General features: G+C 36.6%; 4 protein-coding genes across 4 annotated transcripts; all 4 read right to left on the minus strand.

Annotated features, from left to right (window-relative positions):
• Positions 1-30,757: 30,757 nt before the first annotated feature.
• On the minus strand, positions 30,758-32,931 carry LOC122012495. The gene is made up of 4 exons (XM_042569065.1): positions 32,750-32,931; positions 31,924-32,530; positions 31,110-31,829; positions 30,758-31,041 (listed from the first exon to the last, which is right to left on the minus strand). Exons 2-4 carry the CDS (start codon positions 32,521-32,523, stop codon positions 30,958-30,960), a joined length of 1,404 nt encoding a protein of 467 aa, XP_042424999.1. The 5' UTR covers positions 32,524-32,530; positions 32,750-32,931; the 3' UTR covers positions 30,758-30,957.
• A 1,970-nt stretch (positions 32,932-34,901) lies between these two features.
• Positions 34,902-36,649, minus strand: LOC122011135 (zinc finger MYM-type protein 1-like). Its single transcript, XM_042567562.1, has 4 exons — positions 36,430-36,649; positions 35,261-36,291; positions 35,017-35,176; positions 34,902-34,912 (listed from the first exon to the last, which is right to left on the minus strand). Exons 1-4 carry the CDS (start codon positions 36,647-36,649, stop codon positions 34,902-34,904), a joined length of 1,422 nt encoding a protein of 473 aa, XP_042423496.1.
• Positions 36,650-59,455: 22,806 nt separating this feature from the next.
• Positions 59,456-59,880, minus strand: LOC122011136. Its single transcript, XM_042567563.1, has 2 exons — positions 59,756-59,880; positions 59,456-59,690 (listed from the first exon to the last, which is right to left on the minus strand). Exons 1-2 carry the CDS (start codon positions 59,878-59,880, stop codon positions 59,456-59,458), a joined length of 360 nt encoding a protein of 119 aa, XP_042423497.1.
• A 1,645-nt stretch (positions 59,881-61,525) lies between these two features.
• Positions 61,526-63,179, minus strand: LOC122011137. The gene is made up of 3 exons (XM_042567564.1): positions 62,577-63,179; positions 61,774-62,499; positions 61,526-61,678 (listed from the first exon to the last, which is right to left on the minus strand). Exons 1-3 carry the CDS (start codon positions 63,177-63,179, stop codon positions 61,526-61,528), a joined length of 1,482 nt encoding a protein of 493 aa, XP_042423498.1.
• Positions 63,180-72,089: the final 8,910 nt, after the last annotated feature.

Consider the following 72,089-nt stretch of genomic DNA (forward strand, 5'->3'; position numbering starts at 1 on the left):
CAAGGTCATTAGGAAGGTATCTAGGGAAGTTATCCCTAGTGAGTACCTAGAGCATCCAAGGAGCACCAATAGGTGTTGGGTTTCTAGGAGCATCTTCTCTACCCCATAGATGGGTTAGAGAGTGTCAACTCTGATTAGAAGGGTAGTTAACCCAACTTTAAGGAAATTGACACTCAAGGAGCATTTTCAAGGTTTTTATTAACCTTTGAAAATGAAATGGAATTATTATTTACTCTTCGAAAAGAGTAAAATGTGCCAAATTTGAGAAGTCTTAATCTTATTTTAAAATGGCACTGTTTAGGAAAACCTAGAGAAATACCAAGTTGGGATTTTGGTATTCTCCTAGAAATTTAAGGCAATCCGGGCCTTGATTTATGTGATTACTCTTGAAAAAAAAAATGGAATATGCCAACATTTGAGGATATGCTTAATTTTTAAGTGGCATAAACAAATCAAGAGAAATAGAAATGTAAATTTAGGTTTTGGCATTTCTTTGAAGCATTTAGGGCAATCTAGGTTTAACGTTTTAAGTTAAAACAAGTTGTATATTTTGAGTTAGCTAAGTGGTTAAGGATACTTAGATAGGTAATCTAGGTATATTTTATTTATGCTAAATTTTGCCATGATTGTTTGCCCATCATACGGCATGACATGATATTTATTTTTGCATTCATATCTTATTATGAAAAATACAAAAATACCATGTCATGACATACATACATCATGTAGTTATAGGAATCTTTATTTTGAAAGTTCTTTCATTTTGATGTATGCCATAACATAATCATGCATTAAGTTTAATTCCTTGTAATTAAGGACAAATGGCATTTAACAATACTTATTAACAAGTGACATCCTAGGTGGATGTCTGATATCTCTAAAATGCCTAGATAGATATGCATGATCCCTAGAATAGGGCAAAACCAAAATCTCACATCTCACAAGAACGATAAGGTGACTTGTATGTATTTTAGTGCACATTAAATACAAGTGAGATGTTAGGATGATGAACAAAACTCAAGATGTTGATTTAGTGCATTCGTTTGAGTTTTTAAGTTCATCAAAACACATAGTTATGTGTTTTCCCATCATTGGGAAAGCTAATGTACAAGTCATGTGCATTAAGCCCAAGGAACATGGTGGGATATTGGTTTTGAAAATTATTTTAAAATGCTTTTGGAAAACCTTGGTGAAGGCTATCTTTTGATAGTAATCACCATTGAATAGTTAGACACAAACTTGAAGAAAACGCTAAAGTTTTAGCAAATTTTCAAGTTTGTGTCAATCCTTGAAAATATGATGTATTTTCATATAAAACTATTTTTCCATGATAAAGTATGCCCTAAATAATGTCTACACAAAATTTCATGATTTTTGGATTTTTGTAGAATTTTCTAGGGGTTTCTGAAGTTGGCTAAATTTGAACTTCAACAACTATCAGAGCTCCGATCGATCCATGGATCGATTGGAGTGCCTGAATCGATTAGTGGATCGATTCCGAAGGCAATTCCCGCGAGCAGAAGCTCGCTAGATCGATCAGCCGATTGATCCAGGAAATCTGAATCGATCAGTGGATCGATTCAGAAAGGTTCAATCGATTGGAACCCAACTCCAATCTATCCAAGTTGCTGATTTTGGCTGGGAAAGCCTGAGTTCAGCAGCTTTAAACCTAATTTAGTCTAGATAACCCTTCCAAACCCCTAAAAATACATGTGTATATATAAAAAGGGTGTTTTCATGTGAAAACAAGGATGGATTGGTTAAGGAAGGCTAAGTTGAAGTTTAGGTTGAGGTTTGTTTCAAGTTTTGAATATTTGAACCTCAAAACTTCTAAAATTGGGTTTCCTAAAGTTTTAGGGATTTCAAGTCATTGTTGGTGCAATGACAGAAGGTACCACCATGTCTTTAGGGGGAGGGACTCTTTAAAGATATGAAAATTATTTTTCATGAACCTTAGGAGGTGGTTAACCTTCCGTTAAGAACATGCTCAAGGTTGAGCGTTTGAACCTTCATGGGGAGTGGATATCCTCATTGTTCAAGTGATTTCAAGTAGATAATGCTCAAGGATGGGCATTTGCCTACATTGGGAGAGAATGTAGGGTTAAGGATAATGAAGGGTATGAGACCTCCATTATCGTGTTGATCACAACGAGTGAAGTTGTGAACAACGATGAGCGACTCTTCAGGGGGAGAGTTTTCAACAAGTGAATTTGTTGATGTGTGCCCAAAAATGGGGCATGGTTTGATGTGTGCCAATAGGGGGAGAATGAAAGGGAGTAAGTTAGGCTTTCATTACCTAGAGGGAGTTTGCCCTCTTAAGGGGAGAATGAAGGGCTTAACTTATGTATTCATTACCTAGTGGCATGAAGAAGGTTTAGGCTATGGGATTAGCCTAACTTACATGTGGTATTGTAAGTGATAGTGTTGGTATTGTCAAACATCAAAAAGGGGGAGATTGTTGGTGCAACATCCCTCAGGTCAAGGTTGACCTGGTTGACCAAGCTTGGTCTTGGTTTGGGTTTCGATGTTTGACAATGCAAGGTTGAATGAAAAAGAGTCAAGTAGGTCAAAGACGACCGGATACTTGACTGGGAAGTCCTAACTGGGATGTTAGGCAGAAGGAAAGACCTAGTGAGTGAAGCTAGGCAATTGGGAAATCCTAGTGAGTGAAGCTAGGCAGAATGGAAATCCTGGTGAGTGAAGTCAGGTGAAAGTCCTAGTGAGTGAAGCTAGGCAGATGGAAATCCTGGTGAGTGAAGCCAGGTGAAAGTTCTAGTGAGTGAAGCTAGGCAGTATGAAAATCCTGGTAAGTGAAGCCAGGTGAAAGACCTAGTGAGTGAAGCTAGGTGAAAGTCCAAGTAGGTCAAGAGAGTGACCGGATACTTGGCATGAAAGAAAAGTCCAAGTGGGTCAAAGGGATTGACCGGACACTTGGTGAGGGAGTCCTAGCAGGTCAAGGGAGTGACTAGATGCTAGCCATGACGTACCAACAGGTTAAGTTTGACCGGATGTTGGGTTGGGAGATTTGGGACTTGGTTTTGGGTAAAAACCAGGCTCTGGATCGATCAGTGGATCGATCCAGACCCTTCCCAGCGAACAGAAAGCCTCTGGATCGATCGGTGGATCGATCCAGAGGTCTGATCGATTGGGACGCTGCTGGTTCGCGCGATAAGCGCTAGATCCATCCGTGGATCGATCCAGGCGTCTTCTCCAGAGCACAGAGGCGCTCTGGATCGATCCGTTGATCGATCCAAAGCCTCCCCGATCGATTGGGAGTTTTCGAATCGATCGGGATCCGACCGTTGCGTCGTATTTGAGCTGCAGGTGTGCGATGGCTGCGGCATCTCTTCACCGATTCATTTCAGATCTTCACTAGCTCCTCCACAACTCTACTCAAGCTCGAGATCGCCAGTTCTTGAAGGTTCTTGGAGGCTCTTCCAAGTCAAGAGGCGGATCAAAGCAAGAAGAAGAAACTAGGGTTAGGGTTTGTGCACTCATTGTAAGCTTGTAAGCTTGTTTTTCTTTACTACCCTTTCTTCTTCTTGTATTGAGTCTTGTAGGGCTTCTCCGCCCTTGGTAGTTACCATAAAGGAGAGTTTCATTAGTGGAGGGTGCTTGCGTTGTGTGGATCCTTGGATTAGTCACCTCCCTTGGAGGTGGATACCAAGTAAAATCCAAGTGTTAGCGTGTTTGTATTTGTTTCTTTGTATTTCCGCTGCGCATCCTTGAAGAAACAAGCAACGCCGAGCAACGAGCACACGAAGAGCTATTCACCCCCCCCCCCCCCTCTAGCTACTTTTCGGTCCTAACATTATCATCGTAGGCATCATCATCGTCATTGGGAGGATTCTGTGTAAAATACAGCGCCCAAATAGTAATTAAATAATAAGGTTATTTGATAGATAATCTTATTTGATTTTTCAGGAATTTATAGGAATTTTCTGAGAATTTTTCGGAGCTCGGTTGACGTATTTTAAGGGGATCAATTATAGGATTGGGAAAAGGGCCTGTTTGGAATACCCTTTAGTGGGTGTTGATTAAGGAATGAACTTTGGGTTTAATTGAACTAACCCTAGGTATTTAATTTCTTTCCTTGATTCCCCTCTTCACTCTCCCGATTCTTCCTCGCCGCGGACACCCAATCCCCCGCCGCACCTCCATCTTCCCCGAGCCCTAATCTCCCCTACGCCGAACTTCTTCTTCTCCTTTCCTCTTCCTTGCGTCGCCCCACTTTCACTGTCGTCAGCGACGTTTGAGCCACCGTCGACCAAGCTCCCTCTTCTCCCGATTTTGCCGACTGTTCTCAGCTCTGATGCGCGTCTCCGCACTTGATTGTCTTGGCGATGCTCATCCCGGCAGCAGCCGAGCCTCCTTTCCTCCTATCAACTACCCGGTCGTGCCCTAGCACCGCCCCTCTCTTGATCTAGAGACCATTGTCACGCCGCACTACACCGATTGGCCATCGTCGAGCCATCTCCGTGCCCTAGTTGCCACCCCTCCGTCTGATCCAGCACCTCTTCTTCGTCGAATCCTGGATTTGGGAGGTGACTTCTCGTCTTCCCGAGTCCTGAAGCTGAGCATACCTCTTCACCATTTTTGGGGGTTTCCGATACTGTATTAGGCTAAGGTATGTTAATTGTTTTTCTTTGGTTGATAGCTTTGAAGATCTGAGATTTGAGGTCAGAAGAGGAAAAATTAGGTTAACTGAGGGTTGTTTCTTGGCAGTGGCTCACTGTGAGGAGCTCGGCTACAACTCCCAGCAGTTATTCTTCATCCGGGAAGCATTAGGTAAGACTCTACCACTCCAGATGTTAGATCTGTAGACCTAGGTGTTGAATTCAGTTTGAATTGGGTGACAGTAGCTCTATTTAGCATCGGTTGTCATTTTTCCAGCAGCGACATTCTTCAGTAGCGAATCATCAGTTGGGGCATCTGGATTTGGAGGTAAGGTTGTTGAGTCTAAGTTTTAAATTGGATTACACGATTTCCTTATAGATTCTGATATCAGATTGTATAGGTTTGGAATTTATGGATTAAGTGAGGCAGATGAATTATGTAAGATTGGTTTTGGATGTTTAGTAGAGATGATAAAAATGGATTATATTAGTTGAGATTGTGTTTGGGTTATCATATTAGTGGTTCATTATGCTTGTAGTTGATACAATGCAGTGAATGATGAGCTAATGGATTTTAGAATGGTAAATGGAGTTAGCAAAGTAGGTTATTGTAGTTTGATTTTGATATGAAGTGGATTTGTAATTAAGAAGGTTGGAGATGAATTAAGTGATTCCTGATGCTTAGGTTGATGGTTGATTAGAAGTTGTGGATTCAGTTGTGATGTGTTGATTAAATAGCATTGGATTGATTAATGGATGAATTTGGTGAGTATTTGGATAGACCGTTGTTAATTGGACTTGGATCATCAGGTGAAATTAAATGAGATTACCTAATCGAATTAGGATTGAGTTTTTGGTTTAGCTAGTTGTCATATATGTGATTAGCTAAATTGTATATTGTGTAATTTGCAGGACGTTGACTCGAGACGAACATCTTGACATGGGATTTGTTTTGATACAGATTCAGACTACAGTTAAAGGCGGGTACTTCTTGCTTTATCTCTTTAGCACATTGATCTTAGTGCATGAGCTATATGTTTAGTTGGCTACTATGTTTATCTTGACTCCACTCTTATTTTTCCTGCGCTTGATACTTCCACTCAATCTTTGAGCTACTCATTTATGTACCTATACAGTCTCTCGTTGCTATTCATGATATTTAGCAGATACTATAGTACTAGGTATTGGATACCAGATACCAGACATTAGATAGTAGGTATTGGATATATGGACACCTGATACCATGTTTACCTGCTTTGATTTCTGTCCATATCGAGCATGTTGGCTTCATGTAGCATACTTGATTTATATATATATGTTGCATTATTCGCATCATGTCATTGCATGCATCGTCGATGACCATGTCTCCCTTGTGTGAGGGCTCCGCTCGGCCGCTCATGGGTAGTGGTAGCTGGAGCTTGTCTGTTGTGCCACACTCGGCCACTCATGGGTAGTGGCGGTTGGAGAGGACCCCGTCGCAGACGTAGCTATTCAACTACTATGCACTGTCCCATCGGTCACTCGAGAGTAGTGGCGGCTGGGTGGTACAGTTTGTCATCGATCCGGCCTCTCGACCATACAGTGGTCGTGGTGCGAGAGGTGGGCGGGGTGACCATCCGCATCTGTTGTTATTATATCTGCTGGTTGTTTACTTATGCTGTTGTTGCTTATCTATGCTGCTGTTGCTAGATTATACTGCTATTGTTTATTTATGCTGTTATGCTTACATAGGTTGAGATTTATACCTGTGATATGGGTTTAAACACTGGCCTACTCACTGTTGACATGTATATACCTCACATGATACCATGTAGTTATGAGCAGTACTGTAGCAGGACTTTGCTACACTTTACCTTCTACCACTAGCCTAGGATATGGTTTCAGGTATGGACATTTATTATGATATCACTGTAGTATCTGCTATTTCCATACGAGACTGTATACCTTTGCATCTCTAGTTCTTTACTATACTTATGCACTATCCGTCTATTACCCGCTGAGTTTTTATACTCACCACCCCGCATATTGGTAATTTCACCAGGTAGCAGGTAAAGGAGTTATGGAGTCGCCTGGAGATCCTGTCCGCCAGTTCCACGTCACATTCGAGGACGACCTTACGATTTCGATATTTTTTACGTTATTTATATTTTGGGTTTTGTACTTGTTTATGTATTTTTATTCTCTTGTATTTGGTTTGATATTATTGTGTCAAGCCGAGCCTGCTCGCAGTTAGTTACTTTATGTTTTGTGATCGATGTTGTGATTTCCGCTGTGTTGATTTAGTACAGCCGTGTGGACTGATTCATATATTTATATAATTGTGTGGTTGTGTAGATATTTTCCAGCCGTATGTGGCTGATGTATATTGTATGTATGTATGCCTCAGATTGTCACCCGTACAGGGGAGATGCTACCGAAATTTTTCGGTACGGTCTCCTCTGGGGGCGTGACATTTTGACTTTGAGCGGAGCTCAACTGAAGGTGTTGCATGATTAATTCTTGTTGTCGGCGCATATCTCTAATATCTTTCTCCAAAATAGCCCGTTCTTTGTCTCTTTGCACCCTTTCTTGGTCTCTTTGTGATATTATTTCCTTCAGATGACTAACCTCATCAGTCAAGGTATTTATTTGGGTCGTAAGTGCTGATGTGGAGGAAGAAGTTCCAACTAATCTTTGGGTTCTACTCAAGGAACTCATTCCCAATATCCTTCCCCCTTTTGGTCCTCCACTGGCCTCTAACCATAAACTCAAATTATTACCAACAGACTCCTCAGACCCCTGACTATCGTTACCAGCTTGTGAGCATGTTTGGGCTAGCTCGAGTTGATCATATTTTTCCTGTTTTGTAAAACACATACGATATTAATTAGATATAATAGAAACACATATAATATTAAGACAATAATGGTGGGTAACTAATTAAATTTAAATCATATATTAAGGTAAAATAAATATTAAATCCAACCTTGACTGCTTTTGCTCTCGCCCCACTCCATGTGTTATCCTTTTTTTTAAAAGTGCGAGTGAAAGTATCAATGAAAGAAGGCTCCTTCCCTCTCTCCTGGGTCTAAAAAAAATATTATTTCAAATAATGAAATAATTTGATATATATTAAAAATTTGTGAAAGAGTGAAACAATTACCACTCTCCGTCTATGCTCATCTATGTTAATGGAGCCTCCCGCATATATAGCACTTGATTCACCAGAATTGTGAGATTGATTCATTCTATTCAGGTCACTCCTTTGATTACTTTCCTCCGTTGCCCAAAATAAAGTGATCCTCTCCCAATTTTCTTCAGTGATGAAGTTTGGCTTTTTCCTCCGACTCTTTGCGTGACTTAGTACATGTCTAATGTGATCGCCACATTTCTTTTTAAATATTCTTCGTATCTCCATTTCGTCATTCGGGTCCCAATTATTTAAGCGCTGAAATAGAAATTTATTTTATTATATAAAAACTGTAAAATTGAAGTAAACTCAAGAAAATATACTTTGAACTCGCTCCACCAAAGTTGTTTTGTGGCCGATGGAGTGCTTGAATATGTCAAAGATTCCCCTCCCCAATGGTTGTTCACGATTCTATTTATTTCTCGAACAACTAGTACTGGATTTTCAAAGCTGCATTAAATTACAAAATAACGATGTTAAATAATTAAGATATGTCTAGCAAATAAAATATTTTATAGTACTTACGAATCACCGATGGGGACTAAAGGAGCTCTATCATTCCTAAACTCAGCAAATGAGTTTCTTGCTGAGTCAGGAGGATCTGAGTGGACAGGTAACTGCTCTGGGTAAGGTACTTGTGGTGGTGAATATGAAACCGGTGCAGAAGGTACATGCGATGGGCCCGGCTGATGAAGGGGTGGCATAGGTACACTGGCAGGGGAATATGATGCCGGTGGAGAAGACACATGGGATGGGCCTGCCTGAGTAGGGGGTGGCATAGGTTCACTGGTCTGGTCCTGTGGTCGCTGTCTACGTCCACCACGTCGAAATATATGCTGGAAATTTCAATAATTTAATAAAGGTAATTACAGAACTGATACATAACAAAGGATAATTTAAAACTTACCATTATTATGTAAAGATTATGGAAAAGGGTGGAGGGGAAATTTATGAAATGTGACCTCTGATTACCTGTAGGAACAAATACAATGTGTTAACAGATAAAGTAAATCAAATTATAAAAAAGACAATATATACAATAAAATATGGAAAATTTCTTTAAATAAGCTAACAAAACTTACCCATCATCATAAATCAAAGTCATCATTGTCATTATCATCCTCCTCCTCCTCTTCCTCTTCCTCCTCCTCCTCCTCTTCCTCCTCCTCTCCTTCCTCCTCCTCCTCCTCCTCCTCATCATCAATTTCACTTCTATCCACGTTGATTACTACACCGTTGGAATCTCGTAAAGTTGGAATAATATATTCCTCAGTCTGAAAGGTGTTTGAAACTTCCTCTTGTTGATATGCAATGTTTTCCCAACGTGCCTCAATTTTTTTTCGTGCTTTAGTTTTACAAACAGCCCACCAATCAATCTTATCGCGTTTCAAACTCGGATATGAAGAATAGAATACTTGAATTGCTTGTTGTGCCAACACAAATGGTTTATATCTCTTATAAAATCTCTTATGATTTATTTCAACTAAATTATAATGTGGATGCACTTTCATCCCTCTAACAGGGTCAAACCAGCGACACATAAATAATATAACTTTCATTTGTGGTCCCGGATATTCTACTTCTATAATTTCATCCAACAAACCATAAAAATCATTGTTTGCACCTCCTTCATTGGATGACGATACGCACACCCCACTATTCATGGTATTCTTACACATTCCATAGTCTTGAGTATGAAAATTATATCCATTTATGAAATATGCTGGCCAAGTGCGTACGCATGAATTTGGACCCCATGACAGATGGATTAGCCATTCTTGCTCAAGGTGAGCTTGATTAGCTTGAACCTAAGGTCAAAACACAAATTGTTAAAAGTATGCATATGTATCAACAAATTATAGATTTCTTACTTACATATGATTTGAACCATGCAGTAAATTCTTCTTCACAAAATCGATCGAACTCTTGTGTCGATAATTCAGAATATAAGTTGGTAAATATCCTACTCAAAAAAATATATTGTTACACACACAATTGAAAAAATAAAAAAATAACAATAAAAATATATAGTTACTCGTAATATGATGATACTTATGGACAATTTAGTAAAATATATGTTTGGGCTGCCCGCCATTCTTTACCAGTTAAGTATCTTTGTTTACATGGTCCACTTGGTCAACCAAGGTAGTTAAAAATTGAAAATGAGATAACATTTGGATCAATAGGACCCTCATCATTTCTGCCTACTCTTCGCCTTTTGCATTGAACATGAGGTTCAAAATAATATGATGCAAAAGTGGTGACTTCCTCCACAATGTATGCATTAACAATAGAGGCTTCAACTCGTGCTTTATTTTTCACCTTTTTCTTCAAATGATATAAGAATCTGTTGAAGATATATAAAATTATATTAAATATATATAAGAAGTATTTTTTTTTCATTCAATCAGTCAAATTATACAAATAAGACACTCTACCTTTCAAATGGATACATCCACCGAAAATGGACGGGTCCTCCAACTTTGGCCTCATATGGCAAGTGAACCAAAAGATGCTCCATGGAGTCAAAAAAAGAGGGTGGAAATATCCTTTCCAAATTGCACAAAATGATTGGAATATCTCTCTCTAACTTCTCCATGTGTGAACGTCTCAAAACTGTTGAGCAAATATCATGTAGGAAAATACTTAACTCCGTAATCGCTCCCCATACAAATTGTGGTAAGAGTTCCTTAAAAGTAATAGGAATCAGTCTTTGTATTATGATATGACAATCATGACTTTTCATACCAATTAACTTCCATTCTTTCAAATCGACACATCTTCCAAGATTAGAGACATACCCATCTGGAAATTTCAAAGATTTCAACCATTCACATAGGACACGTCTTTGATCCTTATTTAATGTATAAATTGCCTTTGGCTTTGGTCCCCTACTATTTTCATCGACATCAAGAGTGGGTCTTTTACATATGAGTCGCATATCTTTTCTTGCATTGAGATTGTCTTTTGTTTTTCCGGTGATATCCATCACAGTATTTATCAGATTATCAAAAACATTCTTCTCAATATGCATTACATCGAGATTATGATGTATCAAATGACTAAACCAATACGGTAAATCCCAAAATATACTTCGTTTAGTCCATTTATGTGTACTCCCATATTCATATGTTGTACCATATGGTTGTTCAATAACAGAGGGAAAGTGATGCACTCTGTACCAAATATCTTGACCTGTCAATCTCAATGGGGGAAGTGTTCTTTCGATCCTATTTTTAGTGAATTCATCTTTATTCTTTCTGAACTTATGATTTGTTGGTAAGAATTGCCTATGACAATCAAAATAACTTGGTTTCTTTCCGTGTTTCAATCTGAATGACTTTGATCTCTCCATACATATTGGGCATCCCAAGATCCCAGCAGTACTCCAACCTGATAGCATACCATAAGATGGAAAGTCATTTATGGTCCAAAGAAGAGCAGCCTTCAGTATAAACATCTGGTTAGAATGAACATCATATGTAGGAACACCTTCATCCCATAGTTGTTTAAGTTCTGCTATCAGAGGTTGCATATAAATATCTATTAACTTCTTTGGATTTTGCGGACCTGGTACAACCAATGTTAAAAATATATAAGGTGTTTTCATGCACATCCCAGGTGGAAGATTATACGGCGTTAAGATAACAAGAATAATTTCTTTGAGTCAAATCCATCAGCACAGGACATAATCTAATATTTCTTGTCTCCTTTGCAAAATCTGGATATGTTCTATCAAAATTTTTCCACGCATCTGCATCTGATGGATGACACATTAAACCCTCTTCTGTTTGATGAGTTGCATGCCAAGTCATGTGTTCCGCAGTTGCCTTTGATGCATACAATCTTTGTAACCTAGGAGTTAAAGGTAAATAAAACAACTGGCTGTGTGCTTTACGTCGTTGTTGACTCCTTCTGGTTGTCTTATACCTATCTTGATTACAGAATTTACAAACCTCTACATCTGCATCATCTCCCCAATATAACATACAACCATCTCTGCAAACATCAATTCTTTCAACTGGAAGACCTAAATCTTTCACCAGTTTTTTCATACTGTAAAAATCAAGAGGCAAATTGTGATCACGTGGCAATGTATCGTCAAACGCTTGAACAATATCATTAAAACAATCTTGCGACATATTATGATCTGCCTTTATATTTAATAATCTGGATGTGAGAGATAATTTAGTCTGACTGTCACAACCGGAATATAATGGTTCATTTGTAGCACTCAATACTTGTTGAAATTTGTAATATATTTCATCCAAACCTGGTACATCAGGCTCCTCCAACGGCAATGTATTAGTGGCAAACATTTGTTCACTTGTTGGAGGAAAACTAGAACTTGCACCAAGCGTCTCGGGAATATAATTCTGACAACTTGCATCAATTACCATCCTCTGATATGAATTGAATTGTTCATAATAACTCTGATCCCCACTAGCAGAGGCTTAAAAATTCCGTCCATAATCCTCATCAGATATGAATGGTTCGCCATGACTTGTCCAATTATAATAATTTGGAGTAAAACCAAATCTACAAAGATGTTCTTCAACTTTATCGGTGGGTAAAAATTTTCCATTGTGACATTTTCTACACGCGCACCTTATCTTATTGCTATCCATATACATAACTTGACTAGATGCAAAATTTAAAAATTGCCTCAATCCAGTGATAAACTCAGGAGTTAACCCTTGACGATTAGGCAAATTTTTTTTATACATCCAACTTCGCTCATTCTGCATTTTACCTGAATTCAACTATTCATGTTAAACATTATTAAAAGTTACTATAGATAAATCTTATCATTGAAGACAAAACAAAAATAACAACTAATCAAAAAGAAGGAACGCAATTAATTAACTATAATATAATTATTTAAAGCTAACTTTATATACAAATTAGTAAATGCATAATAATGAACTTAAGAATACCGAAAAGAGGTCAACAAATATAGCTGTCTTCAACTACACTGGGATCACGCCAAAATGAGACCTGCACAAACAACATTATCAATTAAGACAGTAATTTTTGAATATTAACTTAAATTTCAGATCATTAAGGTCCATGGCGGCAGCCATACGCCGTCCAGCCATCGCCTGGCAGCGGCCAGCCACACGCCGGCCATGCAGCGGCCTGCCGGCGGCCAGACATGTAAAGACCACACTTCTTACTACTACCGAAGAATTTCGGCAGAGTCTCCCCTGTACCGGTGACCATTTCCCATAATACAAACATAATATACTCAGCCACAGGCGGCTGGAACATATAATCACTCAACCACGCAGTATAATAACTCAATAAGAAGAATGAAACTACTCTAGCAATAGTAAACAGATAACACTCCAACAATAAAACATAACAAAGTGCGGAATAGACTCAATTACAATCTCAACTTCATCATAGCATTAAGGAGAAAAGAAAAGGAAACTCTAATCAGGTAAGTTTTAACAACTCCATAGCAAACTCTTGATCTCTCCATAGTCCAGTCATCACACACCTTCATCACCACCACCTTGTCGCCTTCCTTTCATACCTTAGCTTTTTCCTTTATCTGCAGTATGAGGAAATGCAGTCTATAAGCATAAAGCTTAGTGAGCGCTATCTACTCACAAAAACTCGATATGCATGTATATAAATAAAAACATGCTAAAACTGAATACTAACATATAAAACTACTCATGCTCATATATAGCAAAGGAATCATGCTAACTGAAATACTAAACATGTGTAGCTCATCATGCTCATAAACCAATAAAAGAAGCATACTAAACATGTAAAGCTACTAAACATGTAAAACTAAACAGGCTCATAAGAATAAAACTATAACAGCATGCTGAAAGCAAATAAAACTAAACATGCTGAATAATCTAATAGCAAGAAACAAATAAAACTACTACTGCATGCTCCAAATAACAAGAAACTAAACTTTCTAATTCTAAATATATTTGAAGCTTGTTTCATTTGTTTCAAAACTTATACTTTAATACTTCAAAATAATAATAAACTTCTTTTGGGCCCGGCATTATACCACTTTGCGCGCATTCTTAATAAGAATCGAGGTAGCTAATCCCGAAACTACTAAGATACTTCTAGGCCTTGTGCCTAGGGGCAATTTGGAGCCCATCCCTTGGACCTTGTGGTCGGTACATGCCCTTTAAAAGTAAAATACTTTTTATCTTAATTACTTCTTCTTTAAATGCCTTGGCATTTTAATAGACACCTTGTGTGCCAAAAATCCCTAAAATCTTGACTTTGGGATCTACTTAAGGCCTTGGCCTTTTTCTTTCTTTTCTTTATCTTTCTTATACTTGTATATACTTCTAACAGAATACTTCTTTAAAGAGAAGCTGAAATGTTTAAGCAAATTCTATCTTTGAAATGCTTAAACCAAAAACTGCCTACTATGCTAATAAAATTCTGCATATTAAGCTTAATAAAAATCTGTCCTAACATTGAAGTTCTGCATGCAATACTTATCAAAATCTGCAAGCAATGCTTATGAAAATCTGCATACTATACTTATAAAAATCTGCTTATTAAAGTCTGCATACTATACTTAACAAATCTGAAATCTTTAGGCATGCTACAGCAGAAATAAATCAAAGAAAGAAATATCTGCATTCTTTAAAAGGAAAACTGCATGCACTTAGAGGGTAGCTGTTCATGCTTGTTAAAGTAGCGAAGAAACTAAAACTGCAATGCTAATAAACAGGGCTTATCATGTTTGTTAAATAACAAAGAAAACTAATACTATGTACTTAGACTAAAGGCTGTTCGTGCCCTCTAAATAGCACAAAAAGGTCTAAACAGAAAATGCTAAACATAGGGCTGTTCGTGCCCATAAATGGCACAAAAAGATCTAAACTGGTATGCTAAATATAAGGGCTGCTCATATTAAATCTGCAAAAGATCTAAAACTGGTATACAATTTGTGGCCGGTTCTTGCTTATGGAGATACAAAAGAAATCTGGACTGCAACTTGAATTAAAGCTGTTCATGCTCAGAATTAATGCTGATCTAAATCTGATCCGGATTTGGCACTAATCTAAAACTGCTTACTAAATAAATAAAAGATCTAAAACTGATCTAACTTGCTATAGGCTTATAAAACCCAAGTCGAAGTTAAACATGAACTTAAAATTCATTTAAGTTAATCACAACCTATTTTGAAGTGTGTCCGCATCTCAATCTGAGAATGAAGCTACAAGATGGCATCTAAACATTTGCAGATTCATTTCCATAAGATACAGAACTATATATATAACTACATATATATATGTAACTATTTCTTGTTATTTAATTCAATCTAGATGCTCAATTAAACTAAACCATTTCTTGATCCTTCTTTGAAACCCATAGCAGCAACACCAAAATCGCAAGAACCAAAAGGAAACCAGCCGAACAACAGGAAGGCACAGAAATACCAAATCAGAGTTCATTCGCAAATCAAGACTCGCGAAACTACTCCTACTGCAGGTGAGAAGCAACTCACCTCGCTGTTCTTGGACTTACAACCAAAGAAGATGGCTGCTAGGGTTCGGAGAACTCAAGCTTTTCGGCCTCTGCTTCGTGCTTATGGCTTCTCCTCAACGAGAGGATCTCGACGGTGTGAAAATCACGTGGAAACACCCCTTGGCCGGCGCCGGAGACGATGCCCTAGCCTCGTCTCTGGTTTCGCTCGAGAAAAGCCGCCGTCGCGAGAGAGGAGAAGGGGAGAAAATGTTTAGTTTTGGAAAAATCAAAACCTAATTCCCTTTAATATATTAGGGTTAAATCCAAAACTATGCTATAACTCTATTCTTCCCTTATATAGTTATTAAGAATCTTGTAGCTCAGCTGGTTTGGGTTGGTTTTGCTTAAAGCCCAGCTCATGGGTTCGAATCCCAGCCGCGCACTTTTATTCCCCTTTTATTCAAAACGCTCTAACTATAGCTTAAATATATTCCACCTCCTATGTAATTAACAAAGCTTTCGTAGACCGGTTGGTTGGCTGCGCTTTGACTAAGTCAGGGCTCGCGGATTCGAGTCTCGGCTGCCACTATTTTCTTTCCTATTTATTCTTATTCCTAACTACTACTTATATACATATTGCTCCATATATAATTAACAAAAACTCGCTGGCTCAGCTGGTTAGGTCGGTTTTGCTTGGGTCAGTCCGACCCGAGGTCGTGGGTTCGAATCTCACCTTCAACGTTTTTTTTTTAAACTTCTTTCTTTTTGTAACCCTACTAAATGACCTCCAAAAATTACGTAAAAATACTCTAAAAATCTCTAGAATATTTTAAAAGTATTTCCAAATATTTTTATGGACTTTTAGAACTTGAAATAAGGAAAATTGGGTCGTTACAAGACAGGGACTGCCGGAGGCGGTAGTCCAGGCAGGGCCTGCCGGAGGCCATGCAGGGCCTGGCGCCGGCGGCCAGGCAGTGGATGCCGCCGCCGGCCATGCACGCGGCTGGCGGCGGCGCCTAGCACGCGCCTGCCGCAGGCGGCCATGCACGCGCCTGGCGCGCGGCGGCCAGGCAGCGCCCGGCGGTGGCCAGGTAGCTCCCGACGCCGGCGAGAGGGAGAGATCCGAGGGCAGAGTGCTTACCCGGAGATCAAGCGATCGTCGCAGATCACGCCGTCATCGGTCGGAGATGTGGCCGAAACCTGGAAATCGCAGCTTGGGAAGGGGTGAACGGGGGAGAGAGAGGGGAAAGAAATGAGGGAAGGGAAAAGTATCGGGTGAGTTCTAGATCTAGGGTTTATTAGGAACAAATATATTTTGTTCCCAATTTCGTCCCTAAGTTTGGGACGAATCCATGGATTCGTCCCAAATTTTGGGACAAATTCTGGATTCGTCCCAAAATCTGGGACGAATTCAGAAATTTGTCCCAGAATTTAAATTTTTTTAAATAAAAAAGGAATAAAATCAAAAGGAATAAATACGGACCTAGAGACATCGGAATTTGATGAAACAAGTTTCTATGTGCTCGTCTCGTTGTCCTGATCGTAAATCTATCAATAAAAATATTTTTTACCAAATATATATATATTTGGAATTTTTTAATCCCAATTTGAGCTAATTTGGTGTTAAAAATTTAAATCACTGAAAATAATAATTAAAAATTATGGATGATGACGTATTTACAATCAACTCAATGATACGAATGCATAGAAACTTGTTTCATCAAATTCTGAGGTCTCTAGGTCCATATTTAAGCCTTACGTGTTTCATTTTATTTATTTAAAAATATTTATAGGTTCGGGACGAATTCAGGATTCGTCCCAAATTTTGGGACGAATCTTGGAATTCGTCCCAAAAATTTAATTAATTTTTTTTAAAAAAAAACTTGGACGGCTTAAATATGGACCTAGAGACATCGGAATTTGATGAAACAAGTTTCTATGTGCTCGACTCATTGTCCTGATCGTAAATCTATCAATAAAAATATTTTTTACCAAATATATATATATTTGGATTTTTTTTCCCAATTTGACCTAATTTGGTGTTAAAAATTTAATTCATTGAAAATAATAATTAAAAATTATGGATGATGACGTATTAATGATCAGCTTGCATAGAAACTTGTTTCATCAAATTCCGAGGTCTCTAGGTCCATATTTAAGCCTTACGTGTTTCATTTTATTTATTTAAAAATATTTATAGGTTTGGGACGAATTCTGGATTCGTCCCAAAATTTGGGACGAATCCAGAGATTCGTCCCAAAAATTTAATTATTTTTAAAAAGAAAAACAAACTTGGACGGCTTAAATACGGATCTAGAGACATCGGAATTTGATGAAATAAGTTTCTATATGCTCGTCTCGTTGTCCTGATCTTAAATCTATCAATAAAAATATTTTTTACCAAATATATATATATATAATTGGAATTTTTTAATCCCAATTTGACCTAATTTGGTGTAAAAAATTCAAATCACTGAAAATAATAATTAAAAATTATGGATGATGATGTATTTACGATCAACTCAATAATACGGATGTATAGAAACTTATTTCATCAAGTTTCGAGATCTCTAGGTCCATATTTAAGCTTTCGGACACTAATTTACAACCGTTCAGTACACAACACATTTTTAGTTAGTATCAATCTATAGATGTTTTAAAAAATATCTACATAGAGATATCATAATTTGATGAAACAAGTTTCTATGCGCTCGTATCGTTGTCCTAATCATAAATCTATCAATATAAATATTTTTTACCAAATATATATATTTTTGGAATATTTTAATCCCAATTTGACCTAATTTGGTGTTAAAAATTTAAATCACTGAAAATAATAATTAAAAATTATGGATGATGACGTATTTACGATCAGCTCAACGATACGGATGCATAGAAACTTGTTTCATCAAATTCAGAGGTCTCTAGGTCCATATTTAAGCCTTACGTGTTTCATTTTATTTATTTAAAAATATTTATAGGTTTGGGACGAATTCTGGATTCGTCCCAAACTTTGGGAAGAATTCTGGATTCGTCCCAAATTTTGGGACGAATCCTGGAATTCATCCCAAAGTTTGGGACGAATCCAGAGATTCGACCCAAAAATTTAATTAATTTTTTAAAAAATAACAAACTTGGACGGCTTAAATACGAAACTAGAGACATCGGAATTTGATGAAACAAGTTTCTATGTGCTCGTCTCATTATCTTGATCGTAAATCTATCAATAAAAATATTTTTTTACCAAATATATATATATTTGAAATTTTTTAATCCCAATTTGACCTAATTTGGTGTTAAAAATTCAAATCACTGAAAATAATAATTAAAAACTATGGATGATGACGTATTTACGATCAGCTCAACGATACGAATGCATAGAAACTTGTTTCATCAAATTCCGAGGTCTCTAGGTCCATATTTAAGCCTTACGTGTTTCATTTTATTTATTTAAAAATATTTATAGGTTTGGGACGAATTCTGGATTCGTCCCAAATTTTGGGACGAATCTAGGAATTCGTCCCAAAGTTTGGGACGAATCTCTGGATTCGTCCCAAAAATTTAATTATTTTTTTTAAAAAAAACAAACTTGGACGGGTTAAATACGGACCTAGAGTCATCGGAATGATGAACACCAAGAGAACTCGTCTAGCTGTTGATCCTAAATCTATCAATATTTTTTCTACAATATATATATATTTGGAATTTTTTAATCCCAATTTGACCTAATTTGGTGTTAAAAATTCAAATCATTGAAAATAATAATTAAAAATTATGGATGATGACGTATTTACGATCAGCTCAACGATACGGATGTATAGAAACTTGTTTCATCAAATTCCGAGATCTCTAGGTCCATATTTAAGCTTTCGGACACTAATTTACAACCGTTCAGTACACAACACATTTTTAGTTAGTATCAATCTATAGATGTTTTAAAAAATATCTACATAGAGATATCATAATTTGATGAAATAAGTTTCTATGCGCTCGTATCGTTGTCCTGATCATAAATCTATCAATATAAATATTTTTTACCAAATGTATATATTTTTGGAATATTTTAATCCCAATTTGACCTAATTTGGTGTTAAAAATTTAAATCACTGAAAATATTAATTAAAATTATGGATGATGACGTATTTACGATCAGCTCAACGATACGGATGCATAGAAACTTGTTTCATCAAATTCCGAGGTCTCTAGGTCCATATTTAAGCCTTAAGTGTTTCATTTTATTTATTTAAAAATATTTATAGGTTTGGGACGAATTCTGGATTCGTCCCAAATTTTGGGACGAAACCTGGAATTCGTCCCAAAAATTTAATTAATTTAAAAAAAAAACAAACTTGGACGGCTTAAATACGGACCTAGAGACATCGAAATTTGATGAAACAAGTTTCTATGTGCTCATCTCATTGTCCTGATCATAAATCTATCAATAAAAATATTTTTTACCAAATATATATATATTTGGAATTTTTTAATCCCAATTTGACCTAATTTGGTGTTAAAAATTCAAATCACTGAAAATAATAATTAAAAATTATGGATGATGACGTATTTATGATCAGCTCAATGATACGAATGCATAGAAACTTGTTTCATCAAATTCCGAGATCTCTAGGTCCATATTTAAGCCTTACGTGTTTCATTTTATTTATTTAAAAATATTTATAGGTTTGGGACGAATCCAGAGATTCGTCCCAAAAATTTAATTATTTTTTAAAAAAAAACAAACTTGGACGGCTTAAATACGGACCTAGAGACATCGGAATTTGATGAAACAAGTTTCTATGTGCTCATCTCATTGTCCTGATCGTAAATCTATCAATAAAAATATTTTTTACCAAATATATATATATATTTGGAATTTTTTAATCCCAATTTGACCTAATTTGGTGTTAAAAATTCAAATCACTGAAAATAATAATTAAAAATTATGGATGATGACGTATTTATGATCAGCTCAACGATATGGATGCATAGAAACTTGTTTCATCAAATTCTGAGGTCTCTAGTGTTGGGATCTTAGATGGCTAGAGGGGGGTGAATAGCCCTTTAAAAACTTAAACAAAACTTCTACACAGATAATTGTTAGCACAGCGGAATTAGACAACTAAAGGAAAGAAAAACACAAGCACACTAACACTAGGATTTACGAGGTTCGGGGATAACTTGCCCCTACTCCTCGGCGTGTCCGTAAGGTGGACGACTCCTTGATCTTCGGTAGATCGCACCCCGGATAATTTCCGGCTACAAATCCTCCTTCTCGGTGGAGTAACCTCCCCACAACGTCTCAAGAAATATCTAAGTTAAAGCACAAGACTTACAGAAGCTCGGTGGCAAAGGAGAATGAAAAATGCTTACAACCACGCGAGGATCAGTAGCAGAACAGAGATCGCAGTTCACCCGAGAGCTCAAGAACTTCGCACAACAGCACAGACTTTTCTTTCAAGCTTTCTTGTTGTTGTTCTATTCTCTCCTCTCGCTGTTTTTACTGCTTCTCAAACCTGATCTCTGCTGTCACCGATCTGGTCAAAACTTGCGCAAATCAGCGCTGCAGCCAATCCCTCTTCCTCCTTACCTGGTTCTCTGAACTCACACCAATGATATCACAGTCATCACTGGCGTCTTCTGAGCTCGAACCAATCCCCAGGAGTCAAGCAGATCGCAGCCAGATCACAGCAGTATCCGTTGATGCCTGAAATGCACCATGCGCCGCTGAAACCAGCAGAAAGACCATTTGTCGCATTCCTCTTATGAACTTAATTTGAAATTAGGCTTGGAATGATACCTGTTAACCTGCAAACTCAAAAGCTAACAGCACAGAGGATTATATCACATAAATGAATGAGGTATATCAAAAGCAGTGAAGGAATCGCTGATACAGCGAACAAATCAGAGTGTGTGGATCGGTCACATCTCGATCTGCTGACCGATCGGCAACTGATCGAGATCATTCGATCGGTCAGGGACCGATCAGATTGAGTGTGGATCGGTCCACAGACCGATCCACCCCTTTCTTCTCGCAGCTCTTCTCCGATCGGTCTCACCGATCAGTTACCTCGATGTGCTCGAGTGTTTTCGATCGATGCGCCATCGATTCACTCGATGTGCTCGAGTGTCATCCGTCGGTCATCGACCAATCCATGGAACTCGTTTCTTTGGATCGGTCGCCGACCGATCCATCGATTCATAAACATCGGATCGGTCTACCGACCGATCCAATGTGCCATGGAATGTCCACTTAGGTCCCTCTCTGACCTAATCCAGAGAACGAGCTACCGTGCCCTCTCCGACTCCATCAGGTCCAGAGAACGAGCTACCGAGCCCTCTCTGACTTCGCATGCCAAGTTTCCTTCTTGGACTTTTCAACACCAGATGTCCGATCACCCTTGATCCATCTGGATTTTCCCTTGCCTGGCTTCACTCACCAGGACTTGCACCTAGCTTCACTCACTAGGATTTTCACCTGGCTTCACTCACCAGGATTTCCAATCTGCCTGGCTTCACTCACCAAGACTTTCCAACTGCCTAACATCCCAGTTAGGACTTTTTTAATCAGGTCAACCAAGTCAACCTAGATTAGTAATCAATCCGAGTTAAATATCTGATACAAACTTAAATCAGTGTTAACAGCAAAACAACATCCAGGTCAGACTGTATCAACATCTAGGTCCATATTTAAGCTTTCGGACACTAATTTACAACTGTTCAGTATACAACACATTTTTAGTTAGTATCAATCTATAGATGTTTTAAAAAATATCTACATAGAGATATCATAATTTGATGAAACAAGTTTCTATGCGCTCGTATCGTTGTCCTGATCATAAATCTATCAACATAAATATTTTTTACCAAATATATATATTTTTGGAATATTTTAATCCCAATTTGACCTAATTTAGTGTTAAAAATTTAAATCACTGAAAATATTAATTAAAAATTATGGATGATGACGTATTTATGATCAGCTCAATGATACGGATGCATAGAAACTTGTTTCATCAAATTCCGAGGTCTCTAGGTCCATATTTAAGCCTTACGTGTTTCATTTTATTTATTTAAAAATATTTATAGGTTTGGGACGGATTCTGGATTCGTCCCAAATTTTGGGACGAATCCTGGAATTCATCCCAAAAATTTAATTAATTTAAAAAAAAAAACAAATTTGGACGGCTTAAATACGGACCTAGAGACATCAGAATTTGATGAAACAAGTTTCTATGTGCTCGTCTCATTGTCCTGATCATAAATCTCTCAATAAAAATATTTTTTACCAAATATATATATATTTGGAATTTTTTAATCCCAATTTGACCTAATTTGGTGTTAAAAATTCAAATCACTGAAAATAATAATTAAAAATTATGGATGATGATGTATTTATGATCAGCTCAATGATACGAATGCATAGAAACTTGTTTCATCAAATTCCGAGGTCTCTAGGTCCATATTTAAGCCTTACGTGTTTCATTTTATTTATTTAAAAATATTTATAGGTTTGGCACGAATTTTGGATTCGTCCAAAATTTTGGGACGAATCCTGGAATTCGTCCCAAAGTTTGGGACGAATCTTTGGATTCGTCCCAAAATTTGGGACGAATCCAGAGATTCGTCCCAAAAATTTAATTATTTAAAAAAAAAAACAAACTTGGACGGCTTAAATACGGACCTAGAGACATCGGAATTTGATGAAACAAGTTTCTATGTGCTCGTCTCATTGTCCTAATCGTAAATCTATCAATAAAAATATTTTTTACCAAATATATATATATTTGGAATTTTTTAATCCCAATTTGTCCTAATTTGGTGTTAAAAATTCAAATCACTGAAAATAATAATTAAAAATTAAGGATGATGACGTATTTACAATCAACTCAACGATACGGATGCATAGAAACTTGTTTCATCAAATTCCGAGGTCTCTAGGTCCATATTTAAGCTTTCGGACACTAATTTACAACTGTTCAGTACACAACACATTTTTAGTTAGTATCAATCTATAGATGGTTTAAAAAATATCTACATAGAGATATTATAATTTGATGAAACAAGTTTCTATGCGCTCGTATCGTTGTCCTGATCATAAATCTATCAATATAAATATTTTTTACCAAATATATATATATTTGGAATATTTTAATCCCAATTTGACCTAATTTGGTGTTAAAAATTTAAATCACTAAAAATATTAATTAAAAATTATGGATGATGATGTATTTACGATCATCTCAATGATACGGATGCATAGAAACTTGTTTCATCAAATTCCGAGGTCTCTAGGTCCATATTTAAGCCTTACGTGTTTCATTTTATTTATTTAAAAATATTTATTGGTTTGGGATGAATTCTGGATTCGTCCCAAATTTTGGGACGAATCCTGGAATTCGTCCCAAAGTTTGGGACGAATCTCTGGATTCGTCCCAAAATTTGGGATGAATCCAGAGATTCGTCCCAAAAATTTAATTAATTTAAAAAAAAAAACAAACTTGGACGGCTTAAATACGGACCTAGAGACATCGGAATTTGATGAAACAAGTTTCTATGTGCTCGTCTCATTGTCCTAATCGTAAATCTATCAATAAAAATATTTTTTACCAAATATATATATATTTGGAATTTTTTAATCCCAATTTGACCTAATTTGGTGTTAAAAATTAAAATCACTGAAAATAATAATTAAAAATTATGGATGATGATGTATTTATGATCAGCTCAATGATACGAATGTATAGAAACTTGTTTTATCAAATTCCGAGGTCTCTAGGTCCATATTTAAGCCTTACGTGTTTCATTTTATTTATTTAAAAATATTTATAGGTTTGGGACGAATTCTGGATTCGTCCCAAAATTTGGGACGAATCCAGAGATTTGTCCCAAAAATTTAATTATTTTTTTAAAAAAAACAAACTAGGACGGCTTAAATATGGACCTAGAGACATCGGAATTTGATGAAACAAGTTTCTATGTGCTCGTCTCATTGTCTTGATCGTAAATCTATCAATAAAAATATTTTTTACCAAATATATATATATTTGGAATTTTTTAATCCCAATTTGACCTAATTTGGTGTTTAAAATTCAAATCACTGAAAATAATAATTAAAAATTATGGATGAGGACGTATTTACGATCAGCTCAACGATACGAATGCATAGAAACATGTTTCATCAAATTCCGAGGTCTCTAGGTCCATATTTAAGCTTTCGGACACTAATTTACAACTGTTCAGTACACAACACATTTTTAGTTAGAATCAATCTATAGATGTTTTAAAAAATATCTACATAGAGATATCATAATTTGATGAAACAAGTTTCTATGCGCTCGTATCGTTGTCCTGATCATAAATCTATCAATATAAATATTTTTTTACCAAATATATATATTTTTGGAATATTTTAATCCCAATTTGACCTAATTTGGTGTTAAAAATTTAAATCACTGAAAATATTTTTTAAAAATTATGGATGATGACGTATTTACGATCAGCTCAACGATACGGATGCATAGAAACTTGTTTCATCAAATTCTGAAGTCTCTAGGTCCATATTTAAGCCTTACGTGTTTCATTTTATTTATTTAAAAATATTTATAGGTTTGGGACGAATTCTGGATTCGTCCCAAATTTTGGGATGAATCCTGGAATTCGTCCCAAAGTTTGGGACGAATCTCTGGATTCGTCCCAAAAATTTAATTAATTTAAAAAAAAAAACAAACTTGGACGGCTTAAATACGGACCTAGAGACATCGGAATTTGATGAAATAAGTTTCTATGTGCTCGTCTCATTGTCCTGATCTTAAATCTATCAATAAAAATATTTTTTACCAAATATATATATATATGGAATTTTTTAATCCCAATTTGACCTAATTTGGTGTTAAAAATTCAAATCACTGAAAATAATAATTAAAAATTATGGATGATGATGTATTTATGATCAGCTCTATGATACGAATGCATAGAAACTTGTTTCATCAAATTTCGAGGTCTCTAGGTCCATATTTAAGCCTTATATGTTTCATTTTATTTATTTAAAAATATTTATAGGTTTGGGACGTATTCTAGATTCGTCCCAAATTTTGGGACGAATCCTGGAATTCGTCCCAAAGTTTGGGACAAATCTCTGGATTCATCCCAAATTTTGTGATGAATCCAGAGATTCGTCCCAAAATTTTAATTATTTTTTAAAAAAAAACAAACTTGGACGGCTTAAATACGGACCTAGAGACATCGGAATTTGATGAAACAAGTTTCTATGTGCTCGTCTCATTGTCTTGATCGTAAATCTATCAATAAAAATTTTTTTACCAAATATATATATATTTGGAATTTTTTAATCCTAATTTGACCTAATTTGGTGTTAAAAATTCAAATCACTGAAAATAATAATTAAAAATTATGGATGATGACGTATTTACGATCAGCTCAACGATACGGATGCATAGAAACTTGTTTCATCAAATTCCGAGGTCTCTAGGTCCATATTTAAGCTTTTGGACACTAGTTTACAACTGTTCAGTACACAACACATTTTTAGTTAGAATCAATCTATAGATGTTTTAAAAAATATCTACATAGAAATATCATAATTTGATGAAACAAGTTTCTATGCGCTCGTATCGTTGTCCTGATCATAAATCTATCAATATAAATATTTTTTACCAAATATATATATATATTTTTGGAATATTTTACTCCCAATTTGACCTAATTTGGTGTTAAAAATTTAAATCACTGAAAATATTAATTAAAAATTATGGATGATGACGTATTTACGATCAGCTCAATGATACGGATGCATAGAAACTTGTTTCATCAAATTCCGAGGTCTCTAGTTCCATATTTAAGCCTTACGTGTTTCATTTTATTTATTTAAAAATATTTATAGGTTTGGGACGAATTCTGGATTCGTCCCAAAATTTGGGACGAATCCAAAGATTCGTCCCAAAAATTTAATAAATTTAAAAAAAAAAACAAACTTGGATGGCCTAAATACGGATCTATAGACATCAAAATTTGATGAAACAAGTTTCTATGTACTCGTCTCATTGTCCTGATCGTAAATCTATCAATAAAAATATTTTTTACCAAATATATATATATTTGGAATTTTTTAATCCCAATTTGACCTAATTTGGTGTTAAAAATTCAAATCACTGAAAATAATAATTAAAAATTATGGATGATGACGTATTTATGATCAGCTCAATGATACGAATGCATAGAAGCTTGTTTCATCATATTCCGAGGTCTCTAGGTCCATATTTAAGCCTTACGTGTTTCATTTTATTTATTTAAAAATATTTATAGGTTTGGGACGTATTATGGATTCGTCCCAAATTTTGGGACGAATCTTGGAATTCGTCCCAAAGTTTGGGACAAATCTCTGGATTCATCCCAAATTTTGTGATGAATCCAGAGATTCGTCCCAAAAATTTAATTATTTTAAAAAAAAAAACAAACTTGGACGGCTTAAATACGGACCTAGAGACATCGGAATTTGATGAAACAAGTTTCTATGTGATCGTCTCATTGTCCTGATCGTAAATCTATCAATAAAAATATTTTTTACCAAATATATATATATTTGGAATTTTTAATCCCAATTTAACCTAATTTGGTGTTAAAAATTCAAATCACTGAAAATAATAATTAAAAATTATGGATGAGGATGTATTTACGATCAGCTCAACGATACGAATGCATAGAAACTTGTTTCATCAAATTCCGAGGTCTCTAGGTCCATATTTCAGCTTTCGGACACTATTTTACAACTGTTTAGTACACAACACATTTTTAGTTAGAATCAATCTATAGATGTTTTAAAAAATATCTACATAGAAATATCATAATTTGATGAAACAAGTTTCTATGCGCTCGTATCGTTGTCTTGATCATAAATTTATCAATATAAATATTTTTTACCAAATATATATATTTTTGGAATATTTTAATCCCAATTTGACCTAATTTGGTGTTAAAATTTTAAATCACTGAAAATATTAATTAAAAATTATGGATGATGACGAATTTACGATCAGCTCAATGATACGGATGCATAGAAACTTGTTTCATCAAATTCCGAGGTCTCTAGTTCCATATTTAAGCCTTACGTGTTTCATTTTATTTATTTAAAAATATTTATAGGTTTGGGACGAATTCTGGATTCGTCCCAAAATTTGGGACGAATCCAAAGATTCGTCCCAAAAATTTAATTAACTTTTAAAAAAAAACAAACTTGGATGGCCTAAATACGGATCTATAGACCTCGAAATTTGATGAAACAAGTTTCTATGTGCTCGTCTCATTGTCCTGATCGTAAATCTATCAATTAAAATATTTTTTACCAAATATATATATATTTGGAATTTTTTAATCCCAATTTGACCTAATTTGGTGTTAAAAATTCAAATCACTGAAAATAATAATTAAAAATTATGGATGATGACGTATTTATGATCAGCTCAATGATACGAATGCATAGAAACTTGTTTCATCATATTCCGAGGTCTCTAGGTCCATATTTAAGCCTTACGTGTTTCATTTTATTTATTTAAAAATATTTATAGGTTTGGGACGAATTCTGGATTCGTCCCAAAATTTGGGACGAATCCAAAGATTCGTCCCAAAAATTTAATTAATTTTAAAAAAAAAAACAAACTTGGATGGCCTAAATACGGACCTATAGACATCGAAATTTGATTAAACAAGTTTCTATGTGCTCGTCTCATTGTCCTGATCGTAAATCTATCAATAAAAATATTTTTTACCAAATATATATATATTTGGAATTTTTTAATCCCAATTTGACCTAATTTGGTGTTAAAAATTCAAATCACTGAAAATAATAATTAAAAATTATGGATGATGACGTATTTATGATCAGCTCAATGATACGAATGCATAGAAACTTGTTTCATCATATTCCGAGGTCTCTAGGTCCATATTTAAGCCTTACGTGTTTCATTTTATTTATTTTAAAATATTTATAGGTTTGGGACTAATTCTGGATTCGTCCCAAATTTTGGGACGAATCCTGGAATTCGTCCCAAAGTTTGGGACGAATCTCTGGATTCGTCCCAAATTTTGGGACGAATACAGAGATTCGTCCCAAAAATTTAATTATTTAAAAAAAAAAAAACTAACTTGGACGGCTTAAATACGGACCTAGAGACATCAGAATTTGATGAAACAAGTTTCTATGTGCTCGTCTCATTGTCCTGATCATAAATCTATCAATAAAAATATTTTTTACCAAATATATATATATTTGGAATTTTTTAATCCCAATTTGACCTAATTTGGTGTTAAAAATTCAAATCACTGAAAATAATAATTAAAAATTATGGATGATAACGTATTTACGATCAGCTCAACGATACGAATGCATAGAAACTTATTTCATCAAATTCCGAGGTCTCTAGGTCCATATTTAAGCCTTACGTGTTTCATTTTATTTATTTAAAAATATTTTTATTTTTGGGACGAATCCTGGATTCGTTCCAAAGTTTGGGACGAATCCTAGATTCGTCCCAGAATTTGGGACGAATCTTCGATTCGTTCCCAAATTTGGGACGAATCCTGTATTTGTCACTAAATTTGGGACCTATTCTTATTTCGTTCCAGATTTGGGGACGAATTTAGCAACGAATTTTTTTTATGTTGCAAACTTGAAACGAAATTTTTTTGTTGCAAGATTTGTTGGTTATTTGGGTCGAAATTTATTTTCGACCCTAAATTTTTCCCAATTTTGGGACAAAATTTTTTCGTTCCAAACTTTTGTCCCCAAAGTTGTATTTTTTTGTAGTGCATTGTCATTCTTATTAAACATACCTATTCCTATTCCAACCTACCTAGCATGCGTCAGCAAATTCAATAGGCTTGTAGGGTCTAACAGCATCATCTAGACTAAACAAACCACTAAGATCAAGTGACTCGTATACCTATCTAGTTATCCAAATTAAGATAACAAACTCATTCAACCTTACTCTAACTAAACTACATAGCCATTAAACACATTAGCCAATCCAAGGCAGGCCAAGCTCAACAATTAATTTATTCGACATGCAACCCAACCGAATAGTTTTGTATATAATATCAGATTAAGTGAATGTTACCAAAAGAAAACTAGACTAATGCTCTGTTTACTGAGAGACGTGAATCATAAGAGATAGAAATCTGCGGTAGAAATTTTTGCCTACGGAAAGGGAATGGAAATACGAAGCAAATAAAGTAAACGGAGGCAGAGAAAGGAAAGGAGTGACATCGCAATCTCGTAATCAAATTCGTGGTGAGGTCGTGACCTCTCGGCGACGTAGCGCGTCACTTGCTATCTCTCGGTGACGTCGCGGGCCACTAAGATGAGGTTGCCATGGGTAAGGTTATAAATACGGTGAGTCGAATCGAGCAATTTTTTGAATGATTATTTAAATTTAGTTTGATTTATTTTTTTATGAACTTGAGTATATTTGAAATTTGGCTTGTTTAGATGTAATCGAGCTCTCAATTTAAATTTAGCTTAAATTTGACTTAAATTTGGTTCGTGTAAATATTATCGAGCTCTCAATTCAAACTTATTTGATTGGTTATTGAACTTGATAATTTTATTTTATCATTTTATTTTATTTTATTACTTTTTTAACATATTGAAAAAGGTTTTATTAATGAATATAGTTAGTGGGTATTATTCATGAATGTTGTTCACGAACATTATCTATGAATGTTATTCATAAATATTATTCATAAACGTTATTAATGTTGTTCACGAATATTAACACACATATGTCTTTAAGCTTATTTATTTAGCTTGTTCAAATTTATTTGTTTAATTAATTTTATATATATTGAATAAACATAAATAAACTTTTAACAAATCAAACATTAAACTTGTTCAAGAACGCTTGATTCATTTACAGTCCTAGCCGTGCGGTGACATTGCCTACCACCTCTGGGCAACGTCACTTGCCACCTTGCAACGACGATGCCCGTGACCTTGCGGCCAAGCTGCCTTGCCGCGCACAACCCCAGACCTCGCGGTCAGGCTGCCTCACCGTGCACAACCAGCGAACTCGCAGTCAGGCCACCTCATCGCGTGCGCGTAGCCAGTGAGGTCATGCACAGCTGACGAGGTTGCACATAGAAGGCGAGATCACGCATAGCCGACGCGGTCGTGCACAGCCGGTGAGGTCGTACACAGCCGGTGAACTCACCATGGATGAGACCACAGTCGGTTTGTAATCCCGTCGTCGAGATTTTGCAGTGGCGAAGTCAAGTGAAGACGTGACAACAGATGGAAAGTTGGTTCCATCCAATTTTGGCGGATAAGAAAAGAAGTTGAATTTAATGATGAATTTAAAATGCTTCTACCCGTACTTTTTCCAATAGTTAACAAAAGAAAGTGCATTGATTCACATGTAATCCGTCCACTATATGATCCGCGATCCGAAGTAAATAAGGCATAAGTGGAATGTAAGTTTCCTTCAAAAGAAATTAAAAGCAGCTATTATCTGAACTGGTACGATTAAACCAAATAGCATAAGTTAAATTAAGAACAGTTCACCTCACTGATAGATGCGAACATTTGACATGCTACTAAATGATAGTAACGCTGTTCCACAACAAAAAAACATAAGTTATCGGTTTCTTTTATCTTCTTTCTTCGCTGCCCTCTCTTTCTCCTCCTGATGGATTCATTCACCCTCCTCATCCACCGAAGTTAGCTCTTGCGAAAAAGGCATCCGTTAGTGCTGTCTTGGACGACAAAGCAACGCTAAGCAAATCAAGAGCCTGAAACATGAACAACGAAAGCAGCATCAGTGTCAAAATTAACAAGTAATTGGGGCAACAAGACTGACCTCTGCTTCACCAATGCCCAACTCTGCCATCTTGACCGGTTCACAGAATTCCTTGCGAAGCAAAACGGCCCCTGTTAAGGATAGTGGAGTGACGACAAGTTCGTCGCTGATCATGTACATCAATTCCTTGCAATAGCTTCCATACGAAGACTCTGACTGTCCGGGATGCCCTTTACAATCTATAAGCTCTTGCTGTTGTGCTTCACCTCCCTTTAAATGTTCAATGCAGACATAGCTCGTTGCGCTTAGTTTGCAGCAGGAGGAACACGCATAGTAGACATCTTGCTGCTCCTCCTCCACTCCAATGACTTGATCCTTGCAGTTGAAATACGGTGCGAGCTTGGGATTAAGCAGTCTCTCTTCACAGCCTGCAACCACGTAGCCTGAGGAAGCCAAACGCTCAGCACTACCATACAAGTTATTCAGACATCCAATCGGAAATCGACTGCCCAAGTGCTTCTTCAAAGTACCCAACGGGAATGTGAGGAAACTGAAAATTACATCAACAAGGTCTTGGCTCGATACAGCATACAACACTTTGTTCCGCGTGAGAGCCAGCTTGATTCTGTAAATCTTTTTCTCCTTATCAAACACCTTAATTGCACCTGTTTTTCCTATTGGAGGAACTGAAAGCTTGGGCGCGGTGTCTTCTCCATTTTGCAACAAAACATCAGTTAGCGGAGTGTCGGAAATAAGGGATCGTTTAAGAATATCCAAAACCTATAAGCATTGAATTTATCAGAATAGTAATTACGCCTTAATTATCACCACAACGATACTTGAAGGAACCGATATATATAAAATGAAAACTTACCTGCGCACGATCAATCTTCACTAATCTCTCCTCCATGTTACTCCAGTCTCCGTAGCCCCAGTCGTCGGAAGACATGGCGTCCTCAATCGAAGCTATGGAAAGAGCATCTGTAACAGCAAATTTATCCCCCTTGACGAATACCCCCTGAAGTTCTTCATAATTAACATAATATTGTTTCAGATCATGACTAATTGCCTTGTGCATTCCGCCGCCACACACGCATTTGGCACTTGAATAATAGCTGAACTTACGATTAGCGCAGGACTCGTATATGCAAGCATATAACTCTCCCATTTCATCGATGTTAATCCTAAGTTTCTGGCACTTCAGTCCAGATGAATTCACTGGATTCGTCAGCATCGATTTACAGGTTGCCGTCACCAGGTATTTCATATCAAGCTGGTCGACGCCTTGATAAAGCTTATCGAAGCAACCCAACGACGACTGCTTGTTGAGAAGATGGACGACGGTGCCAACAGGCAGCGTGAGGAAGCTGAGGAGAGCATCTACGAAATCCAAGTCCGATTCGACAAAAGCTACGCAGTTCTTGGTCTTGTTCACAAAGACTGTGAGGGTGATTTGCTGCTCATCAGTGGCCATGTCAAACCTAAGAACCATAAAAACAGGATAATCTAGAAAGTCCTCAAATTTAGGGTGACTTGTTCTTTTCACTATTGGCCGAAGAAGAGATACAAAGTAAATCAAAAGATCATTAAAAATAAAAAAAGCAAAAAATACTATTGATTTGCTTGAACCGGTCAGGAGAAAAGAAAAATAAATAATAAAACAAAGCAAAGAGAAAAGGAAAAGAGAAAGAAAGTTTTACCCTCTTTTCCGGCCGTCTCAGTTAACTCCGGCTACAAGAAAAGGGAAAAATAAGGGTTGTTCTTGTTGGAGAGGAAGGACAGCAACTGGCTGTTGGTAGGCTGGAACACGAAGAAAAAACAACAGCAAGGTTACTGCTGTTGGAGAAGAAGGAGAAGAAAGTAGCAGGCTGCGGTTAGGAAAAGAAGGTGAGAAATATAAAGAGGAGAGAAAAATGAGGTGTGCATTATGGCAGTGGGCTGCTGCTCACGTGGAATATAACCGGTTTTGCTCATTTAAAATAATGTTGGAATATAATTATATTAATTTGACATGAATTTGAGACAAATAGAACCGTCAAATACTTTTCGGCGAAAAAATAATTGTGTATTGTTTGATAAATTCTAGAGTATGATGGGTATTATAAATATTTAAAGAGGTTTGAAGTGTTAAATGATTAGAATTTGATTTCATAAATTATCATAAATTTTTTTAATAATATCATATTTATATATTAATTATATACATATATTATAATTCATTTCTAACTGATATGTCAACAAGATTTACTCATCATTCTTCATAGGCGTGTAAACTAGGTCTAATCGAACTTTATTTTATTCAAGTTTATTCTCTTTTGTTTTTAAAACTGAGGTTGTTTAAGATTATGTATCAAAAATATTATTAACATAAGTCCAACTGAAGAATTTTTGGGGACTTTACAAAATATTTGGAGCCGCCGTGCGTGGTCTGATTGCAATTACCTAGCCTACAGAATTCGAAGAGTCAATAGTTGCTACGCGTGCTCTGGATGAATTTAGATAGCACAGATAATTGAAAGAGCCAATAGAAAATCAAGAACCTGAAACAAGAGCAACAAACGCAGCATGAAGTCTCGTACTTTTAATTTGAAGTATTTGCACCAGCACAAATCAAATGCGAACCAACCAGAGTCACCTCCTCTTGCAACTACGCTCAACTCTGCCATCTTTATAGGATCAGATATTTCATTGCGAAATGAAACGACTTCTGCGAGGGATAGTGGGGTGCAGGGGCGGAACCAGAAAAAAAATTTCAGGGGGGCTGAATTATATAGATATTTTTTTTACGACTAAATAAAAATATTTAATAATTAAAGTTTACATCAACTCTTAGTCTCTTACATAATATACGATACTGCAGAAACTATACATATGAAATCTGAAATCTAACGGACAAAGGAGTTAAGCTCTAGACTCGTCTATTCATTTCCACTGTGCTGATCCCTCCAAGGCTCCAACTCTTGCATAATATACGTTACTGCAGAAACTGCAGCCAAATAAACATGAACGTCACTCACATAAATTGTAATATGCACAGAATTTTTATGAGAGAGAGCGTAGAACAGAGCAAAAAAAAGAGGTTCAGAATTTTGAGGAATCAACGATGAACAAAGAACAGTTTAATAGCAAATGTTTCTGTCAATATAGAAGCAATAAGAAATAGGTCTACATCTCATTTTGCAACCCACTTGATGACTAACAACATAAAACACTCTCCATGCAAAAGCTATTAGCCATTTAGCCTATTAAGTTAACCACAACCAATTGATCTTATTGAACACTTAAGATTCTCATTTAAACCATATAACAGGCTGCAATACTAATACTTATAATATGTGATTGAAATGATATTGTTAGAGTTTACCAAGAGTCCAAGATACTAGAACTCGAGAGTCTTTCCATTGTCCCACTTAATACTCGACTGATTCTCCATAACCTGATAAAGTAACATTGAGAACATTTAATCTAACTTGCAAGAAAAAAAAACTAAAAGTTTAGGAAAGATTAGTCTACCTTTCTTCCATAGGTGAGCTTCATTTTCTGGTTGGCACAGAAGTCTGCGACTGCGACGGTCGACGAGTCGATACAAGAGGAGGCAATTGGATTCTACGAGATTGCATTTGTTGAAAATGTTGTAATATTTGCTCATTTTCAATTGTAGAAAAAATGTCCTTTTCAATGTATACAACTAGACTGTCATTCATCCATTCATCTCCCATTCTATTGCGTAAATCAGTCTTCACAGTCTTCATTGCAGAAAAAACTCGTTCAACCGAAGCAGTTGCAACTGGTAAAACTAATGCCAACTCTATCATACGATAAACCAATGGGAACACCAAATGTTTTTCAGTCTCAACCAATTTCTGAGCAAGAATTCCCAAGTCATCAATTGAAGAAAAGTAAGGATCATCCCGCAGATTATAAAAGTAACTCATAAGTTGTTGTTCCAAAAATAAATAATCAGTACCACAGAAGTCCTCGGGATAAAAATCAGCAAGATGGATGAGTTTGTGAACATCAAATTGAGAGAAAGAATTTCTTGGATGAAGACATGATATGCAACCAAGCAAATCCGTACTAACTTCTGAAAATCGATTATTCATCTCTTGTATAATTAAATCAACAACCTAGCATTCAAATTTGCAACAATGATAACATTAATACTCAATGAAATCTCTTTAACAAAAAAACAAGATTTTTAGAAATAATACCTGACAAAAAATCTCCACACGATAATGATGAAAATTGGTGATGAGTTGCCCTCTACGCCTACCATGACCACGAGTTAGCATGTTGTCCTCCATATCAAGTATTGGAATCATATTCAATTCACAAAATGTGTTAACTTGTTCTAAAATTATCTGCCATCCATCTTCCCTGAAGTCTTGTAGTCGACATTTCACACTTCTAACCAAGGACATGGCTTGAACAATATTTTGATCCCCTTGTTGTAGGGAAAGTGATAACTCATTTGTAATTCCCAATATATACTTCATCAAATGTAACACAAAAACAAATTGATAACTCTCCATCTTTTCAATTAAACCTGCGGCAACACCTTTATTCGCAGAATAAGAAGCATCATCATGTATATTTCCTAACACTTCTATCACTGAAGACCACATAGAGCATAAACGAAGTAATGTTAAGTAGTGTGATCCCCAACGAGTATCTCCAGGTCTTGCTAAACTAGTTTCTTGATTTTTTCCTTTTCCACTAGTAATTTCTCCACTTTCCAATTCAGCAATTATCTTATCATGTTGAATCTTTCTAAGTTGATCTCTCCTCTTACAAGATGCTCCAGATATATTCACAATCATGGTTATATACCCAAAAAATTCACTCACAGTAAAATTGTCATGGGCAACAGCAACAAGAACTAATTGGAGCTGATGAGAGAAACAATGAACATACATTGCAAATGGATTTTCTTGTAGTATTAGGGATTTCAATCCATTAAACTCGCCACGCATATTTGAAGCTCCATCATATCCTTGGCCTCTCAATCTAGATAATGATAAACCATGTTGCACAAATAAAGTATCAATAGCCATTTTCAAAGAATGAGAACTAGTGTCAGGCACATGCACAACCGCAAGAAATCGTTCAATCACACATCCTTCTTTATTCACATACCTCAAAACAACTCCCATATGCTCCTTCACTGAACTGTCCCGAGCCTCATCAACCATCAAAGAAAAGAATTTATCTCCAATATCATTGATTATAGCAAGTGTGATCTCTGAAGCACAAGCACGTGTTAAATCCTTTTGAATTTTTGGGGAAGTCAATTGATTGTTTGCAGGAGCATTTTGTTTTATAACTTTAGAAACCTCTTCATTTCGTTGACTATACCATTCAAGCAACTCAAGAAAATTACCTCTATTTGAAGAACTAGTTGACTCATCGTGTCCTCGAAAAGGTAACCCCTGCTTCAATAAAAAGCGTGTCACATCCAACATTGCTGTTAAACGAGTGCGATAATCAATTTCCATATCGCGACTATGTACTCGTAAAATATTCTCCACACTATGCCTTTGATCTTGAAAAGCCTCAAATTGTATTCTAGCTTCATTGTGACAGCTATTCACAGTCCCCATATGACGATTGAATCTTTCTAATGCCCTTTTCCAATTGTTGTATCCATCTTTTATAAAGGCATTATCTACATTTTCTTTATTTAACGGTTTGAAAAGATAACACCAAAAGCAAAATGCAGCATCTTTTGATATGCTATACTCTAGCCATGTATATTTTTTATACCAAGTTCCTTGAAAACTTCTTTCTTGATTACCAAAAGTTGTTTTCGGATACACATGACCATTTGGTTGACAAGGCCCTCGGAGCACATACTCTCTTCGAGCTTGATCTCGAATAGCAATATCAAAGTCTTCAATTGGTTTTCGTAATCCCGGATCACTAATAATATCATCCAAATTTAATTCTACATGGGATTGATTTTCCACTTGTTCAATAACATTCGGCTCATTAGAGGAGCTAGAGCCGGAAGGCCCGGAACTACGAGTTCGTTTAAAAAATCTCTCCATATCCTATACAAATAAATAACTAAAAATAAATTATGTAATGAAAAAATATATGTTGAACTAAAACTTTAATAAACTACCACTACAAATGCAATAGAAAACTAAACTGTATATTAAAAACTAAACTGCAATAAACTACCACTAAAAAATGTACAAATACAATTCTGTATATTAAAACTAAAACTTTAATAAACTAAAACTTTAATAAACGTTAATAAATTATACAATGGAAAAAATTGTACAAATACAATTCTGTTCATTAAAACTAAAACTTTCATAAACTAAAACTTTAATAAACGTTAATAAATTACATAATGGAAAAATGTACCAATGCAATTCTATACATTTTACACAAAAAAATCAAATAATAATGGAAACTACCAAGTACCCAAAAATGGTATTCTGTACATTTTCAAAAAAAATCAAACTATAAAAAAAAAATAAAACACAACAAATCTAAATTCAAAGTTCAAACCTTATGGAGAAATGACGTTGGAGCTTGGAGCCTTAGAGATCCAGTTGCCGGTTGGAGAATGGAGACTACTGCCACCGCAACGCCGCCGCCGCTTGCCTTAGACTCTAGAGTCTTGGAGTTGGAGGAGAGTTGGAGTGGGAGAGGAAGAGATTAGGAATTTTGGCTTTTAGGGTTTCCGCCGCCGTTCTGTGAAGTAGCAGCGAAGAGGTAAATGAAAATAAAAGAAGATGTCGTGCTTAATCTTTTCACTTTTTTATAATCATTTTATTTATTTAACGTGGGCCCACTTACCATTAAGTTATATATTATTTAATTAAAAAAACTAAGGAAGTAAGAATATGAAAAAAAACACCTTGTTATCTCCGTCACCCACCGCACCTGCACCTCAGCACCTGGCCACCTGCACGACGCCGACGCGGACGCACCACACAAACGCCGAACGCGACAAACGCACAGTGGCGAATGGCGATGGCGATTGGCAAGCAGCGCTGCAGGCCCGCAGCGGCACTACCGCGGCAGCGGCAGCAGCCGCACAAGCGGCACTGGCAGGCGGCAGCAAGCGCTGTGGACAGCGTCCTGTGTCCAGGTGGGGGAGGCTGAAGCCTCCTCTCATCCTCTTGCGTCGCTCGGAAATTTTCTTGTCGTCCGGCGATATCAGTGGACGGCAGCCACGCTGGGGGGGGCTGAAGCCCCCCTCAGCCCCCCCAGTCGGTCCGCCCCTGGTGGGGTGACTTCGAGTTCGTCGGTGACCATGTACCTTAATTCCTGACAACAGCTTCTGATGCAGCGATGAAGGTCAATCTAACCCGAATTAATTATCAGGGTGGAGATTAAAATTAAGATGATCAACACTTGAGTATTAAAGGATCGAACGGAGGATTATTATAATGGCCGATCGGGCGGTCAGACCTTGACCGACATGAGATAGGTCTGAACTGACCCCTATTCCGGATCAAGATGATACACAAGATAGCCGATGTTTAATACGGAGAAACAGGACGCCGAGAGAGATCGCATAGTTGGTTTGAATGAGAGAAGATATGTTACTACACGGTCACCGCATAGAAGAACCATGTAGGCCGACAGAGCGGAGGAGTCCCGGTCGAGTGATTACCCCGTTCGGCAAAGCAACGAAACAACTATAGTATTTCTCAACATCCTTTTGGGAGATAGTGACGTTAACACGAGATATAATCAACAGACGGATCGTAAAACAAAAGTTTTTATTGTCACGTCAGAGATATGCATACCCTGTTAAGGTATGCTGTCAGAAATACTTTCCTGACAAGACCCTTTCATGGGACACATGGGAGAGCATGTCCATGACTCGAGAAGCACGCACGCTGCCCATTAAGGCTCTATATAAAGGGAATATATCAATCACAGGCGGAGGTACGCGTTATTCTTGAGTTCTACTGTTGCTATTATTGTTTTGTTTTTCTCCACATTCCGGTGATTGACTTGAGTGTTGGAGGGTCAATGCAGGAATCTCTTCCCTAGCCCGGCACTAACACTATTTGTTTTGCAGAGCAGAGCGAAGTCCACGTCCAGTCAGCGAAACCGCCACCTCCTAGCTTTCCAACTTCATGTTTTCGGACAGGATCATTTTGGCGTCGTCTGTGGGAACACTACTTGCATCCGAACGGGAAGATGGAAGACGTTGGACGATTAACAATGGTGATGCTGATGCAAGAGGAGCTTGACATTCTGATACAAGTCCGAGCGGCGAAGATAGTGGAGCAACAGCAACAACAGGCGTTGGCTGAGCGCCAAAAGGCAATGGTCGAACGCCAAGAGCAGGAGCCTGCGGCCTTAGTTGTAGGTCACCCGGCTGAGCAGTGTGACAGAACGGACTGAGTATCCGCTTGGGGTAATAGCAAGAAGTCGGTCGGCATTAGTTCTGGGTGGCATTCCTTCACCACTTCGCCAGCAGCCGCCGCTATCAGAAGATGAGCGTAAACTTGTTCTCACTCAAGCAAGGGCCCAGAGAGGCATTGAGGGCCTACATCTAGCGCTTCAATCAGGTGGCGATGGACATCCCGACGGTCTCCTCAGACGTGTTGGTGGACGCCTTCATCCAAGGGCTCACCGAAGGAGAGTTCTTCCGATCGCTCATTTGGAAACCGCCAAGGGATTTCAGCGACCTACAAAAGAAGTTCAACGAATACATCAACGTGGAAGAAGCTCAGATGGCTAAGAAGAAAGAGACGCCCGCCGAACCCGCAGGAGTTTTTGAACGATGGCAGCCAAGCAGTCATCAACTCCCTAAGGGGCCTCAGTCGGAAGGATCCCTGCCACACCACGGGCTACAGCAAAGAGAGGTCCAAAGGAACCGAGATCAGCTTCGACCCAAGAGATTTAGAGGGAGTGGAGATCCCTCATGATGATGTATTGATCATCCGAGCGGTAATTGTCAATTATATTATTCATCAAACTTTTGTTGATACAGGGAGTTCGGTGAACATTATATTCAAGAAGGCGTTCGATCAGTTGCAAATCGATCGAAGTGAGTTGTTGCCCAATGACAACTCCACTCTACGGATTTATAGGCAATAAAGTGTTGTCGATTGGCCAAGTTCGCCTGGCCGTCTTGCTCGGGGAGGAGCCACTAAAGAGGACAAGGACCACCAACTTCATTGTGGTCGATGCATTGTCGGCCTACAATGTTATATTGGGTCAACTGGCTCTCAACAAGTTCTGGGCGGTGGTATCCACCTATTGCCAGAAGATCAAATTCTCGGTGGATGACAAGGTGAGCAAGGTCAAAGGCGACCAATTGGCCGCTCGGCGATGCTACGTTGAGATGGTTAAATCATAAGCAAGGGCCGCTCAGAAAAATCCGCGCTATGAGGTGAATGTTATCATGGAGAAGCCTCCTACGTTGGTTTACGAAGAAAAGGAGGAGGTTCAGATTCACCCCAGCCGATCGAAGGCAACCACTTTTATAGCCGTCAATCGGGAAAGCATGAAGAAGATAGAGCTAGTCGCCTGCCTTAGATAAAATTACAATGCGTTCGATTGTTCGACACACGAGCTTCCCGGTATCTCGCCAAGCGTGGCTCAGTAGGAGCTCCACGTCTGACTGGACGCTCGGCCGGTGAAGTAAAAGAAAAGGGACTTTAGCGCGGAGCAAAACTTGATCATCTGCGTGGAGATAGAGAAACTGCTGGAGGCCGATCATATACAGGAAGTCCAATTCCCGAGATGGCTCGCTAACGTCATGCTGGTCTACAAGCCGGGCAATAAATGTTGGGTTTACATCGACTTTCGCGACTTGAATAAGGTGTGCCTGAAGGATTTCTATCCGCTGCCCCGGATAGACCAATAGTGGACTCTACGACGAGCTACGAGCTGATCTGCATGCTCAACGCATATCAGGGCTACCACCAAGTGTCGCTCGCCTGAGAGGATCAAGAAAAAGTCATCTTCATCACGGCTGACGGGATGTTCTGATACAACATCATGTCATTCAGATTAAAGAACGCTAGCACCACCTACCATAGACTCATGAACAAGGTGTTTCGACGACAGATCGGCCGCAACATGGAGGTATCTGTCGATGACATACTAATAAAGTCACTCCGCGCTGCTGATCTATGTGCAAATATCAAAGAAACATGCCGAACCTTAAGGGCATACGAGATAAAGCTGAACCCGAGTAAATGTTTGTTTGGCACGAAGAGTGGACGCTTCCTCGAATACATCATCACCGAAAAGGGCATCAAGATGAATCCGAGCAAGGTGAAGGCGCTACAAGACATGCCTCCACCTCGCAGCTTGAAGGAGGCCCAACGGCTAATCGGACGGATTACCGCGCTATCCAGATTCATCTCCAAGTCATTCGATCGAAGTCATCCATTCTTCAAGGTGTTGAGCCGAGCTACAAAGTACCAATGGGACACGGAGTGCGACTGGGTGTTAGAAGAGCTCAAGGAGTACCTTAACTCCTTGCCTATGTTAGCCAAGCCGACCGCTAGTGAGTCACTCTGGATCTATCTATCGTCCACCGAGTATACAGTTGTCTCGACATTAGTTAGATAGAACGGCCACGAACAACAACCCGTGTATTTTTTGAGCCATATATTGAAAGATGCAAAATCCCGCTACACCTGTCTTGAAAAGTTAGCTTATATGTCGGAGTTAGCCGCTCGGAGACTCCGCCCATACTTCCTGGCTCACCCGATCGTCATGATGACCAACAGCGCTCTGGGAAGAGTTCTCCTAAATCCAAAGGCGTCCGAGCGATTGATCAAGTGGACGACTGAGCTCAGTGAATTCGACATCCAGTACCAGCCTTGAACGACAATTAAAGCCGAAGCCTTGGCTGATTTCGTCATAGAGGTTCAAAACACCGATCCAGATGCAACTTGGAAAATATACATTGACGGCTCATCCAATCGATAAGGTAGCTGTTGGTTAGTCCAAGGAAAACGTACCGGTTCCACTGTACAAAAATTTTTTGTACAAGTGTCGAACCTTTCCTTAAATAACCTATTGTGTTCTTTAGAAGTTAAATTAGGAATCACAGACGGAACTTAACATCATTGATTCCAAATTTAACTTATCTGTTCTTAATGGTTTATATTTGAATCGCAAGCGGAACTTAACACTATTGATTCAAATCCACCTATGTTATTAATTCCATTAAATATTAATTTCCAAAATTGACTTCTAGGACTGCATGGCGAGGCACATGACCTTCTTGGATATGAGGGCAACCACCACCGCTTAGACAAAGCTTTTTAAGGAAAGCTAATATTTAATTTCCTTAAATAACTCTAGGTTAACCAAAAAGAAAAATCGAATCACAAATTCGAAAAAGAAGAAAACACAAACTCGAAAAATAAATTTGAAAAACTAGATCTAATGCCTCTTGTGTTTGGAATTCTTACAAAGAAAAATAACTAGCATGATGCGGAAAATAATTACTAATTATATCTTCTCTTTGTATGTTAATAACCTCGAGATCTTCTGTCGTATTCCTCGCCTCTCCTTGGACTTCGTGTGGGCGACGATCCTCCAAGATGAACACCACCCCAAAGCTTTCTTCCTCTTCTTCTAAAATCCGGCCACCACTACCACCAAGGAGAAGAGAGCAAGGGAAAGGAGAAGAAGAAGGGGCCGACCACACCAAGATCTCCAAGCAAGAGAATAAGAATTGTTGTGTCTCATGAAGTCTCCTCACCCCTTATTTTATAATACTTGCTCAAGGCAAATAAGGGAAGAATTTTTACAAAAATTAAAATCTTCCTCTAGTTTTTCCTTTTCCCTTTTAAGTTTTCTTTTCTTTCCTCTTGATTGAATCAATCACCAAAAATAAATTTGATTATTTTATTTTTTTTAATATGGCTGGCCACCTTGCTTGGGCACCAACAAGGGTGGCCGACCCCCATAAGAGGAAAGGAATATTAATAATTTTTTTAAATAAAATTTTACAAGAAGAAAAACTCTTATAAAATTTTACAAGCTCTCTTTCCTAAAGTAGGAGTTAAAAAAGGAAAGTTCTAAAAATTAAAACCATGTTTTAAAATTTAAAATTTAAAATTTCTCTTATAAAATTTTCTTTTTTAACATGGTGATAGAAAATTTAAATTTTAAAACTTATCTTCCTTTTTTCTTAAACCATGAGCATGGTTAAAAAAGGAAAGTTTCAAAACTTTTAAAACTATCTATTAAAATATGTGGCCTAATTCAAATAAGGAAAGTTTTAAAAATTAAAATCTCTCTTTTAAAACTTATAGTTTTCTACAAAGAGAAGATTTAAAAAATTCAAAACAACCCTCCTTGTTTGAATTATTGTGGCCGACCCCTACTAGCTTGATCACCAAGCAATAGGGTCGGCCCCATGGAAGAGGATGTGGCCGGCCCTTGCTTGGTCACCAAGCATTGGACCGACCCCCTTCTTAGACACCAAGAAGAGCCTTACATTTAGATGGACTTGAGGTTATAATGAGGCTACGACAGGGACCTAGAGGAGAAATTGGTTTTGGCCTTCCAATGAGCTTGAGTATCCCGTGTTCACCCCGAACACACAACTCAAGTTCATCGATAATAACTCATTCCACTAGAGAGTCATTGTCGCACTACCGCACCAATCCCAAATTATATTATGGACTCCTTATCATGAGTGTGTTAGTCTCCCTGTGTTTAAGATAATGAATGTCCACTAATTAAGTAAGTTACTGACAACTCACTTAATTAATATCTAGCTCCAAGAGTAGTACCACTCAACTTCATTGTCATGTCGGACTAAGTCCACCTGCAGGGTTTAACATGACAATCCTTATGAGATTCTCTTGGGGACATTCTCAACCTAGATAACTAGGACACAGATTTCTTCTATAATCAACAACACACACTATAAGTAATATCATTTCCCAACTTATCGGGCTTATTGACTTATCGAGTTAAATCTCACTCATTGATAAGTCAAAGAAATAAATACTAAATATATGTATTTGTTATTATATTAGGATTAAGAGCACACACTTCCATAACAACTAAGGTATAGTTCTTTTATAAAGTCAATACAAAAAGAACTTACCTAAAATGGTCCTACTCAATACACTTGGAGTGTATCAGTGTAAATTATTAGTTAAGATAAATTAATACTTAATTACACTACGACTACTTCAACAGTTTGTTCCTTTCCATCTTAGTCGCGAGCAACTGTTTATAATTTATAAAGAACCGACAACATGATCTTCTGTGTGTGACACCACACACCATGTTGTCTACTATATAAATTAATTGAACAAATTACATTTAACAAATAAATGTAGATATTGACCACTGTGATTCTTTATTTCTAAATAAATGTTTATACAAAAGCTAGGCTTTTAGTATACACTCTAACAATCTCCCACTTATACTAAAAGACTATGCTGCCATAAATGCTGTCATATATCTGATTCCTAACCCTTCAACATGCCTATCAAAAGCTCTTGCCTTAAGGACCTTAGTGAAAGGATCTATAGGTCATCACCTGATGCAATCTAGGTGGCAACAACTTCTCCTCGTTTATACGATTTCTCATATTTGGTGGTACTTGCGCTCTATTGTGTTTACTTGCCTTATGGACTTATGGTTTCTTCGAGTTTGCTACTGCACCACTATTATTACAATAAATTGTAATAATTTTTGGGCAAACCAGAAAACATGTCTAAGTCCATCATGAAGTATCTGAGCCATACAGCTTCTATGACTGCCTCAGAGGCTACCACTTACTCATCTGCTTTTGGTGGAGTCCGAAAAAACACCTTTGCTTATCACTCTTCCATAGTTATGACTTCACCTCCTAAAGTAAAAAACACAAAACCCCAAGGTCGACTTACTATTGTCCCTATCTGATTGGAAGTCAAAATCCATGCAACCCACAGGGACCAAATTATCTGCCTTGTAAGCTAGCATATAATCTTAAGTGTCTCTAAGGTACTTCAATATATGCTTTACCGCAATCTAATGTCCTTGTCCAGGGTTACTTTAATATATGCTAACTATACCCTTGGCAAAAATAGATTTCTGATCTCGTGCATAGCATACATTAGGCTTCCAACAGCCGAAGCATAAGGAACTACCTTCATTTCCTCTATCTCCTTTGATATCTTCGGAGATATCTCTTTAGATAAAGCTACTCTATGCTGAAAAGGTAAGAAACCTTTCTTAAAACGAGCAAGGATTGTTTCGATATATGAAGTTTGGGATAAGTAAAATATATTCTTTTCTTGCGATCCCTTTGATCCCAAGAATATAAGCATTCTCCCAAGTCCTTCATATCAAATTGTTTGGACAACCATACCCTTACTTCTGACAATACTTTGATATTATTTTCAACTACCAAAAATGTTATCTACGTATAGTACAAGAAATACCACCACGTTTCCATCACACTTCTTGTATACACAAGACTCATTCGGTTATAAAATAAATCCATAGGTCTGGATTACTTTATTAAACCGGATGTATCAAGACTTTGAAGCTTTACTTCAGTCCATAAACTGATTGAGCTTACACAAGATGCTCTTTGCTCTTTGCAATGAACCCTTCTGGTTGAATGTTTTCTTCAAGACTTCCATTAAGGAAAGCTGTCTTGACATCCACTTGCTAAATCTCATAGATAAAAGAATCTGGATAGACTTAAGCATGACTACCGGTAAAAAAGTTTCCTTTTTCAACAAGTCTTGTTTTGAAAGTTTCTACCTTCCTGTCTATCCCTCTTTTCCTATTGTAGACTTATTTTCACCCAATGACTTTTACATCATTTGGTGATTTTATAAGCTCCCAGACTCTATTAGAATACATATATTCTAATTTTGTATTTATTGCTCTTTGCAAAGATGCTGCATCTTTATCTTGGAGTGCTTCGTCATATGTTCGGGGATCAGGTTCATGTCCACCAGGAATCAATGCCAAAGACTCTCCCAAAACATGAATCTTTTAGGTTGCCTAACAACCCTCCCACTATGACGAGGCACTTTCTGTAATTGTGTATCATTTGTGATACGTGTTGCAGTTTCTTGTGATATTTCATCTTGTACAATTGGTACTAGATTAAAATGTGTCTTCTCTTATTTTCTTAAGAACAAATTTACTTATGGGCTTATGGTTTATTATAGTCATCTTCTAAAAATCGTGCATTGGTGCTAACAATGACCTTCTGATTTTTAAGGACTATAAACCTCTTTTCGTTTTTCTAGGATAACTCACAAACAAGTGCACTCATGTCCAACTTATCAGTGTCTCTCATGTGCTAGACCACCCAAATCCGAATATGTTTTAGACTAGGATTACACCCATTCTGCAATTCTATGGGAGTAGAGAGTTCTGACTTAGAAGGTACTATGTTCACTACCGTTTCCAGTGTATATCCTTAAACGAATTTGGTAATTTTCTGAATAACTCATCATCAATCTAATTATTCCATAAGAGTCGTATACCTTCTTTCTACTACACCATTCTGTTGGGGTGTACCAAGTGCAGTTAGTTGGGATTAAATCCCGACTTCTTATAAGTGACTCCTAAACTCTCCTAAGAGGTACTCATTACTACAATTTCACCGTAGTGTCTTGATACTTTTACTTTGACGTTACTCTACATCAGCCTAGTATTCTTTGAACTAATCAAAACACTTAGACTTGTGGCGCATCAAGTAAATGTATCTTTATCTCGAATAGTCGTCTATAAAAGAGATGAAATATTCGAAACAACCTCTTGCCTGTATAGTCAAAGGTCTACACAAATCAGAATGAATCAATTCCAACATATCTTTGGCTCCATACCCCTTAGACTTAAAAGCTTCTTGGTTATTTTTCCTTCTAAGTAAGACTTGCAGGTTGGAAAGATTTCCACAACCAATGAACCCAAGAGTTCATTGGTTATTATCCTTTGAATCCTACTCAAGTTAATATAACCTAGCCTTAGATGCCAAAAATATGATTGGTTCATTTCCGAAGGTTACTTTCTCTTATTAAAGTTATAAAATATGTTATTAATTTCCATTTATTGCATCGTGGGAGTTATTGAATTATAAATTGCCAACCAATGTACCAGAATAGATAACTTTCCTATTTTTCTTGATAACAAGTTTGTTATCAAAATAGACAGAATATCTATTCTTTAATAGTTTAGAAACCGAAATCAGGTTCTTTCTAAACTTAGTACGTAAAGACAATTTCTGAAAATCCATATTTTATTCCTATCAGAGGATAAACATCTCCCACTGCAACAGTTGCTACTTTTGCAATAGTTCCCATGTAGACGGTGTTTTCCTTTTTATATAGCTGTCGGGTTTCCTAGAACCCTGCAATGAATTGCAGATATGATTAGTAGTTCCCGTATCTACACGTCAGGTACCGATAGATAACTCCACTAAACATGTAACAACTAATGAATAAAATATACCTGAATTGTTCTTAGTTCTAAGAAGACAATCCACCTTAATGTCCAAGTTCTATTTCTAATCATTATAATTGAGACTACTAAGTCTTTTCTATAGTATAACAACTAGGGGATTGACTAACATTTGAAAACCTAATAATCACAAAAATATTTGGTCAAGACCAACTTCTTAAAAATCCCTGTGAATTTTGTATGCCACGATAGTGTGGACGTATACAAAATCAAAGAGGAGATTTTATCCATTAATTTTATTATCTTGTCAACCTTACTTTATGATGAATAAAATTAATAGTTGGTCTGTCTTTGATTAAATATTTGATCAAAACTTTAAATTTAAAATAACATTGATTCCTCAAACAATATTATTTAAATTCACCAACACCTCAAACACCGGGAATTATGCATGCCACGTTAGTGTGGACGTATACAAATTCAACATTCGTAAGAGGAGGGTCTTACCCATTAATTATCTTGTCAACCTTAAATTACCTTAAACACCATGAATTTTGTATGCCACGTTAGTGTGGAGATATACAAATTCAATTGTTTGTAAGAGGAGGTATTACCCATTTTATATTGTCAACCTAACTTTATGACAAATAAAATTACCTCAAACACCGTGAATTTTGTATGTCACGTTAGTGTGCACGTATACAAATTCAAACATTTGTAAGAGGGGGGTTTTACCTAACTTTATGACAAACTAATATTTGGTATTGCTTTAGTCCCGCAAAACAATAGCAGTGACTCCGTTGGGGAGGATACTATTGAATGCGTCTAAGTGTATATCATTATTTGATACTTAGTCTATTAAATAGGATTATGCCCCTTCAATTGGAGAAGATCACACGCTCCTAAATAATTTCCTATAACCATCCATAAAGGAAGTTTGATCTAGTGATCCGCAACAAACCCATCCATTGTAGAGGGAGGCACTCAGAGCCAACACGCAAGCTTGTTGCATCACTTACAAACCAGTAATGGAGACCGTGAAATTTATTAAAATCCCTTTCCCACTTAATTATTTAAAAATGAGGATTTTAACCTATGCTAGCATACATCACATGCACATAAACATCACAGTAAATAAAAGTAATAAATTTGAAAATTAATTTTTCAACTATTATGACTTTTTCCATCACTGTCTTCAGTATGCTCCAACCCTAGCTGCTGCCATCTTTAGTCACCGCCATGGGGTCGAGATGTCGCATCCATCTTGCTTCTTATTCTGCTACGCCTCTGGTGCTTCAAAAGTACCACGCCTCGCAAAGATACGATCCGCGACAAATATAGAATTTTACAAATATGGATCCTATATTCCATAAAGGAATGTACATGTATTCTAGATCGAACAAAAATAAAATTCTAAAATAATACAGCTCCTGCTGTATTTGTTACATACAATCATGCACACAAAATAATGCCCTTGACATGTCCAAGGGTCCAATCACACACAATATCTAAATGTCATAATAGTTGGAGCCTGCAACCACAGAGTTAGCACATCCTACTATTATCTTGCCTAAATTATGTATGACATGTGCATAATTAATTTGAAAACCAAAACACACAGATGCAAACCCTAGCTCTGATACCAATTGTTGGTTAGTCCTACGAAAACGTACCGGTTCCACTGTATAAAATTTTTTTGTACAAGTGTCGAACCTTTCCTTAAATAACCTATTGTGTTCTTTAGAAGTTAAATTAGGAATCGCAGACGGAACTTAATATCATTGATTCCAAATTTAACTTATCTGTTCTTAATGGTTTAGATTTGAATCGCAAGCGAAACTTAACACTATTAATTCAAATCCACCTATGTTATTAATTCCATTAAATATTAATTTCCAAAATTGACTTCTAGGATTGCATGGCGAGGCACATGGCCTTCTTGGATATGGGAGCAACCACCACCGCCTAGACAAAGCCTTTTAAGGAAAGCTAATATTTAATTTCCTTAAATAAATCCAGGTCAACCAAAAAGAACAATCGAATCACAAATTCGAAAAAGAAGAAAACACAAACTCTAAAAATAAATTTGAAAAACTAAATCTAATGCCTCTTGTGTTTGGAATTCTTACAAAGAAAAATAACTATCATGATGCGGAAAATAATTGCTAATTATACCTTCTCTTTGTATGCTAATAAATTCGAGATCTTCTGTCGTATTCTTCGCCTCTCCTTGGACGTCGTGTGGGCGACGATCCTCCAAGATGAACACCACCCAAAAGCTTTCTTCCTCTTCTTCTAAAATCCGGCCACACCACCACCAAGGAGAAGAGAGCAAGGGAAAGGAGAAGAAGAAGGGGCCGGCCACACCAAGATCTCCAAGCAAGAGAATATGAATTGTTGTGTCTCATGAAACCTCCTCACCCCTTCTTTTATAATACTTGCTCAAGGCAAATAAGGGAAGATTTTTTACAAAAATTAAAATCTTCCTCTAACTTTTCCTTTTCCCTTTTAATTTTCCTTTTCTTTCCTCTTGATTGAATCAATCACCAAAAATAAATTTGATGATTTTATTTTTTTTTAATATGGTCGGCCACCTTGCTTGGGCACCAAGCAAGGGTGGCCGGCCCCCATAAGAGGAAAGGAATATTAATAATTTTTTTAATAAAATTTTACAAGAAGAAAAACTCTTAAAAATTTTACAAGCTCGCTTTCCTAAAGTAGGAGTTAAAAAAGGAAAGTTCTAAAAATTAAAATCATGTTTTAAAATTTAAAACTTCTCTTATAAAATTTCCTTTTTTAACATGGTGATAGAAAATTTAAATTTTAAAACTTATCTTCCTTTTTTTCTTAAACCACGAGCATGGTTAAAAAAGGAAAGTTTCAAAATTTTTAAAACTCTCTTTTAAAACATGTGGCCTAATTCAAATAAGGAAAGTTTCAAAAATTAAAATATATCTTCTAAAACTTATAGTTTTCTACAAAGAGAAGATTTTAAAAATTCAAAATAACCCTCCTTATTTGAATTATTGTGGCCGACCCCTACTAGCTTGATCACCAAGCAATAGGGCCGACCCCTTGGAAGAGGATGAGGCCGACCATTGCTTGGTCACCAAGCATTTGATCGGCCCCCTTCTTGGACACCAAGAAGAGTCTTACATTTGGATGGACTTGAGGTTATAATGAGGCTACGACAGGGACCTAGAGGAGAAATTGATTTTGGCCTTCCGATGAGCTTGAGTATTTCGTGTTCGCCCCGAACACACAACTCAAGTTTATCGATAATAACTCATTCTACTAGAGAGTCATTATCGCACTATCGCACCAATCCCAAATTACATTATGAGCTTCTTCTTATCATGAGTGTGTTAGTCTCCCTGTGTGTAAGATAACGAATGTCTACTAATTAAGTAAGTTACTGACAACTCACTTAATTAATATCTAGCTCTAAGAGTAGTACCACTCAACTTCATTGTCATGTCGGACTAAGTCCACCTGCAAGGTTTAACATGACAATCCTTATGAGCTCATCTTGAGGACATTCTCAACCTAGATAACTAGGACACAGATTCCTTCTATAATCAACAACACACACTATAAGTAATATCATTGCCCAACTTATTGGGCTTATTGACTTATCGAGTTAAATCTCGCCCTTTGATAAGTCAAAGAAATAAATACTAAATATATGTGTTTGTTATTATATTAGGATTAAGAGCACACACTTCCATAACAACTAAGGTATAGTTCTTTTATAAAGTCAATACAAAAAGAACTTACCTAAAATGGTCCTACTCAATACACTTGGAGTGTATCAGTGTAAATTATTAGTTAAGATAAATTAATACTTAATTACACTACGACTACTTCAACAGTTTGTTCCTTTCCATCTTAGTCGCGAGCAACTGTTTATAATTTATAAAGAACCGACAACATGATCTTCTGTGTGTGACACCACACACCATGTTGTCTACTATATAAATTAATTGAACAAATTACATTTAACAAATAAATGTAGATATTGACCACTGTGATTCTTTATTTCTAAATAAATGTTTATACAAAAGCTAGACTTTTAGTATACACTCTAATAGTAACAAGATCGGCATATTATTAATTTCACCGTAGGAGGATCATATGCAAATTTCTATTCGGCTAGATTATCGGGCGACCAATAACAAAGCTGAATATGAAACATTGATAATTGGCTTACAGGTAGCACAACATGTCGAAGCTACAAAAGTTCTCATTCACTCGGACTCTCAGTTGGCCGCTCAGCAGCTATCAGGGACGTTCGAGATAAGCAGCGCCCAACTCAAGCTGTATGCAGAAGCCTTCGAGAAGCTGAGAGCAAATTTCCAAAAAGTCATTATACAGAAAATCCCCCGATCAAACAACCAAGTAGCAAACAAACTGGCTAAATTAGCTAGTTCATTATCCCCGGTCATGATAAGCTAGTCGATCGAATAGGTCTCACTGGTGGCGCATATCGATCGGATGGAGGGAATTTATTTCCCAAACGACTAGAGAACGTCGTTGGTCGAATTCCTCTACTCCAGAAGCACATCGTCCGATGAGGAAGCAACTCTCCTATTGAAGAAGAGAGACGGACGATTTACATTGATTGGGTATCAGCTTTACAAGTGGGCTTTCTCGAGGTCATTGCTTAAGTGCGTTGGGTCGGAAGACGTAGAGTACATCCTCCAAGAAGTGCACCAAGGTTCCTGTGAAAGTCATCTAGGCGACCGTTCATTGGCTCAGAAGATTCTCCTGGCCGGATATTTTTGGCCCACTCTCCAAGAGGATGATGCTCGGACGGTAGCCACCTGCCTGTCCTACCAGAAGTATCACAATATCTCACACCGACCGACCGAGAAGATGAAAGCGTCCATTGTGTCTTCCCCGTTCGACCCATGGGGCATGGACATCGTTGGGCCATTCCCCATAGCGACCACTCAACGAAGATTCCTGCTCATCGTAATGAATTACTTCTCCAAGTGGGTGGGCATTCGATCACTGATTCATCCAGTCTTCCGCCTGGTGCCCGCGACCACCAAGATTTTCACCTAGTGTCCTCAACTCTAGGATTTCGCTTAACATCCTCAGCCCGCTAAGACTTTGCCCAGTCCCTCGGATCAAGATTTCGTTGCCTAATCGCATCTAGAATTTTCCACCTGCCTAGCCTCAACTAGGACTTTTCTTTACTTAAGATCATTTAGGACTTTTCTGCACACTCTGTTCAACTTGTTAGATCACACGATAGCTTAACATTGAACCCCTTTGTCATTATTAAAACACAGGTTCAATCGTTTGATACTCCCTACACCAATAATCTATCCCTTTTTTATTATAACAATATGGTTCAAAAGTTAAGTAAAACAATATAGCAGTTCAAGGGATAAAAAAAATAGTAACTTAATACTAAAGCAATTTAAATACAAAAAACTTTTTAAGAATAAGTTCGGGTGTTAAAATAACTTTTAAAGGAAAGATTAAGAAAACAATTAAAGGAAAGATTAAGAAAATAATTTTTTCAATTTAGCTCCTCTTAATTTATCACTCTCCTTAACTTTTGACCATTCTTTCCTTCTTTGTCATTCATCAAAAATAATTTAAGGATAAAAAATTATGTAATTTCAAAATTAAATATTTAAGTTTTTCAAATACTTAGTTTTTGTGACAAAGTTTAAAATTGGAAAAAAAACATATTCTTTGAAAAATATTTTGAAACAAACTTTGATTTTGAGATAGTAGAATTTTGCTTTGAAAAATTTTGAGAAGGAGAGAAAAATTTTTTTCAAATAGGAAGTTTAACCAAAGAACTTAGTTTTTGAAAAAAAAATTACTTAAAGAAATTAATTGGGTTTCAAATAAACTATCTTTTGAAAATATTTAGTATTTTTTGTAAAAGCCTTGAAAAAGAACTTGACTTTTGAAAATACTTTATTTTTGAAAGATATCTTTTTAAAGTAGACTTTAGATTTTAAAAAGACTTAGTCTCTTTGAAAAGATACTTAAAGGTTTTGAAAAAGAACTTAAATTTTAAATACTTAAACAATTTGAAGTAGAACTTAGTTAAAAACTTAGTTTCCAAAAAAAAAAAATACTTGACTTTTTCTTCTTAGTTAAAAAAAAAACTCAATTTTTTTTTAAAAAAAATAGGCAAGACTAATAGAATGAGCAACAAAAGTAATTAAAGTTAAAAAAAAATATCTATTTCTCTAATTTTCCATTGCACCCTTTCTAAGTTATCAAACATGTTAAACTTATGAGTTTGTGTGAGATAGAGTTAAGTTTAATTTTAAAGTTGGTTTTAATTTTTGAGAATATTATCTCTGAATTTTGGAGAATATTTAAGTTTTGAATTTTAAAAAACAGTTAAGATTGAAATTTGCAAGATATTTAAGTCTGGATTTTTTAAAATAGTTAAGATTGAAATTTGAAAGATATTTAAGTCTAAATCATATTAATTAAAATTTAAAAATTAATTAACATTTTAAAATAATTATTTTTTTAAAATTGAAATTATCATTTGAAAGTTAATTTCTAAAGATTAAATTAAGTTTAATTTGATTCAATTTAAGTTTGGTTTAATTTGATTAATTTGAATTATATTTGCTTTGATTTAAAGATTAAGTTAGTTTTAAGCTTTAATTAACTAATTTTATATCTAAATCCATCTCATCCTTTTTCTAAATCATCAATCAGAGAGTCTTATTTATTTTGTGAGTTAGTTAATTTTATCTTCAATTTTTATTAAAATCTAAGGATTGATTTACATTGGAGTTAGACTAAGGTTTAACAATTAGTCAATTAAACATTCATTTCAATAATTGGCTTCCAAGCTATAGTGAGACACTAGGTCTTCTTAGGTATTAGAGCAACAACCACTTCTAGACAAAATCTTTTAAAGAAATTGAATATTTAATTTTTTTTTTTGAAAATTCTAGGTCTAAAGTCAAGTGTCAATCAAGCCTAAGTCTTTATCTACCCTAATCTAAGTATATATAAGGAAAGCGGTAAAGTAAACATCAAGTAAGTCTATTTAATAAAAATGGTCTTTGTATTGGTTCCCTTTGGATCATTGCCTCGATGAGGTCTATCAAAGTAGTAAGTTTGATCCTTGGAAATCCAATATTGATTACATCCAACTTGATTAATCAAGTTAAACTTAGGGACCCATGCTTGGACTAGTTTTCTATTTGGTCGATTCACTAAGGATAAGTATGATTTGAATCAATGTTTGGCCTTATATCTGATTTCGGATCGATTGTATACATTCTTTGTTTTCCATGGATCAAATCAAAATTCTTGGAACCCAAAGTGAATCGTTCCAACGAGTCCCTAAGTTCCTTGACTTGACTTTTCAAGTCGGAATTTTCTTCCTCAAGTTATTAGACTTGAGTTGAAGTTCCAACTTGAACAGATCTGGTCAAGGAGCTTGGGTTAGTTACTTCCTTGAGGGCTATGACACCCTCTTGAAGTGACTTGACCTGGAGGTTGGATTTAGCCAACTTTTAAACAAGTAAGAAATTAATCTAGTAATTGACGAATTACAGTTGAATCATCTTCTGAGCCAAATTTGGATTCTAATTCAGCTCCAGTTTCATACTCGGACTTGGTTTTGGCAACATAAGCTTGTACTGGTAGAGCAAGGAAGCTTGCTTGCTCGTGTTCTTCGTTGGAGTCTTCCGAGGATTCGAACCATATTTTTTCATAGCCTTCCTTATTATTTACTTCTGGTTTAGACATTCCGGCTTGTAATGTCCCTTCTTGTTGCAGTCATAGTAGGTAACTTCGGACTTGGTCATCATGTTCGATTGAGTCACCTTCTTGATCTATTGTTTGGTGAAGCTCATCTTTTTGTATATTTTTCGTACCAGTTTCATGAGCTTGACGATGATTTCATTATCATCTTTTGAGTTTGATTTGTCTTTGGACTTGGATTCAATCTAGCGCTTGGTTTTTGGTTCGCTCGTTCTACTTGTACTCGTAACCAAAGTAATACCTTTCTCGACTGGTAGTGCATTAGTATATTCGTGAAGTTTAAAATTGGAAAATAACTTGTCTAATTTAATTAAGGAAAGGTCCTTAAATACCTTGTAGGTATCTACCATTTATGCCCATAATGTATTCTTCAAAAAAGTGTTTACCGCATACCTAATGACGTCGTGATTCTTCACTTTTTGTCCGATCGCCTGGAGGCCGTTTAGAAAATCTTGGATACAAGCATGTAGCTAGCTCACCAACTCATCTCCCTGTATTTTAATATTATACAATTTATTAAGAATTAAATCTCTTTTACTTACCTTTGTGTCGGAAGTCCTCTCGTGCAGTTCGATGAATTTTTCCCATAATTCTTTTGCGCTTGAGAAAGGGCTAACTCGGTTTAGTTCTTCTTTGGTTAGGTCGCATTGGAGAGTACATGTCGCTTTTGCATCCGCTTCGATCTTCCTCTTTGTTGGTGCGTCCCACTCTTGTCACAAGGGATGAGTACTCCGTCTTCTATGGGAAATGTGAATATGGTTTGGATTATAATCCACATTTCCAATTGGGCCTTGAGATGGTACTTCATTCGGCTTTTCCAATATCTAAAGTCCTTGCTAGAGAAAAGAGACGGGTAAGTTGTATTGTAGCCTTCTTGGTGGGCCATTGATAGAAAATCTCTCACACAAAAAAGAATAACGAATGTTCCAAGACCAGATCTTGGATTAATAGTGCGAGAAGAAAGAAAACTTAAGAACTCAAGTGGTGTTGTACCAACTTCTAGAAACAATAAACTCGATCGAGAAAAATTATCAGAAGGTTGATAGCACCTATTTTGATTGACTCTAAAAATCTCAAGATGCAAAAACCAAGAAAAAGGCTTAAAAATATATTCACTAGAGAAAAAACACAAAAACAATTGCTCAAACGGTGGTTTCACCAATTCAAAGCGACCTTACTCTAATACCAATTGTAGGATCATTTCTCTAGAGAGGGGTGAATAGTGCTCATGACTTTCACGTTCGTTTAAAACACAATCGAGTAAAACACAACAAAATATAAGTTAAGTAAAACTAAGCAATCACTAACACTTTGATTTACTTGGTTCGGAGTCTATGAAGACTCCTACTCGAAGGCCCGTATATGAGAGTACTTTTGATGGACAATCCACTTGTAGTTCAAAGAAAGGTTACAAGTATTATGTATAAGAACTATAATGATAAAACTGTAAACAAAACTATATCGATAACTTGTAAAGATCTGAAGTTACAAGCCTTCGATTGTTAGAGAAGCATTTGGGCATCATGGAAGCGTTTTCTGAGCAGCGCACAAGAGAGAGACTTCTTTGAATTGTTGTGTAGAAATTGCTGATGAAAGCCTCCTTTTATAGCCATATATGGACTCCGAGATCCCCTCCTAGGCACCTGGGCTGTGCTGGCATGGCGGGCTCTTGTCGAAACTTCATCCCTGAAGTTTATCCACATTTGGGCGCTTGGACCACTAACCTGGGTCGGCTACTCGTCACGTTCCAGCTTAATGAGAAGATGAAGTTTTGGTCATCCGGGCGCTTGGAGCAACTCTGGGTGCCTGGACCGCCAGGGTGCCTAGCCAAGCACCCTCCCGAGGGTGGCTCTTCGCCAAAGCCTTCCCAGGTGCCCGGAGCAACTCCGGGTGCCCAGACTCCGAATGTCCAGACCAGCTTTTTGTTGAAACCTTCTTTCTACAAAATAAAGTTAGTCTAGGCAAAAAAACATTATAAAGAAAGAATGATTTTGACAGTCTTCAGACTGTATGTTTTGCTGAAACTCTAGGTCGGATCAACATCTATTATTCCCCCTTTGGAGAACGTGTTTTCACCTACTCCTTTAAGGAGAGATTACTTTTCGCCAAACCGGTCCTCCAAATAGTTTAGATTTTTGCTCAGCGTCTGAGCCATCAAGACTTCATGCTGGATGTCCGATTCCAGACCCGTCCAATCTTCCACCTGGTATCTGGGACCCTCGGGATTTCTCCTAGCATCCCCGACTTTAGGATTTTATCCAACATCCTCGGCCCGCCAAGACTTTATCCAGTCTTTCGGACCAGGACTTTGTTACCTAACCGAAAGTAGGACTTTCCACCTACCTAGTCTTAACTAGGATTTCCCGTTACCTAATTAAGATCACTTATAATTTTTCTGTACACTTAATTCAACTTGTTAAATCACATGACAATTTAATTTTAAACCTCTTTATCATTATTAAAATACAAATTCGATTGTCTACAGCTCCCGCTCCCGACACCAACATGTTATACATAGCAAAGATCAAATCATTTTTTTTTTTATAATCCAACTGATTAATTTTATAGGTAGACAGCTCTTTTCGAATTTATCTACCGGATAAATTCGGAGCACAAGATTATACATACTCAAGAGCTAACCTTCAGGCTATTCATTCCTTTAGCATAACTTAAAACACGTTATAAATATATGGTATAACATACTCAAAGCACAATAGTTTCACAAAATCAAATCGTCAAATGAAATCAAAACTTCTGGGTATGTTATTCTACCTACTCAGAATGACATTTCTAAATTTGATTATTCTATCTAATAAATAGTGCAATTAGCAAATGATTAACACTCTCTGGGTATGTTATTTGTACATTATAGCTAAGCTAATTTGACTTATCCAAACTACATAGCTTGATAAAACTTGTTTGACTCGCACAACGTACCAAGAGCATTCCAATCTACCTAGTATGCATCAACAAATTCAATAGGCTTATCGGGTCTAATAGTATCGTCTAGACAAAACATCTCAAACTCCCCTTTTGGTTTGTGTTGCGAACCACCCTAATCACTAGCTCACAAAACTATCGAACTTGCCAAGCTCATGGGCTCCATCAACTATATTAGCCCACTCACTCAAAAAACCACTATGATCAAATGACTCATGTAACCTACCTAGTTATCCAAACTAAGCTAACAAACTCAGCCGACCTCACTCTAACTAAACTACAAAGCCATTAGACACATTGGCCAATCCAAGGCGGGCCTTACTGAAATTCACATGCTTAATCTTCTTAATTTATTCAACTTGACCAACCCAACCGAATAGTTTTTTTCTAAACCAAGAGATTAATTGAATATTACCCAAAATAAAACTAGACTAAATGAAAGGGCAAGTTTCCATGATAAAAAAATTAAATACAACTATTATTTGAACCGGTACGATTAAACCAAATAGCACGAGAAGTGTAGTTAAAAATTAGTTCACCTCAGAGCAATCATTTGACATAATATTAAATGATAATAACTCTGTTCCTATAAAAAATAGCATACGAAGTTATTGGTTTATTTGGTTCGTTTAATATTCTTCCTCCTGATGGATCTGTAGAAATTGAGAAGAAGAACGTAACCGTCTTGATAAATCCAAAAGAGAAATAAAGAATATAAAATCTTATATAACTAGATTAAGAAATTTGAAATCATAAATTGAAAAGGTATCAGATTAAATTACGCTAAATGATATAAATAAATAATTATAATAAATATAGATAATCTATCATCCCCTCAAACTCACAATGCTACATTGAGAGTTTGTTAGAAATGAAAGTGCGAAGCGGAATGAGGCTTAGTAAATATATCAGTTATCTGTAGCGAGGAAGAAATAAAAGACAGCATGATAATGTCGAGCTATAGATGATAACGAGTGAGATGACAATCAATCTCAATATGTTTCGTTCTCATGAAAAGTTGTATTGCACGCAATCTGAATGACACTCTAATTATTACAATGAAGAGAAGTAGGTTGTCGAAAAAAAATTTTCATATTTGTAAGCAACCAATATAGCTAAATAATCTCACATGTGGTGATAGTCATGACATGATACTCAGCTTTTGTGGAAGATCTGGAAATAACATATTGTTTCTTACTCTTCCAAGAGATAAGAGAATCTCCAAGAAAAATACAAAAGTCGGTGGTCGGCTTACGATCCATAGAGTCGTCTGCCCAATTAACATCAAAGTATGCACATAGCTCTAACGAGGAAGTAGAAAAAAATAAGAGACTCTAAAATTGAGTTCCCTGAAGATATTGGAGAATGTGAAGAACAACCACCCAATAAACTGTTGTTGGTACAGTGACAAACTGACTAGCCACATGTATAACATACACAATATCAGAATGAGTCATAATGAGATAAACCAAGTTTCTCACAACTGTACAATAGATGTTAGGATCTGACAAAGAAGAACCATCTGATGGAAAGTACCGAGCATTAGTCTCAAAAGGAGTATCAACTACCCTGTTGTTAGTGAGACATGCACGCTTAAATAGATCAATTATGTACTTTGACTGACAAAATATAACCTTTTGGCGAAGAGGCGATCACGATCCCCAGAAAATAGCATAGTAAAGTCTTTTATAGTGAACCAATAAGCTAATTCAAATTTCAAATACTCAATTCCATCAAAATCATCATCAGTAAGTGTCATGTCATCCACATATAAAGATAAAAGTATACGACTTGCACGTGTACACTGGTTTCAATTCATTCCAAGAGATTTACTCAGCTCAACCTCTTAGTCCACTGATTTGTTGGCATTTCTTAGTACAGGTCCAGTACTTAAGAGGGCAGCTGACTTCATGGATAGCTTATAGGAGATCCATAAAATGATACATGATTATTTGCCTATCTCTAATTCCAAGTACAAAGACAAAGCAGACCAAAAGAGATGGCACTTGGAGTTTGATATTAGTGACTTCGTCGTGGGTGGTTTTAATGAATGATCATTTTACTGCTAGGCATTACAATAAATTATTAGCCAAGAAAATTGGTTCAATCAAGATTATTAAGAAGATAAATCCCAATGCATATCATTTGAAGCTGCATAGTCATATCCGCACTGCTGATGTTTTTTGTGTGGAACATTTGATTCCCTTCCATGGTGATTCTTTTAATGATGTAGTGGCTAGCAATTCGAGGGTGATTTTTCTCCACCCTGGAGACTGATGCGAGTTCAATAGAGCAATCTTTCGGAAGTCATAACTTTTGACACGGAACTCGGAATCAGGTTATGTCAAAGGCTACACATGCAAAATTTAGAGATCTACATTTATCATTAGGGAACTGATAACCACCTAGTTTCAGGCCTAAAAAGTAATGCTTGGGCCCTCGTCAAAACCTCCGAAGATTTTATTACTATTTTTAGTAATTTTTATTTTTATGATATTTGGAGTATTTTGAGTATTTCTAGTATTTATGGATTAGAGTTTGAGTGTTTACACCCTATTTTCACAGCTTAGCCCAATCACAATTTCACAGTCGGGCTTGATCATGTTTTTGTAGCTAGGCTTAGGGCATCCCCAATGCAAGGTTTTTAAAGAGATTTGTAAAATAAAAAAGCTGAACAAAAAAGTTATAACCATTGTGGGTGCAAGGTTTGAACTTTATATTTCAAGAGCAATAGTGAAATTTCAAAAGTATTTTTTTATCTTGAAATTAATGTAATATGTATGTAGTCATGTAATTACATGTTATTAATTAGATCATACAAAAATTATTTAGAACTTTAACTATTGGAGATATTTTAATAGATTTTTAGAACATAAATATGAAATGATGTGATATTTTGAGATTATATAAAAAAAAATTTGTAGAATTTTAATCATTGAAGATGCCCGTGATTCCAAGACGGGTCTCGCTTTTCTAGTGGGCACCAATTGAACGAAGGGCTGGATATCAGGAGGGGAATAGTATGTTAGAAAAAACAAAATGTAAAGTAACTATTTAGATTTTAGATGGACGGAGATGACCATCCCAACTGAAGAATTAATTGTTTCAAAATTTACTAACAATTAAGATGAACGAAACATTAACTTCCTCAGCCAGACCCAATTAATATTCTCAAATTGAACAGTTCAGTTCATTTGACAATAGCCTCTCTGCTCGACCGAACCAGACTGTTCAATCTTGTCTGTCAAACTTGACCAAGAAAACCCACAATTGGATAGCCAATTTGATACCAAAAAAAAAAAAAACTACGAGATTAAACTAAAATAATCATATTTTGATAAGAATTTAAACGAGAGCACGACCGACAAAATGTAACGAGTAATTTATTAATCAGTTTCTTTCATTTACTTCCAACCCTCTTCTCCTTCTGATGCAACATTCACCATTCTCGTACGTCCTCCGAACTCCGAAGCGAACACACCAACACTAGTCCTCGCTAAGAAAGCGTCTGTTAGCGCTGTGTTGGACGTCAAAGCAACAGCAAGAAAATCAAGAACCTGAAACAAGAGCAACAAAATTAAAGCAGCATGAATTCTCATACTTGCGAAGTAGTTGCACCCACACAAATTAAAGGCGAAGCGACCAGACTGACCTCCTCTTCAGCTAAGCTCAACTCTGCCATCTTGATTGGATCAAAGATATCCTTGCGAATTGAAATGACTTCCGTGAGGGATAGTGGGGTGACTACGAGTTCGTCGGTGACCATGTACCTTAATTCCTGACAATAGCTTCCATGCGAAGAAATTGTTCCTCTGGGTTGACTTTTGGGGTCTATAAGTGTTGCCTGATGCGCATGCATGGCATCATAGCCATGTGATTTGCAGATGAAACTCGTGTGGCTTAGTTTGCAGCAGTAGTAACATGTATAATAGATAACTGCCTTCTCCTCCTCCACTCCAATGGCTTGATTCTTGCAGTTGAAATATGGCGCAAGCTTAGGATTAAGCAGTCTCTCTTCGCAGCCTTCAACCATGCAACCTGATGACCGCAAACGCTCTGCACTACCATATAAGTTATTAAGAGATCCAATCCGGAATCGACTGCCCAAGTGCTTCTTCAGAGAACCCAATGGAAATGTGAGAAAACTGAAAATTAAATCAACGAAGTCCTGACTCGCCTCAGCATACAACACCTTGTTACTAGTCAGAGCCATGTTCAATTTGTAGATCTTCTTCTCCTCATCAAACGCCTTTTTTTCAACCGTTTTTTCAATCGAAGGGACTGAAACCTTGGGCGTCGTCATGTTTCCTCCATTGTGCAATAAAACATCAGTTAACGGAGTGTCGGAAATAAGGGACCTTTTAAGAATAAGTAAAACCTGGATGCATTGAAGTTATCAATTGAATTGTCATCATCTATTGAAGTAGAACGACAAGAAATTAGAAGAAAACTTGCCTGTTCTCGTTCAATTTTTACCGATCTCTCTTCCAGATGGTTACAATCACCATTGCCACCCTCATTTAAATTCAAAATGAGCTCCTCAACGGAAGCTATACAAAGAGCTTCCGTAACAACAAATTTATCCCCTTTGACGAATACGCGTTGAAAATTTTCATAATTATCATCATCTCGTTTCAGATCATATGTAATTGCCTTCTTCACGTCATAACCACACTGACATTCGAGGCCTGAGTAATAGCTCAACGAACGATTAAAGCAGCAATAAGATAAGCATATATATAGCTCTCCCATTTCATCAATATTAATCTTAAGTTTCTGGCATTTTATTCCAGATGAGTTCACCGGCTTTGTCAACATCGATCTGCAAGCTTCCGTCGCAAGGCATTTCTCATCAAGCTGCTCGACGCCTTGGTAAAGCTTATCGAAGCAGCCCAGGGACGACTGCTTGTTGAGCAGACGGACGACCGTGCCAACAGGCAGCGTGAGGAAGCTTAGCAGAACATCTACGAAATCTGCGTCCGATTCAACGAAAGCTACGCAGTTCTTGGTCTTGTTTACAAAGACTTTGAGGGTGATTTGCTGCTGATCAATGGCCATATATGTCTAATTAGCTCAGACAACGTCCGTGGGGGAGATTGAGCAGAGCCCTTTGTAGATTTTGTGCGAATATTGTGGTATATTTATGTTCCTTGACGCGGGGACTGCTTAAGGAGTTAACCAAAGAATCTCATGGGACTTTAAAAAATTTTTGGAGTCGCTGTACGTGCTTTGACTGCAATAATTAGCATGCAGAATTCTAAGAGTCACTGGTTCACTTTAAACTTTTTTTTTTGTCTGGCCTAATTTTAGAGATAGATCGTTTGTTTTTTTTTCTTAAATAAGCATAAATCCCTTGATTATTCGGCCTACCCATTGCTCTGGGACTAGATAGTCTCCCTTCCCCGATTGATATATAGGATAAATTTAAAGTACAGTTTATGCAATTTGGAGATTGATTTTTGCTGCGGTTCAATTAGTCCCATATTAGAAAAATTTAATAAAGATCTTGAGATTAAAAAGAAGTTGGATATTTTTATTGACATGAGATATTTTAGGAAGAGCTCAAAAGTAAAATTATCATAATGGTTAAAATTTTAGTAGATTCTCATCTTAATAATGATCCTACTAATAAATTTACAATGATTCCTATAAATAATGTCCAAACCCCCAGTTTTTGCTGTTTCACCTTGACAAATTCAAAAAACATGAGTATCTGACCAAAAACTCCAAGTAATGCTCTAGTATCTAGAAATATGGATCAAATTCAAGTAATGTTTGAACTTCTCTACGGTCACAGGCTTTGTCTGCAACATTGGTGAACTTTCTCAAGTTGAATTTTTCTAAAAGAAATCAGTTATCTGATCTTGTGAAACCTCACATCAATGTAAGTGGTTCTCGCATGATACACCTGATTATTTGCCAAATAGATAACACACTAACTATCGCATAATAATTTGATTCCACCCTATTCAACACCCAGTTCTTTGACCAACCCTATAAGTCATAATACTTCTTTGCTGCTTCAACTGCTGCCATTTACTCTAACTCCGTAGTGGACAATACAATAAAAGATTGTATTATAAACTTCTAACAGATAGGTCCACTCGCCACAACGAACACATATCTTGTAGTAGACCTCATATCGTCTGAATCTCCTACATAGTTTGCATCCACATATCCAATAACTGAATGATCTTCCGGTTGTCTACTGAACATTATATCATAATCATTGTATTTCTCAAGTTTATGAAAATCCACTTCATTTCATACCAATATGGTCGACTAGGATTTGAGTGAACTTTCTCATCGTACTAACTACTTACGTTAAATCTGGTCTCGTATAAACCATGATATACATCAGACAACCAACTCCATAAAATGACTGAAACTTAATTAAAATTCTCTCTACACAAAATAATTCTCATCTTAATAATGATCCTACTAATAAATTTACAATGGTCTCTATAAATATTGTCCAAACCCCAACATACCAAAACTGAACCTGAAAACTATAATAGAATTCTTTACGAAAAATTGTAACATAACTTAATTTTGTTATGAAAAATTACAACAAAATTTTTTTTGTTGTTTCATTCTTTTCATCTGTGACATCCCTTGCATTGATCTTCACTCGGATATGAGTCATTCATCAATAATCTCCAACTTGGCGAATATTCACCCCTTCGAAGAACATGAGTATCTGAGCAAAAACTCTACTGAGATCTTTGGGTCTAGGCTTCCTTCCTCTAGTATCTAAAGATATGGATCAAATTCAAGTAATGCTTAAACTTCTCTAGGATCACAGGCTTTGTCAATATGCCTACAACATTGTATATAGTGTGAACTTTCTCAAGTTGAATTTTTCTAAAGAAATCAACTTTCTGATCTTGTGAAACCTCACATCAATGTGCTTGGTATTGGACCCCGTGGTTATTTTGATGTGATCAACCAAATTAGGTTGGGTCTTGTTTGATTTTGATTCCTGTGTCTATGTGTGCAGGAGATTAGGAGCACAGGAAATCAAGCGGAAGACGTAACTAGCGAGAAGGATGACACGGGAAGGGAGCTGACGGGCTCAGTGCATTCGAGGGACGAAAGGGAAGCGGAAGAGTACACCGGTGGACGAGAAGAATGTACGTGATGTTCGAGGGACGAGAAGCTAGAGCGGAAGCCTGTTCAAGGAGAAGGCCGGAAATTGGGTTCGGGTGAGTCCTATTCCAATGACCGAAATCACTTAGGAGATCGTAGCAGCAAAGGAGCGAAATGGAGCTGCAAGTGCTGCTGGAGGCGCCTTCAAAGGATGTTGAAGGCACCTCTGCGCCTTCTGTTGAAGGTGCCTTCCATGGCTAGAAGGCGCCTTCGATGAACAGTGCGAAGGCACCTTCCAAGGCTATGGAAGGCGTCTTCGACCAGGCTGAAAAGAGCCATTGGTCGTGGATACAGTTTTATCCACGAGCACCTTGCTGGAGGCGCCTTTCAGCCCTATGAAAGGCGCCTTCAGCCTTCAGATAAGATTTTTTAGGGGTTATAAAATGACCGCTAGACCTAAGAAATATGTATCAACTCTAGCTTTCATTTCCTAGCACATTCCTGAGCTTTTTAAAAGTGTAATAGGCTTCTCTGCCTACACGAAGGAGATATTTCAGTGCTTTCTTTTGTCTTGGATTAACAACCATGTAAGTTGTAACCAAGTAATTCCTTTGTGTCTTTTTGATTTATTAGTTATTTAATTTTATTTATATAAGTGTGCTACTAATATGAGTTGAAGAACGAGGAAGAGTTTTATTTTTCTATTTCAGGCAATTCACCCCTCTCCTCTTGCTAGCCCCGCTGCACCAACAAGTGGTATCAGAACTCAACCGCCTTAGAAGGAGTAACTGCCGACTAAAGCATCAAGATCAAGATGATGGTCAGACCAACGATCTACCTGCCAAAATTCGAAGGGGATTTCACCTCATGGAAAAAATGCATGGAGGTATTTTTCAAAACCGACTTTGAAATTCTGCTAATAATTAAATATGGTTTTATAGCTCCCAAAAACTCCCAAGGAGAAGAAAAAGAAGAATATCATTGTGTTGGTCGCTACTTGGAATTCTATTCTGCTTCCCCTATACAAAAATTTGTACAAGCACAAAACTTTCCTAATAACCTATGTGTTCCTCATGAGTTAAACTTGAATTGGAAACGAAACTTAACATTTTTACTTCAAGTTCAACTCATGTGTTCTTCAGTAGTTAAAACTTGGATTGCAAATGATACTTAACATTATTAATCCAAGTTCATCCCATGTTACAGAAGTTGATTAAATATCTATTTCAAGGATTGGCTTCAAGGTTAAACATGGCGAGGCACTTGGCCTTCTTGGATATGAGATCATCTACCACTTCTTAGACAAAGCCTTTCAAAGAAATTGGATATTTAAATTTCTTACAGTAACCCTAGGTTTAACTATAGAGACCTCAATTGAAGCACAAGATCAAAACACTAAATCGAAACACAAAAACGAAGCACGAAATCGCTAGCCTCTTGTGTTGGTATTTTAGGATCCATACAAAGAACACAAACTAATTAATTTAAAGCGGAAACAATTAATTAGTTATACATTTCTTTATAGCTAAAGACCTCTTGATCTTATGTTGTATTCCTCTCCTTCTATTGGACGTCGTGTGGGCGACGATCTACCAAGATGAAATCCACCCAAACAACTTATTCTCCTCCAAGAAATTCAGCCACCAAGGGAAACCAAAATAGGAAACTTCCTTCTCTTCTTCTTCCTCTCCAAGCAACCAGCCACAAGAAGATGCCACTTGAAGTGTCGCCGGCCCTAAGGAAGCAAAAAGAAAAAGAAGGGAAAAAGAGAGAGTGTCGGCCGCCAAGGAATAGAATAGGAAGAGGAGGAGCCGACCCTTATGGAGCAAGAGAATTAAGAGAGTGTGTATCTCCCATAAGGCACCCTCTACATCTCTTTTATAATCCTTGGTCATGACAAAAAAGGAAATTTTAATAACAATTAAAATTTCTCTCTTTTAAATTCCCTATTGTGATGGTTACAAAAGGAAAGTTTTAAAATTAATCTCTCTCTTTTAATCATTGTAGATGACTACAAAAAAGGAAATATTAAAATTAAAACTTTTCTTTTAAATCATATTTACAAAAAAGGAAAATTTTATCAAAATTAAAATCTCTCTTTTAAACACTACAAATAAGGAAAGATTTTAATAAAATTAAAATATCTATTTTAATCCTTTGTAGATAGCTATAAAAGAAAAAATTTTAAAATTTAAAACTCTCTTTTAAAACCATGTAGATGGCTATAAAAGGAAAGATTTTAGTAAAAATAAAATCCTCTTTTAATCCTAGTGTCCTGCCCCTAGCTTGGGCACCAAGCCATGCTTTGGCTGGCCACTTCTTGAGCTCCAAGCTAATGCTTGGTCGACCCCCTTGCACCAAGCAAGGATGTGTTCGACCCATTACTTGGGTAAGAAGTAGACTTGGTGGATATAAGACTTTATAGAGGCTATAACAGGGACCGAGAGGAGGAATTGTTTTTGGTCTCCCGATGAGTTTGAGCTTCTTATGTTCGCCCCGAACACCCAACTTAAGTTCATCAATAATAACTCATACCACTAAAGAGTTATTATTGAACTACCGCACCAATCTCATATTACATTATGGGTTCCTTCTTATTATGAGTGCATTAATCTCCCTATGTTTAAGATATCGAATGCTTATTAATTAAATGAGTTACTGACACTCGCTTAATTAACATCTAGCTCCAAGAGTAGTACCACTCAACTTCATTGTCATGCCGAACTAGGTCCACCTACAGAGTTCACATAACAATCCTTATGAGCTCCTCAAGGGGACATCATCAACCTAGATTACTAGGACACAATTTCCTTCTATAATCAACAACACACCATATAAATAATATTGTTTCCCAACTTATCAGGGCCTATTGATTTAACGAATAAATCTCACCGATTGATAAATTAAAGAAATAAATACTAAGTATATATGCTTGTTATTATATCGGGATTAAGAGTGCGCACATCTATAATAACAGAGGTTATGTTCTTTTATGCAGTTAGTATAAAAAGAAACAACCTCAAATGGTCCTGCTCAATACACTCATAGTGTAACTAGTGTAATTTTATAATCAAGATAAACTAGTACCAAATTACACTACAACCATTCCAATAGTTTGTCCCAATCCATCTTGGTTGTGAGCTACTATTTATAATTTATAAGGAACTGATAACATGATCTTCTGTGTCACATACCATGTTATCTACAATATAAATTAAATGGACAACTACATTTAACTAAATGCAGACATTCGACCAATGTAATTCTTATTACAAAATAAATGTTCATTCAATAAATGTTCATACAAAAAGCTAGGCTTTTAGTATACATCCTAACACATTGATCCAAGAAGGAGCAAGTAGACTTCGTAGCAAACGGACGAGCCGAGTTCCACCTACTTAATGTACTTCCACCCCAGAAAGTAAATCGAATTGGAGAATACAACTCAACAAAGGAACTTTGGGAGAAGTTCCTAGAACTACACAAAGGAACTTCCGAAACAAAGCTTGCAAGACGGGACGTGCTCCGGAATCAACTAACGAACCTCTGGATGGAAGAAGGAGAGTCAATAGTACAACTACATGAAAGAATCAAGGAATTGATCACCGGACTAACAAACCTCGGAGAAACGGTAACAAATCGAGATGCACAAAGGTATGCTTTAAATACGTTCCCAAGAACACCTAAATGGACATCTATAGTAGACTCCTATTATATATCCAAGGATCTTGAGGTAAGTACTTTAGAAAGTCTTTTCTCTACTTTCAAATTACATGAATCTCAGTGTGCAGGACAAAGAAAAGGACTGAATCAGAATGTTGCCCTGAAGGCAAGAATAAATGATTCAGACTCCGACGAATCTATTGATGAAAATGAAGTAGCTCTAATGGTAAGAAAGTTCAATAAATTTATTAGATCTAATAAATTTAAATTGCAGAACAAGAAGGATTACCAAAATAAAAGGAAGGTTTGATGCTACAACTGTAACAAAGAAGGGCACATCAAAGATGAATGCCCTAAGCTAAAGAAGAAGGAAAAAGAAAAGTACAAAAGATCAACATCCTCCAAACACAAGACCTTGAAGGTCGCATGGGATGATTCATCATCCTTTGAGTCTGAGATTGAAGCCTTCTCAGGACTAGTCCTAATGGCCAACCATCAAGTGGAAGATGAGACCAACTTAGAGATGAGCATAGATGAAGGGAGAGGATCATCAGAAGAAAGCAGTGATGAAGGGGGAGCATCAGAAATTGAGATAAGTGAGGTATGTGTTCTATCTCCCAAACAGTCCTTTAATTTTATTAAAATTCTTACTAAAGATCTAGTAAAATTAGAAGAGGAAAATACTGAGTTAAAATTGAACTTAGCAAAGGCATGTCCTCTAGAATTATATGATAATATAAAATTAGAAATTGAAAAATTAAAAATAGAAATCGAAAAATTGAAAAATGACCATGCATGTTTGAAACTAAATAACCTTCAAAAATCAAAACTTAGAATTGATGATAGATTAAATTGGTATATTAGATATCACCAAGGATAACTTAGAAAAATTCCTAGAGAATATGTACCTCCCAAATTCTTAGTTAACTCAATAGAAAGGAACCTATATTGGATTCCAAAGTCTTACTTAGATTAAACATTTTTTTTCTAAGGCTTTCAGAAAAGATTAAATGTTTAAATTCTTTAAAAGGTTTTGTTTAGAAGTGGTTGATGATCCAATAACCAAGAAGGTCTAGTGTCTCGTCACAGCTTGGAAGTCGATTATTGAATTAAATATTTAGTTGACAAATTGATAAGCTTGTGAAATTAATTAAGATAATTGCTTTCAATGTTTGATAATTTTTAAAAAACTCCACAAATTAGAAATTATTTTAAATTTCTTTTACTTGTTTTTAAAATTTTTTCCTAAAACTTAAATTTCCATATTTTTTTATGTGATCAAAGGGGGAGGAATATGTACAAGTTTAGGGGGAGTTAGAATTTTATCAAAATGTTGAATTTTTGCTAACTCTATTATAAGTCTGAATTTTGATAAACCAGTTTATTTCATACTTAGTGTTGCAATTTTTGTATTGCAAACTTTATAGTTAAAATGTTTTATTTGCAAATTCTTTTATTACTATTTGTTTTTATCCTAACTTGAACTTGGGTTGATGCACATCAAAAATGGAGAGATTGTTGGACCCCGTGGTTGTTTTAATATGATCAACCAAGTTAGGTTGGGTTTTGTTTGGTTTTGATCCATGTGTCTAAGTGTGCAGGAGTTTAGGAGCACAAGAAGTCGAGTGGAAGACACAGTTAGCGAGAAGGATGGCACGGGAAGGGAGCCGATGGGCTCGGTGCATCCGAGGGACGAAAGGGTTGTGGAAGAGTACACTGGTGGACGAGAAGAATGTACGTGACATTCAAGGGAGGAGAAGTTGGAGCGGAAGCCTGCTCAAGGAGAAGGCCAGAAATTGGGTTCGGGTGAGTCATATTCCAGTGGCCGAAATCACTCAGGAGATCACAACAGTAAAGTAGCGAAATGGAGCTGCAAGTGTTGCTGGAGGCGCCTTCAAAGGCTGTTGAAGGCACCTCTACGCCTTCTGTGGAAGGCGCCTTCTATGGCTGGAAGGGGCCTTCGATGAATAGTGCGAAGGTGCCTTCCAAGGCTATGGAAGGCGCCTTCGACTAGGCTGAAAAGAGTCGTTGGCCGTGGATAAAGTTTTATCCATGAGCGCCTCACTAGAGGCGCCTTCCAGCCCTATGGAAGGTGCCTTTAGCCTTCAGATTAGATTTTCCAGGAGTTATAAAAAGACACCTGGACCTAGGAAATATGCATCAACTCTAGCTTTCATTTCCTAGCGCATTCCTGAGCTTTTTAAGAGTGTAATAGGCTTCTTCGCCTACACGAAGGAGATCATTTAGCGCTTTCTTTTGCCATGGATTAACAACCACCTAGGTTGTAACCCAGTAATTCCTTTGTGTCTTTTTGATTTATTAGTTACTTAATTTCATTTATATAAGTGTTCTACTAATCTGAGTTGAAGAACGAGGAAGGGTTTTATTTTTCTATTTCAGGCAATTTACCCCTCCTCTCTTGCCAGCCCCATTGCGCCAACACTTGGTTCTCGCATGATACACCTAATTCTTTGCCAAATAGATAGCACTATGACTATTGCATAATAACTTGATTCCACCTTGTTGAACACCCAGTTCTTTGACTAACCCTAAAAATCATAAAGCTTGTTTCCTACTTCAACTGCTGTCATTTACTCTTACTCCGTAGTAGACAATGCAACAATAGATTGTATTATAAACTTCCAATAGATAGGTCCACCCACCATAGTGAACACATATCTTGTAGTAGACCTCATATCGTTTGAATCTCCTACATAGTATGCATTCATGTATCCAGCAACTGAATGATCTTCCGGTTATCTATTGAACATGATGTCATAATCATTTCATCTCACAATGGCTTACTTTATCATTTTAAACATAGATGTATGTTGAGATGCTAGGATGATACTAATAATTCATTTATGCTTATGGTATTGTGATGAATTATGAAATGTATCAATTTTTAGTGATCATAGGCCAACTATAAGGAAAGTAGATATTTAATTAATGGACATCTTTCCCATAGATCATAATTGGACATTTTAAATATTTTGAAAATAATTCTATATTTTATTTACTATGGTATAGCTATTTTGAAACATATGATTGCAAAACTCGGTTTCATACATATTTTAAAGGTTTTTAGGTTTTGGTCAAAACTTTAAAAATATAATGAATTTTTATGAATACATATTTTTCCTAGTTAAAGGATATTATAAGAAATATGTGTTCAAAATTTCATAATTTTTCAAATTTTTTAAAATTTTTTATGCA

Source organism: Zingiber officinale, chromosome 8A (genome assembly GCF_018446385.1).
Source record: "Zingiber officinale cultivar Zhangliang chromosome 8A, Zo_v1.1, whole genome shotgun sequence".
NCBI lineage: Eukaryota > Viridiplantae > Streptophyta > Magnoliopsida > Zingiberales > Zingiberaceae > Zingiber > Zingiber officinale.

What these genes read in the sequence shown, in the direction of transcription:
- LOC122012495 (XM_042569065.1), bottom strand. Translation starts at nt 32,523, where the DNA reads ATGGCCACTGATGAGCAGCAAATCACCCTCACAGTCTTTGTGAACAAG. An exon ending in TGAAGATTGATCGTGCGCAG is followed by an intron (nt 31,830 to 31,923) that starts GTAAGTTTTCAT and finishes CAATGCTTATAG; the next exon opens with GTTTTGGATATTCTTAAACG. An exon ending in TGGGCATTGGTGAAGCAGAG is followed by an intron (nt 31,042 to 31,109) that starts GTCAGTCTTGTT and finishes TTCATGTTTCAG; the next exon opens with GCTCTTGATTTGCTTAGCGT.
- LOC122011135 (XM_042567562.1), bottom strand. Translation starts at nt 36,649, where the DNA reads ATGGGGACTGTGAATAGCTGTCACAATGAAGCTAGAATACAATTTGAG. An exon ending in AACTAGTTCTTCAAATAGAG is followed by an intron (nt 36,292 to 36,429) that starts GTAATTTTCTTG and finishes CTTGTGCTTCAG; the next exon opens with AGATCACACTTGCTATAATC. An exon ending in GTGTGGAGATTTTTTGTCAG is followed by an intron (nt 35,177 to 35,260) that starts GTATTATTTCTA and finishes TTTGAATGCTAG; the next exon opens with GTTGTTGATTTAATTATACA.
- LOC122011136 (XM_042567563.1), bottom strand. Translation starts at nt 59,880, where the DNA reads ATGACACTTACTGATGATGATTTTGATGGAATTGAGTATTTGAAATTT. An exon ending in GATCGCCTCTTCGCCAAAAG is followed by an intron (nt 59,691 to 59,755) that starts GTTATATTTTGT and finishes CACTAACAACAG; the next exon opens with GGTAGTTGATACTCCTTTTG.
- LOC122011137 (XM_042567564.1), bottom strand. Translation starts at nt 63,179, where the DNA reads ATGGCCATTGATCAGCAGCAAATCACCCTCAAAGTCTTTGTAAACAAG. An exon ending in TAAAAATTGAACGAGAACAG is followed by an intron (nt 62,500 to 62,576) that starts GCAAGTTTTCTT and finishes CAATGCATCCAG; the next exon opens with GTTTTACTTATTCTTAAAAG. An exon ending in TGAGCTTAGCTGAAGAGGAG is followed by an intron (nt 61,679 to 61,773) that starts GTCAGTCTGGTC and finishes CTCTTGTTTCAG; the next exon opens with GTTCTTGATTTTCTTGCTGT.